Source organism: Hypanus sabinus, chromosome 13 (assembly GCF_030144855.1).
Source record: "Hypanus sabinus isolate sHypSab1 chromosome 13, sHypSab1.hap1, whole genome shotgun sequence".
In the NCBI taxonomy this organism is placed as follows: domain Eukaryota; kingdom Metazoa; phylum Chordata; class Chondrichthyes; order Myliobatiformes; family Dasyatidae; genus Hypanus; species Hypanus sabinus.
In genome coordinates, this window is record NC_082718.1 from 50,969,161 (window position 1) to 51,041,249 (window position 72,089).

The window sequence follows — 72,089 nt, forward strand, 5'->3', positions numbered from 1 at the left end:
AGCCTTGAATGGGGTACCTTATCAAATGCCTTGCCAAAATCCATGTACACTACATCTACGGTTCTACCTTCATCAACTTTTTTAGTCACATCCTCAAAAAATTCAATCAGGTTTATAAGGCATGACCTGCCCTTGGCAAAGCCATCCTGACTATTCCTAATCATGTTATGCCTCTCCAAATGTTCATAAATCCTTCCTCTCAGGATCTTCTTCATCAACTTACCAACCACTGAAGTAAGACTCACTGGTCTATAATTTCCTGGGCTACCTCTCTTTCTTCAATAATAATAATAATAATACATAGATAAGTAAATCAATTACAGTATACATATATTGAATAGATTATAAATCGTGCATAAAACAGAAATAATATATATTATAAAAGTGAGGTTGTGTCCAAGGGTTCGATGTCCATACAGTTTGAGTTAGTAAGTTGTGGGCACGCTATGTTGGCGCTGGAAGTGCAATGACACTTGCTCAGAACAATCCTCACTGATTTGACTCAAATAAGAAATCAGCTGTATGTTTTGATATACGTGTGACAAACAGAGCTAATCTTTATCTTTTAAGGGACTGTCCGAACATAAAGCAAGTGGTTTGGGTCATTGGAGCACAGACTTCAGCCAGTCAGGGGTCTGTGCATTCACATTGACTTGACTTCAACCAGTGAGGCTTTTATGCACCTTTAGCAACACAGCAAAATGCTGGAGGAATTCAGCAGGTCATTCAAGTGCTTTCATGTGTCCCGAAACCAAAACTTTCCTTGTGTCATTTGTCTGATGAGGACAGAGTTATGCCACAAACTACATTTATTATCAAAGTATGTATGGAGTAAATAACCATGAAATTTGTCTTCCCTACGGACAGTCACAAAACACGACGGACCATGGAACCAACCCACTCAAAGAAAAACATCAGCTCCCCCACGCAAAAAAATCATGTAAACAGCAATAATAAAAACCCAGCAAAAACACAGAATATAAAAACGCAAAAAGTACTGTGGAGGAGAAGATGGCAGCGTGTGCGGCCTCTCTGGAGAATGGATATCCGATACGTGTTAAGTAGGGATCCACGCACAATCCTGATTGAATGGAGGCAGACGTGGAGGAACATCTGGAGAAACTTCCGAAATACCCGCTGTTCCTGGGTGTCAACGTCTCCAAAGATCTATCTGGGGCCCAACATATTGATACAGCTACGAAGAAGGCTAGACAGTGGCTACGTTTCATTAGGAGATTTGGATGTCACCAAAGACACTTGCAAATTTCTACAGATGTCCCATGGAGAGCATTCTAGCTGGCTGCATCGCTGTCTGGTGTGGGGGGTGGGGGTGGGAGAGGCTACTGCACAGGATCAAGGTAAGCTGACTTAGTCAGCTCCATCACCGCACTAGTCTCTGTGGTATCCAGGACATCTTCAAAGAACAACGCCTCAAAAAGGCAGCATCTATCGTTAGGACTCCCATCACCCAGGACATGCCCTGTTCTCATTGCTCCCGTCAGCAAAGAGGTACAGGAGCCCGAAGGCACACACTCAACAATTCAGGAACAGCTTCTTTCCCTCTGCTGTCCAATTTCTGAATGGACAATGAACCCATAAACACTACCTCACTAATTTTCTTAATTTTTATTGTTACACTACTTATTTAATTTAACTGTTTTATATACATATATCTATATCTATCCATCTATTTTATACATATACTGTATTTCACAGTTCTTCTTTCTCTACTATTAGGTATTACATTGTTCTGCTACTGCAAAGACAACAAATTTCACAACATATGCCGATGCTATTAAACCTGATTCTCAAATTAATTTTTGTTAGGAATTTGCATGCATTTGTAATGTAACATTGCTATCCACCATTTATGCAAATAGTGGTGGGTATCAAATTTATACTTAGTACAGACTTAAATGTACCATTGACCCCATATGTTGAACTGACATTTAATATTAAAATATTTAATGATAATTGGTACAGCTGTCAGTGAAATGATGCTGACTAGTTCTGCAGTGCTTCAACCAGGAGACTTGGCGGAATGCTTTAACCTCAACCTCTTTATGCTGTCCTTCTAATGCAAATGAAAGTGGAATTCAGCTTGAGTGTCTTTGGCATGGGGGGTTGAAGCAGAATAAGGCTCCCTTCTGATGGAACTTGCACAGCGCAACCTTCTGCTTCACTCCTTCGCCAAGCAACTTTGCTCTGTCTGCTGTGCCAGCCGGGATCTCCGGTGGCCAGCCATTTCAATTCCACTTCCTATTCCCACACTGACACGTCAGCCCACAGCCGCCTCCACTGCCACGTCGAGGCAAAACATAAATTAGAGAAACAACACCTCATACTTTGCCTGGGCAGTCTCCAATCTGGCAGCATGAACACTGAATTCTGTAACTTCCAATAACTGCTGCCCCACTGCAGTTCCTTGTCCCCTCTTTTCTTTCTCCTCCTGATCCATCTGGCAATAATCACCCTCTCTTGTATTCTCCATTCGTCCACCGTCTTCCACTGGTGCTCCACCCTCTTTTCTCTGCTCCACTTTCCCCTCCTCTCAGATTCCATCATTTGTCATTTCCATTTTTTACCTCACAGCTTCTGATGTCACTCCCACTCTCTAATCTCCTTCCCTCATCCGCTATCCCCCCCCCCCCTCACCTGGATCCACCCATCACCTCAGGATCTGAATCGCAATCAGGTTTTTTTGATCTCCAACATGCGTCAGGAGATTTGTTGCTTTGCAGCAGCACTTCGGTTCAATTCATAAAATATATTATAAATTATGTAATTAAAAAGAGAAAAATCACCTACCACCCCACCAGCCTCCGCGTCCAGCACATAATATTCTCTGAAACTTCCAGAATCTCCAACGGGATCCCACCAACAAGCACGCCTTTCCCTCCCCACTACATTCTGCTTTTTGCAGGGATCGCTCCCTACATGACCTCCTTGTCCATTCATCCCTCCCCACTGATTCTCCCCCCCCCCCCCGGCCCTTATCCTTGCAAGCGGAACATGTGCTACACCTGCCCCTACATCTCCTCCCTCACTACTATTCAGGGCCTCAAACAGTCCTTCCAGGTGAGGCGACACTTCGTCCAGGAGTCTGTTGGGATCAATTACTGTGTTCACTGCTCCCGGTGTGGCCTCCTGTATATTGGAGAGACCTGACGTAGATTGGGAGACCGTTTCGCTGAGCATCTACGTTCCATCTGTCAGAACAAGTGGGATCTCCCAGTGGCAACCCATTTTAATTCCATTTCCCATCCCCATTCCGATATGTCCATCTATGGCCTCCTCCACTGTCACTTAGGTTGGAGAAACAACGCCTTATATTCTGTTTGGGTAGCCTCCAACCTGATGGCATGAACATCAATTTCTCAAACTTCCAGTAATGCCTCCAGCTCCCCCACTTCACCATTTCCTATCCCCCTTTCTCTCTCTCATGTTATCCTCTTGCCCCCCCATCACCTCCCTCTTTTTCTTTCTTCCAAGGCCTTAAGTCTCTTTTGCCAATCAACTTCCTAACTCTTTGCTTCATCCCTCTCCCTCCAAGTTTCACCTATTGCCTGGTGTTTTCTCTCCCCTCCCCCCACCTTTCAAATCTACTCCTCAGCTTTTTCTCTCCAGTCCTGCTAAAGGGTCTCGGCCCAAAACGTCGACTTTCCTTTTTTCCATAGACGTTGCCCAACCTGCTGAGTTTGTTCCAGCATTTTGCTCGGATTTTCAGCATCTCCAGATTTCCTCTTGTTTGCAATAAAAAATGGTGAGATTCGTTGTCTGTTCAGAAATCTGCGGGCGGAGGTGAAGAAGCTCTTACTGAAATGTTCAGTGTGTCTTCAGGCCCCTGTACTTATTCTGTGATGGTTGTAATGAGAATAGGGCATGTCCTGAGTGGTGGAAGTCCTGAATGAAAACGTCACCTTCTTGAGACAACCTGCCACCTCTTGCTTCACCTCTGCCCTCCACCTCTTTGTACTGGGTATCTCCCCAACTGTTTTAGTCAATGCAGATGAAGGGTCTCCACCCAAAGTGTTGACTGCCCACTTCTCTCCACAGATGCTGCCTTACTCACTGAGTTCCCCTAGCTTCTTGTAAGTTGCTCCAGATCCTAGCATCTGCTGCCTTTTGTGTCTTCACTTTCTTTTAATCTGAAAGCCAGTTTATCTGCTTTCTCACAGCTCCAGCATCCTGGGTTCGCACTTGGCCTCCGGTGCTGTCTGGGTGAAGTTTGCAACAATCTCCCTGTGACCATTCGGGTTTCCTCTTGGTTTCTTTTCACCTCCCAAAGGTATGAGGGTTGGTAGATTTAAAGAGATTAGCTTTCTTTGTCACATGTCCATCAAAACATACAGTGAAAAGCAACGTTTGCATCAAATCATATCGGCAAGGGTTGTGTTGGTCAAGTGTCCCCAACATAGCATGCCCACAATTTACTATCCCCAACCATTTGTCTTGAGAATGTGGGAGGACCCCACGTGGTCACAGGGGGAACATACAAGCTCTCTGAAACACCATTCTGTGAACAGGTACACAACCCTGATGCCTGCACTGTAAATTGCCCCTGGTGTGTAGTTGAGTAGTAAAACCTGGGGGCAGTTTATGGTTGAATTCCATTTGGGAATGGGGAGAATTAAATGGGATGAGCGTAATTACTTGATAGTTAATGTGGAGCAGAGGGTCTTGTTTCTGTGCTGTATGACATCACTGAGGATTTAACTAAACTGCTAAAAAGTTACAAGTAATACTGATGAAGGTATAAAATTAACCAGTTTCTCAGGCTTCTATGGACAAAGTTATTGTGGTTACTCTTGATGTTCAGCTTGTTTCTCTAATTATCCTAAAGACATTATGATAAAGGAGTTGGAAGTTATTAAGATTTGCCTGGTGTGTTGCTTTAACAATGGAAGTCCTAGATATTAGAGAAAGCAACTCTCTTAGCTGGAAACAGAGAAGACGAGAAGAGACAGTTGTTCGGCTTGTTCATTGATGCACTATCAATAACTAGAGGAGACTGGAAGTGAACGATAGGCTTTTATTAACAGCGAAAACGGAGCACGACCATGTTGAAGACTGAGGGAGGAGCAGTGCCCCAATCGCCTTTATACAGGGGTCTGTGGGAGGAGCCACAGGAGCAGTCAGCACAGGGCGTGTCCAGACAGGTATATATGGTTTACCACATTCACTCACCACATTACAAAATTTAATCCTTTTTCATATTTCTTTGCCAGCATCCAAATTTTGCTTACGTAATGCCTTGGTTCACATTTTTACTGCTATGCTGTAGGTATTTCATTTAGTAGCTCCATTCTGCTTTCAGCCTGTTTGGGTTATTGCTGGAGACAAGGGATGATGTGGAAGGTGTGCCGTCCAATTAGAGGTTTTCTTGGCGAGGGGCAGTAAGTTTGGTCTTGGGCTTTTGTTCATTGTGAGAAGACGCTGGGGAGAACCAGTTGTAGCGTATGATGCAGTGGGAGACCCGTTTGTTCGAGATGGACTGCCAACAACGTTTGGAAGATGGTGTGAGCTCTCACGTTGACCGAGGGCCCAGCGTGTGAGTGACAGAAGTTCAAGATGAGCTCCAACTTGTGCACATTTCTCTGTTTAACTAGAATGGCCCTTTTCTTTTTGTTATTATTTACTAACCCTTTAGTTAATATTCATAAATATGATTCCTTTAATCGTATGCAGTGTACTGTCTGTTAGCTTGTGGCACTGATTTGTAACAGGGTAGCAAATTACATAGCATCCACACAAACCCGGGATTTGGGTTCAATCTCACGAGTTTGGCAGTGGCGGAGATTGTCTTCCCTGGACTTATGCAGCCGAGGAAACCAGGGAGTTTCAATTAGATAATTTCAGACATATAATGGCACAGGCCTTGTTTCCTACATAATCATGAATAATTATGAAAAATAAACAAAAAAGTGTAACAGTTTCGCTCCTAGCAAGGCAGTTGTGAAATGTTTGGACACAACTTAAAATCCTGATGATCTAGTGACGTTTTGAATGTGTACAATGGTTTTAATAAATCCTTTACCAGTACAGTAATCTTAAGCCAGGCACCATTACAATAGTCAGAGGAAACACTTTTAAGATAATTATTAAATGTCTGTAATGGATTTAATGCAATCAAGGTCTGCAGTGCAATATACTCCCCTTTTAACTTCATGATGGCTGCTGCAGCTTCAGACTTGTGAAGATCTCAGAAGGGATACTTGTCCTTGACAATATCTAGTTTCTAGGGACAGAACAAAATGATAGCAATCTTCCTTCTGTAGTCATAGTTGAACCAATGGATGCCTGATCCTGCCCAGCCAATCAACAAAGCAGTGAGATGAAAATTGTTCTTTATTTTGTTACAATCTATAACTGTTTCATGCCATTTGCAACAAATAATCCAGATTGCAACATGCCCCTCAGTTTCCAAGGCAACCCATTCATTTATTTTCACAATCTTGGGCATATTTGCAAATTTATACTTGTTACAAGTTCAATGTATCGAAACTACAGAACAGACTGGCCCTTGAAACTTCTACACACTCTGATTTCTAAGGCAACACACACAAAATGCTGGAGGAACTCAGCAGCATCTATGAAAGTGAATTAACAGTCGACATTTGGAGCCGAGACCCTTCATCCGGACTGGAAGGGAAGGGGGCAGAAGCCAGAGTAACAGGGTGGGGGGAGGGGAGGAGTACAAGCTAGAAGATGATAGGTGAAGCCAGATGGGTGAAGGTGGAAGCAAGAAGCAGAAATGTGATTGGACAAAAAGGTGAAGGGCTAGAGAGAAGGCATCTTATAGGAGAGAAGGGTGAACCATGGGTGAAAGGGAAGGAGGAGAGGCACCGGGGGAAGTGATAAGCAGCTAAGGAGAAGAGGTGAGAGGTGAGCCAAAATTACCAACTTAAAGAAATTGGTGTTCATACCATCAGGTTGGAAGCTACCCAGACGGAATATGAGGTGTTGCTACTCCAACCTAAGAGTGGCCTCAGCATGGCTGTAGAGTAGGCCATGGACTAACATGCCAGAATGGGAATTGGGATTAAAATGGTTGGCCACTGGGATATCCTGCTCTTTGTGGATGCAATGAAGGTGCTCAACAAAGCGGTCTCCCAATCTCCATTGGGTCTCGCGGATGTGGAGGAGGCCCTACCAGGAGCACCAGATGCAGTAGATGGCCCCAACAGACTTGCAGCTGAAGTGTTGCCTCACCCGGAAGGACTGCTTGGGGCCCTCAACGAAGATGAGGGAGGAGGTGAATGGGCAGGTGCAGCACTTCTGCTGCTCGTAAGGATAAGTGCCAGGAAGGAGATTAGGGGAGGGATGAATGGACAAGGGAATCGAGGGAGCGATCTCAGCGTAAAGTGTGTGTGGGGGGGAGGTAAAGATGTGCTTGGTGGTGATGGGAGGGGGTCCTGTCGAAGATGGCGGATGTTGGGGAGTAATATTGAGGTTTATTTGGTTATAAATAATCTAACCCCAGTGCTCACTCGATCAAGCCTTCCATGGTTCTCACAGACACACAATAATGAGTTCATTTATACATCCCTGATCATCAGCATATTTATTTTTAATGACTCGATCTGTCCTGATCCAGGCACATAGATTCCGGTCTCATCAAGATGAGCTGCCGGGATTTAATGGGAAGGACCCACATGTACAATGAGACATGAGGGACTGCAGATGCTGGGATCTGGAGAGTAAAATACCTGCTGGAAGAACTCAGTAGATCGAAGTGGAGGAAAGGGATGGTCTACCCTGCTTGGAATATAATGAAAAGAAAGTTAAAGGGTTGAGGACAGGTATTGGAGCACAGTTGATGGTGGTTTGGAGTTACCTGGATTCATAGTTTGGATATATGACTTGAACAAGTCACTGGAATTTATGTTGAGCTCTTGTGGAGATTTAGAAGTGTGTATAAATTTTGAGAACTGTCCTAAGGTACAATAAGCATTGGTGTTCATGTAATGTTTGACTTGGAAGACCTATATAGACAGCATTGACCTGTGTTTGTTCGCCTCCCAGGTGCCAGGGTCCGGGATGTTTCTGATCACGTCCACGATATCTTGAAATGGGAAGGAGAATAGCCAGAGGTCGTGTACATATTGGTACCAATGACATAGGTAGGAAAAGGGAGGAGGTCCTGAAAAAAGACTACAAAGAGTTAGAAAGGAAGTTAAGCAGCAGGACCACAAAGGTAGTAATTTTGGGATTACTGCCTGTGCCATGTGACAGTGAGAATAGAAATAGAATGAAGTGGAGGAGAAATGCATGGCTGAGGGTTTGGAGCGGGGGCAGGGATTCAGATTTCTGGATCATTGGGACCTCTTTTGGGGCAGGTGTGACCTGTACAAAAAGGGCAGGTTGCACTTGAATCTGAGGGGGACCAGTATCCTGGTGGGGAGGTTTGCAAAGACTATTCAAGAGAGTTTAAACTAGAGTTGTTAGGGGGTGGGAACCAAACTGAAGTGATGGAGAAAAGGAAAGTTGGCTCACAAATAGAGACAGTGTGAAAGGGAGGATAGACCGGTGATAGAGAAGGGACACGCTCAGTCCGATGGATTGAGATGTGTCTATTTTAATGTGAGGATTATTATGAATAAAGAGGATGAGCTTAGAGCGTGGATCAGCACTTGGAGCTATGAAATTGTGGCCATTACAGAGTCTCGGATGGTGCAGGGGCAGGAATGGCTCCTTCAAATGCCAGGCTTTAGATGTTTCAGAAAGGACAGGGAGGGAGGCAAAAGAGGCGAGGACGTGGCACTGTTGATCAGAGATAGTATCATGGCTGCAGGAAAGGAGGAGGTCATGGAGGAGTTCTCTACGGAGTCTCTGTGGGTGGAAGTTACGAACAGGAAGGGGTCAGTAACTCTACTGGGTGTTTTTTATAGACCACCCAATAGTAACAGGGACATAAAGGAGCTGATAGGGAGACAAATTCTGGAAAGGTGTAATAATAACAGGGTTGTTGTGGTGGGAGATTTTAAATTCCCAAATGTCGATTGGCAGCTCCTAGAGTGAGTAGTTTAGATGGGGTGGAGTTTGTTAGGTGTGTTCAGGAAGGTTTCCTGACACAATATGTAGATAAGCGTACAAGAGGAAAGGCTGTACTTTATCTGGTATTGGGAAATGAACCTGGTCAGGTGTCAGGTCTCTCAGTGGGAGAGCATTTTTGAGATAGTGATCACAATTCTATCTCCTTTACCATAGCATTGGAGAGGGATAGGAACAGACAAGTTAGGGAAACTTTTAATTGGAGTGAGGGGAAATATGAAGCTATCAGGCAGGAACTTGGAAGCATAAATTGGAAACAGATGTTCTCAGGGAAACACACGGAACAAATGTGTCAAATGTTCAGGGGATATTTGTGTGGAGTTCTGCATAGGTACATTCCAATGAGACAGGGAAGTTATGGTAGGGTATGGGAACCATAGAGTACAAAGGCTGTAATAAATCTAGTCACGAAGAAAAGAAAAGCTTACAGAAGGTTCAGGGAGGTAGGTAATGTTAGAGAGCTAGAAGATTATAAGGCTATCAGGAAGGAGCTCAAGAAAGAAATTAGGAGAGCCAGAATGGGCCTTGAGAAGGCCTTGCCGGACAGAATTAAGGAAAACCCTAAGGCATTCTACAAGTATGTGAAGAAGAAGAAGAAGAGGATAAGATGTGAGAGAGTAGGACCAATCAAGTGTGACAATGGAAAAGTGTGTATGGAACTGGAGCAAATAGTGGAGGTACTTAATGAATACTTTGCTTCAGTATTCACTATTGAAAAGGATCTTGGCAATTGTAGGGATGACTTGCAGTGGACTGAAAAGCTTGAGAATGTAGATATTAAGAAAGAGGATGTGCTGGAGCTTTTGGAAAGTATCAAGTTGGATAAGTCTCCGGGACCGGTTGTGATGTACCCCAGGCTACTGTGGGAAGCGAGGGAGCAGACTGCTGAGCCTCTGGCGATGATCTTTGTATCATCAATGAGGATGGGAGAGGTTCCTGAGGATTGGAGGGTTGCGGATGTTGTTCCTTTATTCAAGAAAGGGAGTAGAGATATCCCAGGAAATTACAGGCCAGTGAGTCTTACTTCAGTGGTTGGTAAGTTGATGAAGAGCATCCTGAGAGGCAGGAGTTATGAACTTTTGGAGATACATAATATGATTAGGAATAGTCAGCATGGCTTTGTCAAAGGCAGGGCCTGCCTTACGAGCCTGATTGTATTTTTTTGAGGATGTGACTAAACACATTGATGAAGGAAGAGCAGTAGATGTAGTGGATATGGATTTCAGCAAGGCATTTGATAAGGTACCCCATGCAAGGCTTATTGAGAAAGTAAGGAGGCATGGGATCCAAGGGGACATTGCTTTGTGGATCCAGAACTGACTTGCCCACAGAAGGCAAAGAGTGATTGTAGATGGGTCATATTCTGCATGGAGGCCGGTGACCAGTGGAGTGCTTCAGGGCTCTGTTCTGGGACTCCTACTCTTTGTGATTATTATAAATGACCTGGATGAGGAAGTGGAGGGATGGGTTAGTAAATTTGCTGATGACACAAAAGGTATTGTGGATAATGTGGAGGGCTGGTCAATGGACATTGATAGGATGCAATGCTGGGCTGAGAAGTGGCAGATGGAGTTCAACCCAGATAAGTGAGAGGTGGTTCATTTTGGTAAGTCAAATATAATGGCAGAATATAGCATTAATGGTAAGACTCTTGGCAGTGTGGAGGATCAGAAGGATCTTAGGGTCTGAGTCCATAGGGCACTCAAAGCTGCTACACGGGTTGACTTTATGGTTAAGAAGGCATACGGTGTGTTGGCCTTCATCAATTGTGGGATTGAATGTAAGAGCCAAGAGGTAATGTTGCAGCTACATAGGACCCTGGTCAGACCCCACTTGGAGTACTGTGCTCAGTTCTGGTCGCCTCACTACAGGAAGGACATGGAAACCATAGAAAGGGTGCAGAGGAGATTACAAGGATGTTGCCTGGATTGGGGAGCATGCCTTATGAGAATAGGTTGAGTGAACTCAGCCTTTTCTCCTTGGAGCAATGGAGGATGAGGATGGAGCAAGGCCTTTGACAAAATTCCACATGGAAGGTTAGTTAAGAAGGTTCAGTCATTAGGTATTAATGCTGGAGCAATAAAATGGATGCAACAGTGGCTAGATGGGAGATGCCAGAGAGTAGTGGTGGATAATTGTTTATCGGGATGGAGGCCGGTGACTAGCGGGGTGCCTCAGGGATCTGTTTTGGGCCCAATGTTGTTTGTAATATACATAAATGATCTGGATGATGGGGTGGTAAATTGGATTAGTAAGTATGCCGATGATACTAAGGTAGGAGGTGTTGTGGATAATGAGGTCGGTTTTCAAAGCTTGCAGGGAGATTTATGCCAGTTAGAAGAATGGGCTGAACGTTGGCAGATGGAGTTTAATGCTGAGGAGTGTGAGGTTCTTCATTTTGGCAGGAATAATCCAAATAGAACACACAGGGTAAATGGTAGGGCATTGAGGAATGCAGTGGAACAGAGAGATCTAGGAATAACAGTGCATAGTTCCCTGAAGGTGGAGTCTCATGTAGATAGGGTGGTGAAGAAGGCTTTTGGAACGCTGGCCTTTATAAATCAGAGCATTGAGTACAGAAGTTGGGATGTAATGTTAAAATTGTACAAGGCATTGGTAAGGCCAAATTTGGAATATTGTGTACAGTTCTAGTCACCGAATTATAGGAAAGATATCAATAAATTAGAGAGAGTGCAGAGACGATTTACTAGGATGTTACCTGGGTTTCAGCACTTAAGTTACAGAGAAAGGTTGAACAAGTTAGGTCTCTATTCATTGGAGCATAAAAGGTTGAGGGGGGGATTTGATCGAGGTATTTAAAATTTTGAGAGGGATAGATAGAGTTGACGTGAAAAGGCTGTTTCCATTGAGAGTAGGGGAGATTCAAACGAGAGGACATGATTTGAGAGTTAGGGGGCAAAAGTTTAAGGGAAACACGAGGGGGTATTTCTTTACTCAGAGAGTGATAGCTGTGTGGAATGAGCTTCCTGTAGAGGTAGTAGAGGCCAGTTCAGTTGTGTCATTTAAGGTAAAATTGGATAGGTATATGGACAGGAAAGGAGTGGAGGGTTATGGGCTGAGTGCGGGTAGGTGGGACTAGGTGAAATTAAGAGTTCGGCACGGACTAGGAGGGCCGAGATGGCCTGTTTCCGCGCTGTGATTGTTATATGGTTATATAGGATGAGAGGTGACTTGACAGAGGTGTACAAGATAATGAGAGGTATTGATCGTGTGGATAGTCAGAGGCTTTTCCCCAAGGCTGAACTGGCAAGCATGAGAGGGTATAGTTTTAAGGTGCTTGGAAGTAGGTACAGAGGGGATGTCAGGGGTAAGTTTTTTTATGCAGAGAGTGGTGAGTGCATGGAATGGGCTGCTGGCAGCGGTGGTGGAGGCGGATATGATAGGGTCTATTAAGAGACTCCTAGATGGCTATGGGTAAAGCCTAGGTAGTTCTAAGTTAGGGACATGTTCGGTACAGCTTTGTGGGTCAAAGGGCCTGTATTGTGCTGTATGTTTTCTATGTTTCTATAAGGCATAGGAGCAGAATTAGTCTATTCAGCCCATCGAGTCTACTCCACTATCCTGGCTGATTTATTATCCTTCTCCATTCACCTTCCTTCTTCCTGTAATCTTTGATGTCCTGACTAATCAAAAACCCATGAACCTCCACTTTAAATGTATCCAGTGATTTGGGCCCAACTGCCATCTGTGGCAATGAACTTCACAGATTTACCACAATCTGGCTAAAGAAATTACTTCTCATCTCTGTTCTAAATGGATAGCCCTCTATTCCGAAACTGAACCCTTTGGTCCCAGACATCCCCTCACCATAGAAAACATCTTCTCCACATCCCCTCTACCTTAAACTTTCAAAATTCAATAGGTTTTAATGAGCTATCCCCTCATTTTTCTAAACTCCGCTGAGTACAGGCTCAAAGTCATCAAAAACTCTTCATACATTAACCTTTTCATTTGTGGGATCATTCCTGTGAATCTCCTCTGCACTCTGCAACACCAGCACGTTTTCTTAGAGAAGGGGCCTAAAACTGCTCGTAATACTCCAAAATGCGGTCTCAACAATGTCTTGTAAAGCCTCAGCATTACATCCTTGAAATGAATGCTAACATTGCAATTGTCTTCCTTACCACTGACTCAACCTGAGAATTAACCTTTAGGCAATCCTGCACAAGAACTTCCAAATCTTAATGCATCTCTGATTTTTAAACTTTCTCCTTGTTGCCTTGCAGCTATACCCGCTCATGGGGAAGGTTTTGGAAGTAAACCCTGAGGAAAAATCCAGAGCTGGAGTCCCTGAGGCAGTCCTATGTTGTTCAACACTGAGTGGCAACTCTTGCGACGCCATGATGCCAGACGGTATCCATCTCTGCCATTCCTTTGGATTCATCAGCTGGCTGGAGAGGGAGAGCCTGTTGGCTGGCCGAAAGCTTGCACTCCATATCGTACTACCCTGGCTTGCATATCACGTAGACAGCTGGGATGCAACATCCATGGTCGAGCCTGACCAACACTCTGAGACAACTGTCCACGCCTTTATTCCTCCTACCAAAGTGCATGGCCGTAAACTTCTCTACACTACATTTCATCTGCCTCTTTGCCCATTCTCCTAATCTGTCCAAGTCTTCCTGCAGACTCATTGCTTCCTTAAAACCACCTGCCCCTCCACCTATCTTTGTATCATCTGCAAACCTGACCACGTAGTCATCAATTCTCATCACTGCCATCAAGTCATCACTGAGGCTGTCTACAAGAAGGTTCAGAGCCGTCTGTATTTCCTGAGGAGACTGAGGTCCTTTAACATCCAACAGATGATGCCAAGGATGTTCTACGAGGCTGTGGTGGCCAGTGCTATCATGTTTGCTGTTGTGTGCTGGGGCAGCAGGTTGAGAGTAGCAGACACCAACAGAATCAACAAACTCATTCGTAAGGCCAGTGATGTTGTGGGGGTGGAACTGGACTCTCTGACAGTGGTGTCTGAAAAGAGAATGCTGTCCAATTTGCATGCCATCTTGGACAATGATTCCCATCCACTCCATAATGTACTGGTTAGGCACAGGAGTACATTCAGCCAGAGATTCATTCCACCGAAATGTAACACTGAGCGTCATAGGAAGTCATTACTGCCTGTGGCCATCAAACTTTACAACTCCTCCCTCGGAGTGTCAGACACCCTGAACCAATAGGCTGGTCCTGGACTCATTTCCACTCGGCATGATTAACTTATTATTTAATTATTTATGGTTTTATATTACTATATTTTTTCACTATTCTTGGTTGGTGCGGCTGTAACGAAACCCAATTTCCCTTGGGATCAATAAAGTATATCTCTCTGTCTGTCTGTCTATTATTCAAATTCTTAACATATAATGTAAAAAGAAATGGTCCCAAAAGTAACCCCTGTGAAACACCACTAGTCAACGGCAGCCAAAAGGCCCCCTTCATTAACATTTATTTATTGGATATTAACATCCAACTCACTGACCTCCGTTGATACCCCTGCCCCCCACCCTTACCCCCATCCCATCTATTATTTTTGTCTGGTTCTCTTTCTCTCTCTTTTCCCCCCTCACTATAATCTCTCCCCCCAATTCTACCTTTCTTTCTCTTTTATTTCCCATAATTCTCCACCTTCCCCCCCAGCCCATTTCCCTCCAGCCTATCACTTCCCAGCTCTCTACTTCATCCCTCCCCCCACTTCTTATCCCCCCTCGACCATCCCATGTTACTTCACTCCTGATGAAGGGTTTCGGCCCGAAACGTCATTATTACCTCCTCCCATCGATGCTGTCTGGCCTGCTGAGTTCTGCCAGCATCTCGTGTTTTTTTTTATTTATTTCCAGCATCTGCAGACTCACTCGTGTTCCCTTTATTCCCACTCTTTTCCTTCTGCCAGTCAGCCATCTACTATCTATGCTCTTATATTTCCTACAATACCATGAGCTTTTATCTTATTAAACATCCTCTCATGTGATACTTTGTCAAAGGCCTTCTGAAAATCCAAATAACCAACATCCACCTATTCTCCTTTGCCTACCCTACCTATTATTTCCTCAAAGAAACCAAGTGGGCATGTGCTTATTCACTTGTTTACAATTATGAGATAAGAAGTAAATACAGTAAGTTTATAAGACTATAAAACATGGGAGCAGAATTAGACCATTCAAGTCTGCTCTGCCATTCCATCATGGCTGATTTATTATCCCTCTCAACCCATTTCCTCTGCCTTCTCTCTGTAACCTTTTCCGCCCTAACTAATCAAGAACCAATCACCCTCTGCTTTAAATATACCCAATGACTTGGCCTCCACAACCATCTGTGGCAGTGAATTCCACAGATTCACCACCATCTGGCTAAATAAATTCCTCCTTATCTCTGTTCTAAATAAACGTCCCTCTGATGCTGTGCCCTCTGGTCCTAAATACCCCAATTATAGGAAACATCCTCTCCACATTCAATCTGTCTAAGCCTTTCAATATTCAATAGGTTTCAATGAGATCGCCCCTCATTCTTCTAAATGCCAGTGAGTACAGGCTCAGAGGCATCAAACGCTCTTCATACGTTAACCCTTTCATTCCTAGGGTTATTCTTGTGAACTTCCTATGGACCCTGTCCAATGGAATCTACTTGTTTTGGATATTTTATGGGTTTATTTCCCCTAAAGCACTCAAAAAGGACACCAACAACACATGTCCCCAAATTCCCAAAATATCCCTTGCTGCTTCGTGGAAATACAATGGGATAGAAAGTTAACTTTGTGCCAAGAAATGTACATATTAGGATTGGATGATGAAATGGTTGGATAAGGGGCAAACATTAAAGAGCTGTAAAGCATAAACCTACAGATTCTAGAAATCCAGAATTTAAAAATAAGGATATTGTGAGAATTTTCAGCAGGTTAAGCAGTCTAGCGACAGGATTAGTGTTTTAAGTTAATTCCCTTTATAGGAGGATAGAGTAGTCACAAGTGGAATCACAGTTCGATAGGATGGTGAACAAGGCTTTTGGGAAGGTTAAGGTCCAGTTGGACAAGATGCTGGTAAGACTACAGTTGGAGTATTGTATTCTGTTTTCGTCACCCAGCTATAGAAAAGATGTTATTAAACTAGAAAACATGCAGAAAAAATACAAACATGTTGATATAACATGAGGGACTGAGATTGTCAGCCTAAGACATTTTCCTTGGAGTGTAATACTGGGTGTGATTGAAATGAAGAGGGGCATAGAGAGGATGAATACACTCAGTCTTTTTTTCAGGGCTGGGCAATTCAAGAACTAGAGGGCACAAGCTTAAGGTGAGAAGGAAAAGATTTAATAGGAACTTGAGTGGAAACTTTTTTAATCAGAGAGAGTTATGTGAGTGGAATGAGTTGTCAGTGGAAGTGATTGAGACAAGTACAATAAAAATTTTAAAAGATAGGCAAATGGATGGAAAGGTTTAGAATGACAGGTTCAAATGATATTAGCTTGGATGGGAATCTTGGTTAGCATGGACCAGTCGTGTCAAAAGGCATGTTTCCATGCTGTTTGTAGAGGGCGCACTGGTTTTTAGAGCTTATGGACTAGATTGGACCAGGACACTTTCCTTAACACTCCGTTTCACAAAAAAACAGAGGGCTGTTGTCCAGTTAATGGAAACCCTGACAAAAACTGCTTTTCCTAGAGATTACTCCATATCTCTGGATCATTAACCACAGCAACATTGAGGTATACAGACAATGGCAGAGAGCAGTTGCTTAACTGTGGTCTGAATACAACATGGACTCCAAGAAGAAAGAAATACAATTTAATCTGTCTTAATTTCTTCACTATATTTACCCCTTGTACATTCCAGAAACATTAATATCTGCAAGACCACCATCTGGACCCTGCTGCTTATTGTCATGGGATGGTGGGATTTCTGGTAAGTCACTTTTGAAGATGATGTTGGATTGTAGTGACACATGAGGCTTATTTTAGCAACAATAAGTTGTTTTGATGCAGCATTCATGTAAGATGATTATTATGTAATGTGTCTACTTCATTTTACTTCAGTGAGACACACAGCTATGACGTGGTGGCATAATGATGATTCATGTGTTTCTTACATATAACCCATAATAAATTATTAAAGAAAGCTTAATCAAACAATATATTTAAAATATTGAAATATTAAATACACTACAATGATATCTAAGGTTCTATAACAGAGTGATACCAACACGGTTATATACTAGAATGTGACAAGTGCAAAATGATTGAAGAGGTCAATTTTAAACCATGTCTCAAAGAGTAATTCCTTAAATATTTCCATTAAAAATAAATATTTAGCAATGAATTCCAAAACTTTGCTGATGGCACAGCAGTGATGATGATGAGTCCTCACCAAAAGAGGATATAATTGGAGGAGCACAGTGATCTTGGACTGCAGGACTTGAAGAGATTTCAGATTGGATTGAGAAAGGCGTGCAGGTTACTAATATTAATAGAATTAAAGTGAAAATAGTAACAACAAAGTTTATTGGATTGGGAGCCAATGTAAGACAAAGAGTAAAGAGATTTTGGATGAATGGAATACTGTATTAGAAAATGGTTGCAGTGTTTTGGATGAGCCAACTATTATGGTGGGTCTTTAATTAAGCAAAAGACTTGAAAAATCATTAAGAAAACAGCCTGACAGCTTCAGCTCTTAAATGTGATTTAATGATCTCATTTAAACATATAAAATTCTTACAGGTCCTGGTGGGATAAATGCAGGAAAGATGTTTCAACAAATACTGGAGGTGTCAGAAATGTTCACGTCCTGTATATGAATACTTAGAAATTAGGCTTATGGTTCCATATTTTTTAAAAAAATGAATTTAGTTTCACAAATCCTCATGATGACTTTGGACTCATTGCTTGGAATGCTTGGAACCAGCAATCAGAGTCTCGAAACAGGGGCTTGACTTTTCGAGAATGAGGTGAGATGCTCTTCACGCGGTGAATATTTGAAATTTGCTGCTCAAGAGGGCTATGAGGCTTGAGAATGTTCAAGACAGAGATCAATAGTTTTTGGATAATAGAGAAATAAAGGGAGAGAAAGTGTCATTGAAGTAAAATCAAATCCAAGTTCAGATAATTGTCCAGTGCGCAAATATGGTGAGATACAGGCACAATTATAAACTTGCTTGCAGCAGCATCTTGGACGCACCGATATAAATTGTGCATAAGTTATGCAGAAATTATACAAGACAATGAAGAGAGAGGGAAAAGCAGTGCCAAAAAAGACTTTAGTGCTAAAATACAAGACACAACTTGAGTCCAGTATGTGGTAGTGGAAGAGTAGGCCTATTATGTTCCAGTGATGGGATAGGATTAGGGTTGGGCAGGTCATTTCAAGTACTTGATGGTTGTTAGGAATGTAGCTGTTCCTGCACCTGGTGGTGTGGGTTTCAGGTTTCTGTATCGTCTGCCTGATGTTAACAGTGAGAAAAGGATGTGAACCGAATAGAGGGCATTCTTGATCATGGATGCCTCCTTCTTAAGGCAGCTTCTCCTATAGATGCTGTCAATAGTATGGAGCACTGTGCCTATAATGGACAGGGCTGTGTCCACATCTTGTTGCAGCCTCTTGCATTCCTGTGTATTAGAATTGATGTACCAGTCAGAATATTTTCAACTGCTCGTTGTTAGAAATCTGTTAGAGTATTTGATGACATGCTGAATTTCCTCAAGCTTCTAAGAAAGTGGAGAAGCTTCGGCACCTTCCTTGTAATTGCATCTATGTGTTGGATCCAGGACCGGTCATGTGGGATGTTAACCCAGGAATTTGCAGCTGCTGAATCTCTTCACTGGTGAGAACTGACATGAGGTCTCCTGATCATCTGTATTCACCTTGTTTATATGACACATCTCCCATAGCAGGGTGACCATAACTGAATACAATATTCCAAATGTAGCCTCACCAACATCTTGTAGAAGCATGGAAAATAGAGCAGTACAGGCTCTTCAGCCATGATATTGTGCTGACTTATATGAACTTCATGATCAATGCAACCTTCCCCTCCTACACACCCCATAATCCTCTTGCATCCATATGCCTTTCTAAGGGATTTTAAAATGCCCCTCTTTGTCAGGCTCTGCCACTACTCTGGACATTCTAGGCTCCACCATTCTCTATGTAAAAAAAAAACTTAACTTTAACATCCTCCCTAAACTTTCCTTCACTCACTTTCAATAGCTGGCCTCTGATATTGTCCACTGCTGCCTTGGGGGAAAGCAGTGCTGGATGTCCACTCTATCTATCCCTCTCATAATCTTATACACCTCTATAGGTTGCCTCCTTTCCTCTGTCACTTCGAAGAGAGATGGCTTAGCTTGCACAGCCTTTCCTCATAAGACGTGTTCTCTAATCCAGACAATATCCTCTGTATCCTCTCCAAAGCTTCTACACCCTTCCTATCATGAGGTGACAAGAACTGAACACAATACTCCAAGTGTGGTCTAACCAGAGTGTTATGGAGCTGCAACTTTACCTCGCGGCTCTTGAACTCATTCCCTTAACCAATGACGGTAATACACCATACACCTTATTAATCACTCTATCAACTTGCATGGTAACTTTGAGGGATTTGTGGATTTGGATCTCAAGACCACTCTGTTCAGAGTTCTGCCATTAACTTTGTACTCCACTTCAAGTTCAAGCTTCCACAGTGAATTACTTCACACTTTTTTGGATTGAACTCCATCTGCCACTTCTCTGCCCAACTCTGCATCCTGTCTATATCCCATTGTAACCTACATCAACCTTCTATACTACTCACAGCACTTCCAATCTTCATGTCACCTGCAAACTTACTTACTTAGCCTTCCACTTCCTCATCCAAGTCATTCATAAAGAACCTCAAAGACCGTGAGTCACCGACTTTCAGGCAAAATACACTTCGTCTTCTACTACACTCTGCCTCTGTGGGCAAACCAATTCTGAATCCATGCAGCCATGTTTTCATGGTTCATAACTTTCTGGATGATAACTGCAGTGTACAGAGAATTCCCAACTTCTATACCCAGTGCCCTGATTAATGAATGTCAGCACAACAAGTGCCTTCTTCTTTATTCTGTCTGCTTGAACCACCACCATTTACTTCTTCCCCTAGGTCCCTGTGTTCCAAAACACCCCACAGTGCCCTGCCAGAATATAATACAGGAAATATATACTAGACTGGTCCCAGGATGAAAGATTCCAGCAGAGGTGAGACTGGAAAACATGGGACAATTCTCCCCAAAGCAAACAAAAAATTGAAAGAAAATTTGATAAGTACATGATCATAACTGGTTCTGGTCAGGAAACTGTTACCTAGAGCCAGGATCCAGAGGTGCAGATTTAAGATGTTCGTTCAGTACCAAGAAAATACCAGGAATAGCTTTTTCTTCAAACTGGCTCTGATCCGTAACTCACTGTCACACGTAACTCACTCAGTAGTGGTGCTGAAAGTAACCTGTGACCTTATTAACTGGTACAGCAGGCTAAAGGGGGTGAATGTCCTACTCCTCCTCCGATTTTTTATATGCTGTTCATGGTTGTTGGTAGAGAAGTGCCAAAATGTAGTGGATGAGTAACTGCAATAGCGATCAGAGCTCCTGACCATTGATCAAGAGGCAAGAGTCCAATTCCACCATGGCTTCTGGGGAATTTAAAGTAATTAAATAACATTTTAAGTTCTAAGTAAATTTACTATGAAAGCACCTAAATATTATGCCAACATATACTTCCTGAGACTCATCTTCTTGCAGGCACTCAGAGTAAATACAATGAAACACAATAGAATCAATGAAAGCACACACAACCAATAGTGCAAAGTACAATAAATTGTAGAAATACAAAAAAAAGTAATAATAATAAATAAGCACAAGTATCGAGAACATGAGTCGCTGGGTTCCTAAAAGTCAGTTGAAAGGTTATGGAATAAATTCAGTGTTGGGCTGAGGGTAATTATCCCCTCTGGTTCAAATGCCTGATGGTTGAAGGGTCATAACTGTTCCTGAACCAGGTGATGCTGTTCTTGAGGCACCTGCACCTCCTTTCCGATGGCAGCAGTGAGAAGAGATCATTGCCTGAATCGTGAATCCAGAATTAGAAATAAACCACTTGTCTCAGTCACAATGATTATGAAACTACAGATTTGCTGTGTAACCTGCCTGGTACATTAATGTCAGCATAGTCAGGAATCTGCTGCTCTTATTGGATCTGGGTTCTATGTGAGTTGAGTACCACTAACGATTTGCAACTACCACTTCACTTCAGAGACATTTAGGGACTGACATTAATTGCTGAGTTCTGTGTCCTGTATTAAAATACATGAAAATAAAGCTTAAAATTCCAAATTAAAATTTGATTTCAACCACAAATGATCACAGTTGGAATTGGTTGTCTAATCCAGGATTATCACGACGATGTCTGATGATTAGAGTTACTTCTCAGCATTTATATCTTCATTTGTCAATTCATTGGCTGGTTTACAAAAAAAATGTTGAGTGACAAAGACTTAGAGGCCACTTTATTAGGTACACCCATACACATGCTATTTAATGCAAATATCAAATCAGTCAATTATGTGGCAGCAATTCAATGCACAAAAGCATGCAGGCATGTTCAGACCAAACATCAGAATGGGGAAGAAATGTGATCTAAGAAATCATCCATGGGATGATTGTTGGTTCCAGACTGTTGGGGTGATTTGAGATGTCAGAAATCGCTGATCTCCTGGGATTCTCACACACAACAGTCTCTTGAGTTTATAGAAAATGGATCAAAAAAACATCCAATGTGCGACAATTCTGTGGGCATAAATGCCCTGTTTATAAGGGATATAAGGGATAAGAGAAAACGAACCAGACTGGTTCAAGCTGACCGGAAAGTGATAGTAACCCAAATAACCGTGCGCTACAACAGTGGTGTGCAGAATTGCATCGCTGTATGCACAAAGCGTCGAACCTTCAAGTGGATGGGTTACAGCAGCAGAAGACCACACCGTGTTCCACTTCTGTAGTCTCTTTATTAGGTACACTCCTGTACCTAATGAAGTGGCCACTAAGTGCTAATTACACAAGACCCTAAAATTGCAGCAGCAGCACTTAAATAAAAAAAAGTAACTTTATGTGTGAAAAGTCAAAGTTTGAGGATTACAAAGACACTGGAACAGAATTAGGCCATTCAGCACAGTGAGTCTACTTCGCCATTCCATCAGGGTTGATTTATTATGCCCCATTTTTCCTGTCTTCTCTTACCCTTACTATTCACGAACTTATCAACCTCCGCTTTAAATATACCCAATGAGTCGAGGGAACTTCTTCTGCAATTCACTCTATATAGGCCTTTCAATATTCAATAGGTTTCAATCTTCCCCTCAATCTTCTAAACTCCGGAGAGTACTGGCCGAAAGCCATCAAATGCTCCTCATATGTTGACCTGTTTATTTCCGGAAGCATTCTCGTGAATCTCCTCTGGACTCTCTCCATTGCTTGCACACCAAGTTTTATAAGGCACATTCTGGTAATGATCCTCTCAAAACATCGCAGTGCAAGAAGCAAGCATTTAAACATTCTTCCTGATGCATTCTGACAAGCTGCAAAATAAACATTTGTCTGTCAGAGCTGCCAGCAACAATGACTTGTCAAAGAATATTGTTTCAAAAGCAGGGATTTTCCCTCAGCTTCCTGAGATTAAAATGAAAAAAAAACAGTAATTCAGTAGATTGTTTTCAAAAAGTTTTAGTTAATCATTTAGATTAATTTTTAAACAGAAACAAAGACACAACTTGCATTTTATAGTACATTTTGCTCAAGGACATTCCAAAAGAAAATATCATGCCATATTAGGAAAGATGCTAGAATTGGTAATTACTAGATTTTCGGCAGTCTTAAACTGGGAAAGAAAGTACACAATGGAAAAGGGGATTTCCAGAGCCCAGGTCAGCAGCTAAGACACATCCACTCATGATGGAAGAAGTTAAACCGGGATGTGCCAGAGACTTTACTCTGAGGATTTTGTAACAGGTCATTGACCTAAAATGTTTATTTCTCTCTCCACTGTGACTACTTGTCCTGCTGAGCATTTCAATCATCTCCTGTCCTTATTGCAAATTTAGTGGAGTCAATTTAGAGAATATTCATATCTTTCTAGAGCAGAGTTTGCTGTTTCATTGAACACGCTCGCCTTCTTCAGAGACACGAGAAGATCCAAATTCCTTGATTTGAGAATTCCCTGCAGGCAGGGACTTTTGGCTGACAATATGCACGGAAAGATCCCTATCTCTAGATCTAAGAATTCCCCCACACAAAGGGACCTCATTTGGACAAGATGCACAGAAAGATCCAATTTCCCCATTTGAAAATAACCTGTACAGAGATATCCTATGCCGGACAAGATACACAGAAAGATCCAGTTACTAATTTGTGCATCGAGTTATTTTACTGACAGGGGGTTCAGCAAGACCAACATTCACCCCCACAACCACAGAAGTTTTGCGGGGAGCTGCCTGCCACGAGTGAGGCGTAACTGGCGGTGGGAGGACTGGCCCGGGGAGGGCGGAGCTCCAGTATCCCGGCGGGCTGCGCGGCAGGGGTCGGGCGCAGCCGGCGGTGGGAGGAGTGGCCCGGGGAGGGCGGAGCTCCAGTATCCCGGCGGGCTGCGCGGCAGGGGTCGGGCGCAGCCGGCGGTGGGAGGAGTGGCCCGGGGAGGGCGGAGCTCCAGTATCCCGGCGGGCTGCGCGGCAGGGGTCGGGCGCAGCCGGCGGTGGGAGGAGTGGCCCGGGGAGGGCGGAGCTCCAGTATCCCGGCGGGCTGCGCGGCAGGGGTCGGGCGCAGCCGGCGGTGGGAGGACTGGCCTGGGGAGGGCGGAGCTCCAGTATCCCGGCGGGCTGCGCGGCAGGGGTCGGGCGCAGAGCGGACTGTGGGAGAAGTGGGGCCAGTGCAACCTCTGCATTGCTGATTTTCAAGTTGAATGTAAACTTTTCCACTTGCGTTTACGCTTTTGTTGCCTGAGTGAAGCTTTAAGGCGGGTTTGAAAGACTAACTGTGAATTTACTGTGTGCTTTCCCCATCTAGCATTTGTTAATCTCCGGTTTGGAAATGTCCGAGTTCATGAAAAGCGATGTTTTCCTCGCCTACTCCACGTACGCCTGTATCGTGCTAATGAAGATGATGCTAATGGGACCCCTGACCGGTTATTTCAGGATGACTCGTCGGGTAAGGTCACCAACGTCAGGAATACTGCAATAACTGATTTAAAAATGAAAACATTTGTTATTTTAGTTACTTACTGAACATTGTGCAAGGATGCGTGTTTCGCAAAGTTATTGCATTGGCAGTGACTTAAGCTACAGATTGAAGTAGTTTTTGGTCTGTTTTGCACTTCGTATAGTTCGGTGCTAAGGATTTTGTGGCTTGTTATTTACATCAACAGGGCATGATACGAAAGTTCAAACACGAGGAAATCTGCAGATGCTGGAAATTCAAGCAACACACACAAAATGCTGGTGGAACACAGCAGGCCAGGCAGCATCTATAGGGAGAAGCACTGTCAACGTTTCGGGCCGAGACCCTTCGTCAGGAGTAACTGAAAGGAAGCATAGTAAGAGATTTGAAAGTAGGAGGGGGAGGGAGAAATTCAAAATGATAGGAGAAGACCAGAGGGGGTAGGGTGAAGCTGAGAGCCAGAAAGGTGATTGGCAAAAGTGACACAGAGCTGGAGAAGGGAAAGGATCATGGGACGGGAGGCCTCGGGAGAAAGAAAGGGGGAGGGGAGCACCGGAGGGAGATGGAGAACAGGCAGAGTGATGGGCAGAAAGAGAGAAAAGAAAAGGAGGGGGGAGAAAGCTAAATATATTAAGGATGGGGGGAGTAGGGGCATTAACAGGAGTTGGAGAAGTCAATGTTCATGCCATCAGGTTGGAGGCTACCCAGCCGGTATATAAGGTGGTGTTCCTCCAACCTGTGTGTGTGGCTTCATCTTGACAGTAGAGGAGGCCACAGGTAGACATATGGGATTGGGATGTGGAATCCAACCTGATGGATGGCATGAACATTGACTTCTCTAACTTCCATTAATGCCCCTCCTCCCCTTCTTACCCCATCACTGCGTGTTCTCCATCTCCCTCTGGTGCTCCCCTCCTGCTTTCTTTCTCCCGAGGCCTCCCGTCCCATGATCCTTTCCCTTCTCTAGCTCTGTATCCCTTTTGCCAATCACCTTTCCAGCTCTTAGCTTCACCCCACCGCCTCCGGTCTTTTATCATTTCGCATTTCCCTCTCCCCCTCCTACTTTCAAATCTCTTACTATCTTTCCGTTCAGTTAGCCCTGATGAAGGGTCTCGGCCCGAAACATAGACAGTGCTTCTCCTATAGATGCTGCCTGGCCTGCTGTGTTCCACCAGCATTTTGTGTGTGTTGATAAGAAAGTTTGTGGATGATACCTAAAATAGGTGATGTCATCATCAACATTGAAGAAGGTTATTAAAAATAATTAACTGTGTGAGTGAGCCAAAGAATTGCAAATTATCCTAGTTTGCTGTGCTTCAGTTTGAAAGCTTTCACCATTCGACAGGTTTCAATGAGGACACCCCTTATTCTTCTGAATTCTAGTGAATACGGGCCCAGAGCCATCAAACATACTTCATATGACAAGCCATGTAGTCTTGAAATCATTTTCGTGAACCCCCTTTGAACCCAAATGTTTTATAAAGTTTCAACGTTACACTCTTGCTTTTATATTCTAGACCTCGAAATGAATGCTATCCTGAATTGCTTCTCCGAGTACTCATGGGCAAAAGTTCAGTGGGTTTTTGTATTTTTTTTCTTTTTTTAAAAAAAGCTATGGATATGTTCTTTGCCCATCTGCGGTGTAGTTCCCTGATTGAGCTCAAAATAGTGTGTGTGTCTTGGGAGTGATAGGCTGGGCAGGTGATTCTGGCCATCCAGAATCAAATGAGTGTTACTGTGGGGTGCCAGTACTGTACTAGGATGTTGACCTGAGAGAGATTACTGACATTGGTTCACTTTGTCTTTCCAGTAAGTTGAAGGAGTTTGTGGGGACGACAATGGTAGCAACTTCCCAGTGTTTTGCCATCCCTGTTGTGAGTAGTCCAGGTTTCAGAAGCTTATACAAGATAGTGGATCACTCTTGTCTGAAAGACCGTGAAGTGTTTTTTTTACCTTGGTCAAAGACTGTGCTAGTGTTGGATTTCATCACTGATGCTTGCTTTCACTGAAGGGTAGCTCCTGAATTTAGGGAAGTGGCCCATATTTTTCAGGGTGCCACTATATAACCTTCATTGTTGGAGGACGGTGTGGCAGTTTCTCCCGGGTCAGTATCCCTAGTTATGACATCTCAGTTACTGCAGTCAGATATGTCTCCATTTTGAAGATGCCAATGATTATGGTGCCGCTAAGGTGTCTGGTAAATATTTCTCTTCCTGGAAGCTAATGGTGAGATGGCGAATTTGTGACTGGTGGGCTTCACTGTTTTAGGACTTGAGCAGGGATATCAACTGCTTCTAAGCCCTTATTTCTGAGGAGGGATCTGGTTCTTCACAACTTCCAGGTGGTTAGAATTGATAAGACTGGACTGAGCATGTTGCTGTGAGATGGGAGTTGAGGGACAGAGTCATTGAAGTGTTGCTTCCACCACACAGTCTGTCTGTTACTGACAAGTTTTGCCTCATTCTTGGGTGTTGTAGCATTAATGGTTTTGACAACATGGTGGTCATAGATTTACTGAGTCTTCTGCACTCTTTCCATCCATCATCTGTTCATTAGGTCACAGGTTTCTATGTATTGCTGCCTTCAACTACCATTTGGGGCAACTTCTTCTTCCTTCAGGTATGACAGCCTGAAATTGTTTCGCTTCAACTGCTTCTCTGACTTTGTTTTAAAACAAAATTAGACTATCGTATTTCAGCCTTGCTGCTTGTTTTTATGTCACAGACTCCCAGCCCCGTTTGGCTTGATACTGTTCTCTATAGTTCTACCAATTAAACCCCAAATTCTGTACTTTCCTGGCTGCTTTGAAATATTTATGGCAATGCTGCAGACTGGATCAGCTTTTAACTAGTAGCTGTTTTTCTTTTATTGTTGTGCCCTCTGGGTATTCCCTGGTGCCTTCATAGTTGATTCCAAACACTATTTCTTCCCATTATTGATAGGGGAATGTAATCTACCTCACCAACAATGACATATCAATTTCCTCATTCCCCCGCCGATCTTTTTTTTTCCCCTCATCTTGGTCCACTGTTATGTGGATGTGTAAGTGCTGGTCCCTTTTGCTTCCACTCACCTGTGTCTGAACGATGTGAAATATCTGATGCCAAGCCCCTGGATTGGGCTAGTTCTCATTTAGCTTTGCTAACTACTCAGTGGATCCTGAAATTAGTTGTCTCTACTCTACCAACGATGCAGTTGAAAGTTAAGAACTGAGAGATTAGTGCCACATTTTGAAAGTTTAACGATTTTTTTTGTTTTGCAGGAATCATTGGTAATGCTGCTATAGGATATTTATATGAATATTTTAAAATGTGAGGAGAATAACTGTAGATGTGAAGGATATAACGTGTGGAAGGTGTAATATAAAGTTGATTTTGATTATTGTGTAATTCTGCCAAGTATTTCTTCAAAATATTATAAGATAATTACTGTATGCTCTAAAGATATGAAAATCCATTTCAGTGAAGAAACCTTGATAACTGTCACCTTGAATTTCATTTTGCCTTGTGTGGAAAACACCATGTTTATTTCTACTCAATCTTGATGTACAAGGTTCATGGTTGTAAAGTTATTGTGGAAGTTCACGTCACTGCTTGGTCAACCATGTGACCTGGCTAAATGCTTCTTAGTGGGAAGAAGGAATTGAATTTGCTTCTATTTTAACTTAATAATGTTTTGGCACTTTATTGTACTTTTTAGCTATTGAGTTTGCAATCAAATTGTCCCTGTCTTTTATATTTAAAAAAATAAAATAAATAAATAAATCAGTGCGAGAAAATCTGGGATAAAAACAATGTGTTGGAAATACTGATGAAGTCATAGAGGACTTGTGGAAAAGGAAATGTTTCAAGTCCAGTTGGTCTATTTAAATTCATGTAGCATTTAAAGTCTCAGCAGTGGATCACTGTCTTAGTTTCCACATTTTGTGTGGGGACTTGTCTTTTTATTGTCTTGTATTCAGAATAATTTGAAATGCACATTCTTTTCTCAAATTTCAGCATAAAATTATTCGTATCACTGTATTTCCTTTTAAGGGCTGAAGTAAATGCTTTGCTAAAGATGTATTGTTTTTGACTGGATTTATTCCTGTCAAAACTCATCCACACAAGGAATAAACAGTATCATCATCATTATGTGCCGCGCCATATTGATGTGGGTGATCAGGATCAATCATGATCACGATTGTTCTACAGAAGTCTGTTTGCCATTGCCTTCAGGGCAGTGCCTTTACAAGACAGGTGACTGCAACCATTATCAACACTCTTCAGAGATGGTCTGCCTGGCGTCAGTGGTCACATAACAATGACTAGTGATATGCACCAACCGCTCATACGACCATCCACCCTGATCGAGGGGCTAAGCAGGTGCTACAGCTTGCCCAGGGGTGACCTGCAGGCTAGTGGAGGGAAGAGGTGCCTTACACTTCCTTGGTAGAGATGTATCTCCACCCTGCCACCCAAAACAATAGCATAAATGATCAATTGGAAACATAAAATTTGCTTAAAGTTTACATTTTGACTGCACCTATGCTTGTATCCTGTTTTTCTTCAAGTTTTAAGTATTATTAATCCAGCAGGGTATAAATAGCAGATTAGTATTTGAACTAATATCTACTTATGATAGTGGTAGACTGAAGAAAGTTATGTTTTTTGTCTATAATACAGGTCTTTTAAAGTTAATGGCCCGAGACTACTTTTTGTAATAGGATATACTTTTGGCATCCATTTCTGAAATTTATAATTACTAAAGTATTCTGGAAGACAGCAGAAGTTAAGCATTCCTAGATTTACACATTGTATGACTTGGATGAACAATGCTTTCATTCAATTAACAAATAACCTTTATCTAACATGATTTATGACTAGGCCTTTTCCAACCCTGAAGATGTTGCGTTGCATGCTGGCGGGGATGAAGAAACCAGGAAAAAAATGCTGAAGACTGATCCCGATGTGGAGCGTGTGAGAAGGTAAGGGTTGTTTGTGATTGAAAGAAAACACAATTCATGCAGGTCCCTAGTGTGATCGCACTCGGGACGCTGAACATCGCCACTTTCCAAAACACAGGAAAGATGTACTTACAATAAAGGGAGTGCAGTAAAGGTTCAGCGGATTGATTGCTTGGTTTGTGCGGGAGGAGGGATGTCACATGATGAAGTGTTAAACATTCTTGAGTTTAGAGGAATAAGGCATGATCTTACTGGTGGCTGGAGTATCTAACCTTAGTGCTACCTGTGCCATTTTTCTGAGCAAAACACACGAGGTACTGGAGGAACTCAGAGCTGGGCAGCATCTAGCAGTAGGATAAACAGCTGATGATGCAGGCTGGAAGGGAAGGGGGCAGAAGCTGGAATAAAAAGGTGGGAGGAGCAGAAGGAGTTCAAACTGGCATGTGATAGGTGGGACCAGGTGAGGAGGAAGTGGGTGTATGGAAGAAGTAAGAAGCTGGGAGGGGATAGGTGGTAGAAGTAAAGGGCTGAAGAAGAAGGATTCTGATAGGAGAATGGAGTGGACCATGAAAGAAAAGAAAGGAAAGGAGAAGGAGAATCATGGAGAAGATTGGGCAGGTGAGGAGAAGAGGAGAGAATTGAAAAAGCAAAGGGGGGGGGGGTAGAATTGACTGAAGTCTGAGAAATCAATGTCCATCAAGTTGGAGGCTACCCAAATGGAGGTATGAGGTATTGCTTCTCCAACCTGAGTTTGAGCTCCTCATGGCTCTAGAGGAGGTCATGGTCAGACTAAGGATGGGAAGTCGATTGGCTGTCAGAAGATCCTGCATTTTGAGGTAGAGTGAAGGTGCATGTCAAAGTGGTCCTCCAATCTGCATTGACTGTTCCCCTCCTTAGATGCTGCCTGACCTGCTGAGTTCATCCAGCGTTTTGTGTGTTGCTCAAGATTGCCAGCGTATCCAGAATCTCCTGTGTAGCTATATTTTTAGTTTCTCTCAGCATGTACTAATTAATATCATGTGTATTTTGTGATGCAGTTATATAGTTAATGCTAATCCAAGTTTGTTACCTTGTGCTTATCACGTTTGTAATGTGCAGTGACGCTGCTGCAAAAGGCTGGCTTTCTTAGTAGGCTTGCCTGTCGCAACAAGCATAGACTTAGTCCCAGAGTGTATTGAATCTTTGGAATTCCCTGTACAAGAAAGCTGGGAAAGCTCAACCTCTGAGTACATTCAAGAGATAGTGACTTAATTTTGGACATCAAGGATGTAAGATTAAAGCAGGAAGTGCAAAAAGACTGTTTCCTACTCTAGCCTTCCATTCACGTTTCGTTAATTTGAAAGTGTTAACTTCTGTGTGTTTAAACCAAACTTGAGTGCTTGTTTCTTTTGTTCCTTACAGATGTCACCAGAATGACCTGGAAAATATTGTTCCATTTATTGGCATCGGACTCTTGTACACACTGACGGGGCCGAACCTGACCACTGCTCTACTGCACTTCAGAATCTTTGTTGGTTCCAGGATCTTCCACAGTATTGCATATCTGCTTCCTCTCCCCCAGCCCTCACGAGGTTTGAGCTGGATTGTCGGTTTGATAACTACCTTTTCAATGGCTTACAGAGTGCTGAAGGCAGGGTTGTACCTTTGAATGAAAACAACAATTGTACACCGGGCATTCTTTAGCTTTACTTTTATTTCCCGGATTCCATTCTTTAGTTCTTATCCTCACTAATAGTATTTAATAACAACAGCGCAAGTACAAAACCCAGGTTTGATTTGTTGGGAGAAAAAAATGAGGTCATAAGGAAGACAAAGCAAGTTGCAGGATAGCTTTGCTTTTGTGGATATGAGCTGAGCTTGTGGCTGTTCCTTCACCAACTGGAAAAACCTGTTTGGGAAGCTGTTTTTAAACATAATTATTCAGCAGTGTGTATTGGCCAGCTTTCACAGTCGACATTATGTCTGTTCTTCCACAACCTATCACAGATTAATAAATGCATTTGGAAATTGGACATTTTCTTGTAATGAACTGACCCATAGATAATAAGCTGGCAAAACCTAAGTTAAATATAAATGTGCAGCTGAACCAGCAGCATTTAATCATGGTTCTAATTGAACACACAAGGGATTTATTCACATGTGTTGGGGTTGAGATATGTTCATTTTGGGCTGATGACTCGTGCTTGTTTGAAAGTTTTTTTTTGCTTTTGCAATCTGAGTACTTTGAAAGGTTTATCAGCTTTTCAAACTATTGCTCAATATTTTAGGTGAGCCAGACACTGCTGTCTCTCAGTGAGAGAGACATTCAGGAAATCAGGCTTGTCATAAACCAGGGAAGGACCCAACGAATGGAGAGTGGGAATGGCAGGTACAAGGCTATTCTCTCGGGGTTGGGTGAAATGCAACTTGACCTGAAACAAGATTGGCATTGCTTCAATTTTGTTTTATAGATTTGACGTGTTAGCTTTTACCTCAGCAGGTTGTGAGTATATTATTTCTTGGAATTGTGTAAGTGTGAACATTCCGGTTTAGTGAGTCCAAAATGCACATATAATGCCTAAAAATGTATGGATTTCAGATTCAATTGGGTTAAACCTGTGGTGCAATAAAATTGGAGTTAGATGGACTATTATGATACAAGTCTTCAGCTACTGTAGCAAACTTTTTAAATCACAGTTGCCATGTTCTTAAGATGCAGACCTTATTTCTGTTATTGGACTGAATCTTGGTGCATCTCTATAACTTAAAACATTTGCTCAGAAACACCGTACATGCAGCACCACAGCTAAGTGATGGGAAAAGTGTTTAGACCAGTGCAGTAAGAATGATCATTGCCGTAGTTGTTCAGATATATATTTTTAAATCATTCCAAACCTGCTGGAAGTACTAACATCACATTGTTTGACAGAGAGATCTGGTAATGTTGAAGTACTCTGTGGATAGCACAAGATCAATTGTACCATCACAGCTTCTTGATGGGATTTAGCCCAAAGTTGGCACATGCTTTTCATACCCCTAATCTCTGTTGATCCATTGTAGTAAGTAAAAACTGTCTACGATCCAGGTGCAAATGTATTGTTTTCACCCTATTACATACCATTTCCCAAACTTACTTTAGCATTGTTATTGTTAATTAATAGTCATCACTTGGTGCTTCCTCTGACATCACCGCCCCATGCTGAATACCCGCATTAACACATCCACTGTTTTGCTATGTGTCACTTATGGTGATATAGTTGGAAGAATTTTGCTAAAATGCTTATTTTTGCTAAAAAGAATGAAAATTGTTGAAATTCTTTCCAGTCACCTTTTCATTGTATTTTCTGTCAATAAATACTTGAAGTAAACATGCTGTGGTGCTTAACAAAGCTAAGCTACTTTTTATAAACTCGAGTTTCTGCAAATGCTGGAAATCCAAAGCAACACACAAAATGTGGAGGAACTTCGCGTGTCAGGCAGCATCTATGGAGGAGAATAAACGGTTGGTGTTTCAGGCTGAAACCTTCCATCAGGCCTGGAAAGGAAAAGAGAAGGTGGAATGGAGGGGAAGGAGTCCAACCTGGTAGATGATAAGTGAAGCCAAGTGAGGAGGAATGGGGAATGGAGTAAGAAACTGGGAGGAGATATAGGTGAGAACAGCATTAATGGTAGAGGAAGGGAATCCCTGTTTATAAAGAATAAATACATCTCAGGTGTTCTGGAATGGAAAATTTTAACCTGAGAATTGATGTGGTGGAGTCAAGTCAAGTCACTTTTATTGGCATTTTGACCATAACTGCTGGTACAGTTGTTACGGATTCGGCAACAATAAATATATAAGTGAGGCAGGGTTTTTTTTATAACAAATAAAACATTTATTAAACACTGAAAAACAAACCCCCAAAAGTAAACAAACTACTAACGTAACCATAAATCAACTGCAGTGTGGCAGCTTAAACAGTTCTTGAAGGAATAAAGTGAAAACAGTTCTTAAAGCGATGTTGCAAAAACAGTTCTTCAAAGTAGTCCTGCAAAAGTTCAAAATGCTTACAGTCCATTAAAGGAGAGACTTTTTAGACGATTTAAATTCTCTTTCATGTCATGTTGTTGCGGTTCCCAGTCGAACTGTACTTTTCCCGGAGAATTTACGAAGATGAAAATGAAACTGCTTAAAGGCGCTGACCTTTCCTTTCCACAACTGTACCCAACCCTTTCTGCTATTATTCACAGGGGTTAACACGGGCACAGCCAACAAATTCCCTCCGAATGAGGATCAAACAAGGTCGAACCTGTTTCACGGTTGAAATCGACTTTCCTCGATCTTTTCGCTCCCGAACTCCGATCTTCACTCTCCACTGATTTTTAACTGGCAGTATTATAAAGAAACTGCCAGCAATGACCTTTTAAACTTTAGGCATTAAATAAAACTCCACCTTTCAACCAAATTGCATCATAATTTGGACCACACAGTGGCATGGAGTCAAACTGGCAAATCCAGCCACGAACTGCCCCTCCTCACAGGGAGGGTCCCTCCTTTTATAGTTTAAAAAAAACCTGTCACATGACCTCTACTGGCGGGAAAATGACGTCACTTCACCTCATAAGACCACTACCTTAAGTCCAGTATAGCTTCAACACCACTGTCACGTGACCAGTACAAGATACCCATGGGTACTTAACACAGTACCTAGTAAAAATGAGACATTTTTTCAGGATCATAGTGTTACATGACACAGTACAAAAACTAGACTGAGCTACATTAAAAAAAACTAGACTTAGATTACAGACCTACCCAGGACTGCATAAAGTGCACAAAACAGTGCAGGCATTACAATAAATAATATACAGGACAATAGGGCAGTAAGGTGTCAGTCCAGGCTGTGGGTATTGAGGAGTCTGATAGCTTGGGGGATGAATCTGTTACATAGTCTGGTCGTGAGAGCCCAAATGCTTCGGAGCCTTTTCCCAGACGGCAGGAGGGAGAAGAGTTTGTATGAGAGGTGTGTGGCGTCCTTCATAATGCTGTTTGCTTTGCAGATGCAGCGTGTAGTGTAAATGTCCGTAATGGCCAGAAGAGAGACCCCGATGATCTCAGCTGACCTCACTATCCGCTGCAGGGTCTTGAGATCCAAGATGGTGCAATTTCCGAATCAGGCAGTGATGTAGCTGCTCAGGATGCTCTCAATACAACCCTTGTAGAATGTGATGAGGATGGGGGGTGGGAGATGGACTTTCCTCAGCCGTCACAGAAAGTAGAGAATGTTGCTGGGCTTTCTTTGTTATGGAGCTGGTGTTGAGGGACCAGGTGAGATTCTCCACCAGGTGAACACCAAGAAATTTGGTGCTCTTAACGATCTCTACCGAGGAGCCGTCGATGTTCAGTGGGGAGTGGTTGCTCTGTGCCCTTCTGAAGTCAACAACCATCTCTTTTGTTCACATTAAGAGACAGGTTGGCTCTGCACCAGTTCGTTAGCCACTGCATCTCCTCTCTATAAGCTGACTCGTTCTTGCTGATGAGACCCACCACAGTTGTGTCATCGGCGAACTTGATGATGTGGTTCAAGCTGTGTATTGCAGCACAGTCGTGGGTCAGCAGAGTGAACAGCAGTGGACTGAGCACGCAGCCCTGGGGGGCCCCTGTGCTCAGTATGATGGTGTCAGAGATGCTGCTCCTGATCCAGACTGACTGAGGTCTCCCAGTCAGGAAGTCTAGGATCCAGTTGCAGAGGGAAGTGTTCAGGCCCAGTAGGCTCAGCTTTCCAATCAGTTTCTGAGGGATGATTGTGTTGAATGCTGAACAGAAGTCTATGAGTAACATTCGAGCGTCTGTGGAGATGGAGGAACTGAGAAAGAGGAGGAGTTCTTACAAGTGATAGGGTGGGAAGTCAAGATACGTAGCTGTGAGTCGGTAGGTTTATAAAAGATATCAAGACAGTCTGTCTTCAATGGAGACAGAAAGATTGAGAAATAGGAGAGGTGTCAGATTGTCCGAGTAAATTTGAGGACATTGTGTAAAGTGGTAGACAATTTGATGAAATTGATAATTTCAGCAGGAAGAGTTGGGAAGCATTACTAGTGTAGGCTTGGAACATAGAAAAGGCAGGCGTAGCTGGAGCCCATGTGGATGCCCATGGCTCCCCCCTTGGGTTTGGAGAAAATTTGGGGAGCCAAAAGAGAAATTATTCAGTGTGAATTTCAGTTCAACCGGGTGGAGAACGGGAACTAGTTAGGTCTGTTGTCTAGAAATAATTGGAGAGCCTTATGAGCTTCCTGAAGGGAGAATAGATAATTAGTTATAGTAATGATAGAAATGGCTTGAAATTAGAACATGAACTCTTACTTGAGTCTGTCATCCCTTTCGAGGCATTGGACGCTAACTGTGGCTCACCAGAGTCCTCTGTTCTGGGGCATTCTTTCAAGTTGTCCCCCAGATGTAATTATCTAGACAAAGATCCTTTCTCTTCCAGGAATGAGATCATTGGAGCTTCAGTTGCTGTTTCTGTAGCTCTGGAGTTTTTACGGGATAGGATTGCTAGCTCCATGCCAAACTCCGTTCCTTTTGCAGCCAGGCTTGAGGTAATGGAGTTCTAGGAACTTTCAATGATGTTCAAAGGACCACTGGTGAGATCTACTGAGGACTGTTGCTTAGGTTTAAAAAAACATTTTGGCATGATTCATAATGTTTTCAGAAATTGCTGAAACAGGCAAAAATGTCAGGATTTCCATGTTCAGTCATGTATATTGAACTTATGAAGTTGCTGTCTGTGATTCAGAACTGTTAGCAACCTGCAACTAAATCAAGTGAATTTTTGAACTGTCATAAATTTTAAGACAGTTGCAAGCTGAAGTATAAACAGAAAATGCTGGAAGCACTCAGCAGGTCAGGCTGCATCTATGGAAAGAGAAATATTTAATGCTTCAGATCTAAGACATTTTGTCAGAGTTGGGAAGAGAAAACAGGTTGGTTTTCGGGGAAGGTGGAACGTGGGCGCCAACTGGAAGCTCAGGGCTATTTCTGTGGATTGAGCGTAGAACTAAAACCCTTGGTGTTTGATCTAAATTTTTGGATTGCTTATATAACTAATTACTACCCCAGAAGCTGTTTTACATGTTTATAAAGTTCTTTGGCTATATCAAGCAAACATTAAAACTAATTCTTCAAAAATGATTTTTCATTTTCTTCCATTTTTATAACTTTTTTTAAAAAAAGCAAACTTCATTTCTGACCATAAAATCTAGGCCCTTGTGCTGCTCTTGTCACAGAGGTAAAGCAGAGAAAAAGGCCTTTTGAGCATGTTTTTACACCAATCTTTAACCTGTTTTATTCTCTACATTCTCATTTGCAACACCCCTAGCCAAATTCAACCACTCATGCCAATTCAATTCAAGCCAAATTCAACCACTCATGCCAGAGGCAGTTTAATCTTCCAACATGTATGTTTATGGGATACTGGAGGGAGCTAGACCATCTGGGGGAAGGCCAAATGGGAGAACGCCAATTTCACACTGCCATGGGTCAAGATGGAGCCTGGATTTGTGAAGCAGCTGCTCTAACAGTTGCACCACTGTGTTGACCAGTGCAGGAAAGATTGCGATTATGTGCATTGACATTAAGTTGGTCGAGAATGTAGAACTTAAAAGAAATGTGAAGATATTACTTATGTGTTACTTGTTTAGTCATGACATTCAGTATGTTGAACTTGAGATGCATAAAAGCGTTGGGCACCGTGGTAACGCAGCAGTTGCCATGACACTATTATAGCTCGGGGCTTCAGAGTTCAACTCTGATGACAACCGTGAGGAGTCTGTACGTCTTCCCTGTGGAATGCGTGGGTTTCTTCCCACAGTCCAAAGATGTACTAGATAGTAGGTCATTGTCAATTGTTTGGTGATTGAACTAGAGTTAATTCAGGATTTGCTAGGTGGCATGGCTCGAAGGACCAGAAAGGCCTATTCCATGCTATATCTCCATAAATACATACAAAACTTGGAGTAATGTATTACTTGGGAAGCTACTGCACAGTTGGTCCGTGGAAGTGGTTAACCTATTAGGAGAGATTGAGTCGGCTGGGATTATATTCTCTGGAATTTAGAAGAATGAGAGGGTTTCTTATAGAAACATACAAAATTTTGAAAGGGATAGATAAGGTAGAAGTAGGAAAGTTGTTTCCATTGGTAGGTGAGTCTAGAACGGGGGTCGGCAACCCACGGCTCCGGAGCCACATGTGGCTCTTTTACGTCTGTGCTGCGGCTCCCTGTTGCTTTGGGAAATAATTGGTCAGTATTTAATTAAAATGTATTTTATGTTAGTTTGTTAGTTTTTGAAATGTAATTCTAAATTTGAAGATTATGGTGATCTTGTACAATCTAAATAAGACGTTGTGGCGACCCATTTCCTGACACATCCGAACCGGCTCACAATTAGCCAGCGTTCAGGCTAAGGGAGATAGCCTACGGGGGTTTGTGAGTACGTGTCTTTTGCAGCATCCGCGCCCATGGGGGGCAGGTTGAGGGAGGCTTAAAAGCAAGGCTGTTTAGTTCGAATAAAGCTATCTTTGACTGCAGTTTACTGACTGCGTGTAGCACACCGCTACAACGTGTTTTTATCGCTGGCTGTCCAGAGGGGAGGTACTGAAACGCTTTGTCGCGTGTCTGGAAGAAGTGAAAACTTTCCTGGGCAGCAAAGGGCTCACCTTTCCTGAGCTGGAACAGCCAGAGTGGCTGGAAAAGCTACACTTCATGGTAGACATGACAGCGCACCTGAACACGCTGAACACAGCTCTTCAGGGGAAAGGACGTACAGCCCTACACATGTTGGAGGATGTTTTGGCATTCGAGCGTAAGTTGACAGTGCTTGCCAGAGATTTACAGAAAGGCACATTGTCTCACTTCCCCAATTTGAGAGAGTTCAAACAAGGTCACGACGTGATAAATTCGGAGTATTTACATTCTGCAATCATCGCAATGCAAACATCGTTTGGGAAACACTTCTGTGAGTTCAGAGAGGAAAAAAACACATTATCCTTCCCGGTCACTCCCCTAAGCATCGATCCATCCCTACTGAATACGACTGCATTGTCAGGTGTGAGTCAACCTGACCAAGTATGATAAATATTTTAATTGCCTATTATTTTACGTATATTCATATGTTTTCATTGTTCAGTGAAATAGTCCTTTTATTTTTCAGGTTGACAGCTGGCTGACGTTATTTTTGGTTTGCTGCTGGCGGCAAATTTAAGTTTGGCGTTTTTCATAAATACAAGGACTCAAATAGACGTTGAGTATTTTACTTAAAAGTAACCTTCAACCCAACGTCTTTTTTTCGGAGTTCAAAATGTTTTTGTTGCATGCAGAAATGTAATTTCGTTTTCTCTGCAGGAGTTCATCAATTTCATAAATGCAACACATTATAGTTTGTTTATACATAGCATAAAGGCAAAACAAAACGTTGTATGCAGTGTTATTTCATTTTAAATGTCAAACGGGTTTTTCGGCTCCCAGTGTTTTCTGTTGGAAACGGGTCCAAGTGGCTCTTTCAGTGGTAAAGGTTGCTGACCCCTGGTCTAGAACTAGGGGACATTGCCTCAAGATTCAGGGGAGAAGATTTAGGACAGAGATGAGAAAAAACTTTTTCCCAGCGAGTGGTGAATCTGTGGAATTCTCTGCCCAGGGAAGCAGTTGAGGCTTCTTCACTAATATATTTAAAATAGTTAGATAGGTTTTTACATAGTAATGAAATTAAGGGTTATGGGGAAAAGGCAGGTAGATGGAGCTGAGTTTACAGACAGATCAACAATGATCTTATTGAATGGCGGGGCAGGCTTGATGGGCTGGATGGCCTATTCCTGCTCCTATTTCTTATGTACTGATGAAGTGCTCCAATCGCCATGAAGGACAGAGTGTGTGAGACCAGCACCTGAAGGAGGAAAAGAGCTACAAATGTATAGAAATAACTGAGAAAATCTTGAACTGGAGGGGAAAGCAGGCAATGTTGCTATGAATTGAAATAAGTGTGGTGAGATGGCTACCATGAGAAAGCCCAAGATACCTGCAAGAAATGGGATAAAATTAAACTGGACAATAGGGCTGAAATGCAAAGCGAGGTGGATTATTGGAGATGCAGGTTGAAATAGTTACATGTCCAACCTGTACATTTTAAGAAATAACAGTAGTTAAATCTAGTTGAGAAGGTAACAAGGTAAAAAGAGTTTCCTGAGAATCTATTCCTGACAATATAGGTCGGAGAGCTAAGGCACCAGGGCCTGGCTTGCAGTGTCAGAATCTGAAATCGAGTTTATTGTGCAGAGAAAACCTGTTAGTATGCAAGTAGTAAACAGCCGTGCTTATGATTGCATTCCAAAATAGGGGAACCATAATGGGCATCCAAGATTGTAAGCCCTGTTTAATCCTAATTGAAGCTGTGATTTACAAAGGGTAATGGACCTTGACAGAACTCTGCATATCGGTAATCTGATTGTTCACTTTTCTATCACTAACCATTTGTGCTAGGTAATCACTCCATTTTATCATATGTAAATATCAAGGCATAATTCAGAAAGTGTAGCTGACTTAAAAGCTGGATTGTATATGGACAATAATTAGAAAGAGAAATGACTATGTGTGGATAATTCTAGATGTAAAGCTCTTTTTGCAAGGATACAAAGCCCATAATCCCAAATTCATTAAAATTGATGTGTGAAAATTACACAGCCGTGATATTTCAAAGTACATTCCTCAATGTCACTAATCACTTTGCTGGAATTTCTCATCAGCACTGTGGGACTGCCTTCAGAGGGAGTACAGCAGTTCAAGAAGACAACTCAGTGGAACCTTAAGGTCATTCAGGGATGGACTATAAATTCTGTCATTCCCCATCCCCCCAAGCCCAGGTCCTGACAAATGAATAAATTAACAGTAATTGTGTTTTGCCTCAATCTGAATTGAATCCATGTCACAAACAAGGGGTTTGCATTTACTGTATATAGCAGCCAGTTAATGTCACTGCTTCAAAAAAAATTACTGTTAGCATTTTGTAATTTGTTATTATAAACAAAATTTTAATCATGATTGAATGATTAATTTATTGATTCATTGTCATATCCAAAGATTACAGTTTTAAATCTGTGCCAGAGAATCTTTAAAGTAGGAAAGCCATTGCACTGGGGCAGTTCCACTGCCTCTACCACGGAGGCCTGGGTCCCACAAGTAGTTGTCTCCATTGGGGTCTTCCTTTCTTGCAGTGATGACCTTGACTTTTTCCCTGCCTTGTCATGCGCTTTGCTCTCCTCAAAGCGTTCCAGAACTCCCTCCCTGCCCGTTAGATCTCACTGTTGATCTCATCCGCCCAGTCCGCCGGAGCTAACTTTGCATGTATGGACAGGCATGTCCCTATTTCACCGGGGTATAAGGGCCGCTTGCTATCCTCACCTGGTTTAGCCTGCCTATCGAAGTGTATAGTGGGATGTGGCAGATGTCTCATGCAAACAGCTACTTGGAGGCACAGGTAAGGGTGAGTGAGCTGCCCCAGAATGGACACAACAAGCCCCTTCTCTAGAGGTGCTACCCCTCCCTGGATACCCATATATCCCGATGACTGAATAACATTTTCCTTACTTTGAATTCACAATATTTCATTATGTAACTTGCATCAAAGTGATTCACCATGTTTCACCAGTCTACTCTCTACATACAAACCTATATTGTAACTAATACAGTCACTTTTTACATTATAATTGTGTTCAGTTCTGTATGCAGCTCTTCTTCAACTGAGCCAGTCCATGTCTGTATGCAGCAAGACCTAGATAACAATCAGGCATGGACTGATAAATGACAAGTAACACTACTGGGCACCAATGACCATCTCTAATGAGAGAATGTTGAATCACTTATCCTTCATATTCAATGTCATGATCACGGTTGAGTACTCAACCATCAACATCAAGAGGAATTATCGACCAGAATCCGGAGTGAACCGACCACGTGAATACTGTGCCTCCCAACAGCAGATCAGAGAGTAGGTGTCCTGTAGCCAGGAATGACCTACTGGAGGTATTCAGTGGGTCAAGGAGGCTCTGTGGATGGAAGGAGTTGTTGATATTTTGGACCAATAGCCTGATTTGGGTCTGGGAGGAGAGATAGCCAGTATAAAGAGTTGGGGTCGTAAGACAGGAGCCTGAGATGACTGGTAGATTCAGGAAGGGTGGAAGATGATGGGCAGGTGAGCTGGGTAGGGGAAGGAGTTGGGGTTAAAAGTGGGAGACAGAGGTAAGTGGATGATAAGTGGAAGCCACAGAAAGTGGAGACAGCTGCAAGACAATTCCTTCCCATTAATGACGCTTGCAGAGTTCATCCAGTAGGTTGTGTCTCCAGATTCTACTATCTTATCTGCATTAATGTACAGTGATGATAAATTGCCTGCTGCTATCCTGAGGACTTCCCACCATCTACAAGGCTACTGTGTGATGAAGCACTCTCCCATCTGCTGGGATGAATGCAGCTCCATCAACACGTACCCATCCAGGACAAAAATATTCCATTCACCATGCCTAATATTTCACCTGCAGGTTCTTGCCCTTCCAAACCGCAACCTCTACCACCAAGAAAGATGTGGGCTTTTAGCACATGGGAACACTTCCACGGGCTGTTTGCAAAGTGCATTGCATCCTGACTGAGAACAATATTGGCCACCTTCCTCTTCTTCTGTCTTTTAATGGCGGTTGGCAATCTAACTTAAAGGTGCATTACTGCCACCAACCGGACTATGCTTTCCTAATAACATCTTCCAAACATAAAACTGAATCCGGCGTCATTAAATGTTCCAAGAACTTATTGCACTTTAAAGTAGTATTGAACCAAGAGGATGTCCTGTAATTCCTTGCCAGCTGGAAAGCAGCAACGATGACCAGAATTCTCTCTCCTCTCCAGTCTATAGAACTCATGGACCACGCTCCAATGCACAGCCTGCAATTACTTCTGGGATCATGGTGCACACCTGAATGTAGCTTTCTAAAGCCATATTAGCATTACTTCATTACTGAATCTACAATCCTGGACCGTTAACCCCCCCCCCCCCCCCCCTTCATCATCCCACCCCCCCATGGCATTATAGGAATAACTTCACCAAGAAAGCTAAAGTGGCTCACAGCCACCTCAAGGACATATGAGGATGCTGTTCTTGCCAGTGATGCATAGACTATGAAAAAAAATATAAAGAAATGTGTTTATTTATAAAGGAACGAGTGTTAATTTTGTCACTCCGGAATTACACAATCTAGCCACCAGGTGATGCTGTATGTGATTCCAGTAAACTTCAAAACATTTTAGTTGAGAATAGTTTGACACTTTAAAAACTGAGCAAACAGTAGCAACTGTTGGTTAAACTGTTCACCATTTAATAAACTCAATGAACTCCTTTCAATGCCTTTGGATTGTTTTATTTGAATATGCTTAAGTTCTGGCATGCTTGTTGGACTCTGCAAAGTTTGAACAGCAGATTTCCCTGGATGCATTAGTTCTTATATTGAGATTCTTGTGAAGGTGTCAGGGACTTGTCAAATTGGCAGAAACAGGTCATTTGATCTATACCACCCATGCTGGCCTTTTGTAGAGCAATTTGTTCAGTTTCTTTAGCTGTTGTCTTACAAAATTAGCTTCAAATATTTATCCAGCTTTCTTTTGAAAGCCACAGTTGAACTTGTGATATAATCATTGGAATAGCTTTAGTATGTCTGGTTTGTGAAAGTGAGTGAGAGAACCTGAGTTAAGTTATACCATAAGACATAGGAGCAGAATTAGGTCATTTGACTTATCGAATCTGCTCTGTTACTTGATGATGGTTGTTTTATTATCCTTCTCAACCCCAATCTCTTGTCTTCTTGTAACCTTTGAAGCCCTTTCTAATCAAGAACCTATCAGCCTCTGCTTTAAATATACTCAATGGCTTGGCCTCCACAGCTGTCTGTGGCAATGAATTCCACAGATTCACCACTCTCTGGCTAAAGAATTCCCTCTCATCTCTGCTCTACAGGACATACTTCAATTCTGAGTCTGTTCCCTCTGGTCCTAGACTCTCCCACAAATAGAAACTAATAGAAATTGATGGGAATGTGGGAAGAATATTACAAAAATGATTAGTGTAAATGTGTTCTCTATGATCAGTGCAGACTTAGAGGGACAAAAGGCACTTTTTCACACTGTATGATCTTTTTTGTGACTGCTATCATTTAGACTTTGTCCTTGAAGTGGTTAAACATTATCATTAACTGTAAGACTGGAACTTTGGACTATAATCCTAAAGCACAATACTGCACAGTGTTGCAAATCAGAAATAAATTGTATAGCATCTGTTGAGAAATTGAACTAAACATTTTAATTTAATTCAGTTTTATCAGCAGCAGAAGAAAGTAGAAGTAAATTTGTAGAAAAAGCAGGTGGGACAAATAATAAAAGGGGCTTTGTAAAGGGGGGGGGTAGATATACCTGTAATTGCCAAACATAGTGCCCGCTGAATGTGGATGGCAGAGATTAGGGAAATGGAATGCCAGTGAGGTGTAAATAGAAGAAAGATATCTGAAATCAACCAAAGGGAAAGAAATTCTGAGTGCCATAAACAACAGTGGTGGATATCTGGAATTGTTGATTACACTGAATCTTGTGGTACTTTTAACCTTCTGAGCTTCCAAGCAGTGAGGTACTCCTGGCATGTTCTTCTGTTCCCATTTGTGGGAGTCATGGTTGTGAATTTGTGTCTGCTCCACCACGTTTTAGAATTTCAGGGTATTAGACACTTCATCAGACCTCTGGGGCAAAGAGACCATTCCACAGGCACCTGAAGGCTGTGGTCTACAGCTTCTGATTTTCAGTTAGAGTATGGCCTTTTTAGCTTCTCGTTGGCCTGGATTGGTGGCAAGCCTGAACTGGGATGGTTTGTTCAGGAGTTGTTTGTGGTGGGACATCCTGCAGGTACCCATTGCCTCTCTGTTCTTGATGAGCTCCCATTGACCCCACCTTCTCAGTAAAGGGGACCCTTGGTTTTTCTTGGCAGTGAGTGGACCTGAGAGTGCCAAAGAGTTCAACTACACCATGGTTATCAGGGATTTGCTTAATCCCCTTTCTTTACTCATCATCTACTATTTAGGTCTATTTTGTTGTTGTTGTCGGACCATAGTCTTCAGCTATCTCTAGAAGACTTTCACTCCCTGGAGTTGTTTATGATCTAATCTAAGAATGCCATACATAACAGTCAATTGGATCTCCTAATAATTCTTAGCAAACCAATCCTGGTGTTTCCTGATAATGAAGCCAAGATTCTTTTTATGGGCACTAACAGTGAGTTCTCATTCAGGCACAGTGGACACTCTTCATCTGCAGTTAATTGGAATTCATCTCTCTGATGGCTGTGCTGTCTGAACAGAGTTCTCTTTGTGAGGTCCTTGAGGCAGAAGTGTGGTTTATCTTGTTGAAACTCTCTTGTTCTTGCAGATTTTTTTTAAAGCCCAGGCTTTTGAAGGTACTGTGATAGAATGACTCAACATGGATTAGGTGATAGGGACATCCTAGTGCCTTCTTGCTTAGATCATTGTTTAGAAATCAGGTACCAGCGTCCTTTTCTCTTTTGCATTTACAGATTTTATCTGTCTGCACCTCTCCCAGAAATACTTTGTATTTATTAGGCTTTAGCACCCTCTTTCAATGTGGAGTGTTGCACTTTATCACTTAAATCGCTTTTCTCCTCAACCCGGACAAAAACCTTTCCTTTGGTCCTCTCCATCATTTCCCACTTTCTCTCTCTCTCTCTCTCTGCAACTTAAGACTTGTTTTATCTGCTATCTTCTCCCAGTTCTGAAGAAAGGTCATTGACTTTAAACAGTTGGATCTGTTTCTCCCCACTGACCTGCTGCTTGTTTCTAATGTTTTCTGGAGATATAACCACTAGATTTTTTGCAGCAAAAGAAAACAAACTACTGAGTTCTTCAGGCAATTTGTTCTCATTTTTCTTCCATTTGTACTTTTGACTTCTTCCTGCAATATTTTATACACCTCCAAGCAAACTTACTTGTGTTTTGTTCAATCTTTGCTTAACATTTGTCTATGTGATGCAGAAGGTCATGTTGGAGACACACAGTCAGAGAGAAAAGATCAAAATTAAACCAAAGAACTGCCCATATTGGAAATTTGAGGTAAAAACAGAAAGAACAAACAAATTTCTGTAGGTTGAGCAGCATCTGTGGGGGAAAGGAATTGTCAATATTTCTGGTCAGAAACCTGTGTCAGGACTGAGAGAGGAAAGGGAGGATAATCAGTATAACATGGTTAGGGGCAGTGGTGAGACAGGGACCAGAGAAGATTAGTGGACTGAAAGATGAGGGGGAGAGAGATTGGATGACAGGCTGGCAGAGCCAGGTAGAGAGGGTGAGGGGTGTAATTGGGAGAAGCAGGGAGATCAGAGATTCCCAACCTTTCTTTGTGCCATGAATCAATGCAATTAAGCAAGAGGTCCATGAACCCTAGGTTGGGAACCCCTGAGGTAGATGATACAAGGAGCGAGTTTTAAAAAAATGAAAGATGGAGCCAGGAGTGGGGAGGAAAGAGTGAAGGTAGAGACAAATGCTGGATGCTGATCAGCTGGTTTCATTCAACAGATTGATTGTTGATCCAGATTCCAGGATCTGCAGTCTCTTGTATCTCCAAATGCTGGAAACACTCAGCAGGCCGGGCAGCATCAGAGGAAAGAAACTGTTGATGTTTCAGGTCTTTCATTAGAACTGGGAAAGAGAAAAAAACAAGGCAATCTAGGTGGAAGAGAAAGCACAAAGGGTAGAACACATGGAATATGGAATTTCCCAGGGAGACGGTACAAAAAATAATTTTGGGACTACACAGTAGTGTAGCAGTTAATGTAGTGCTATTACAACACCAGCAACCTGGGTTCAGTTCTGACAGAGTCTATAAGAAGTTTCAACACTTCTCCCATGACTGTGCAGGTTTCCTTGTTTACTCTGGTTTCTTCACAGGGCCTGTAACTGTACTCTATCTCTCTATCTCATTGTGCTGGAGGGGACTCTGACTGTGCTCTATCTCTAAAAAAAATTAAATTAAAACTAAAATAAAACTAAGAAGGCATGGGTTTAAAATTAGAGGCGAGAAATTTTAAAGGGGCATCAGGGGCAATTTCTTCATGTAAAGGGTAGTGTGTATTTATAGAGTCATTGAAAATGACAGCATGGAAAAAGGCCCTTTAGTCCATCTAGTCTATGTTGAACCATTTAAACAGCCTGCTCGCATCAAAATGCACCTGGGCCATAGCCCTGCACACCCTTGCTATCCATATACCTATCCAAACTTCTTTTTAACGTTGAAATCAAAATTGCATCCACTACTTACACTGGCAGCTTGGTCCATGCTCTCAACACCCTCTGTGTAAAGAAGTTTCTCCTCATGTTCCCTTAAACTTCTCACCTTTCAACCTTAACCCATGACCTCTTGTTGCAGTCTCATCCAAACTCAGTGGAAAAAGCCTGACTGCATTTACCCTATCTTTATCCCTCATAATTTTGTATACCTCTATCATATCTCCCCTCAGCTTTCTACATTCTAGGATATAAAGTTCTAACTATTCAATCTTTCCTTATAACTCAGGTAGTCCAATCCCAGCAATATCCTTGTAGATTTTCCCTGTACACTTTCAAATTTCTTTACATTTTTCCCATAGGTAGCTGACCAAAACTGCAGACAATACTCCAAATTGGACCCCACCAATGTCTTGTACAACTTCAACATAGCGTCCCATCTAATGTACTCAATACATTGATCTATGAAGCTAACGTGTCAAAAAAAATTTATGATCCTATCTACTTGCGATGTCACTTTCAATTAATTATGGACCTGAAATCCCAGATCCTGTTGTTCTACCACATTCCTCAGTGCTCCACAGATCACAGTGTAAAATCTACCCTGGTTGGTCCTCCCAAAGTGCAACACCTCACACTCTTTTGCATTAAATTCCATTCTGCCATTTCTTCATTCCATTTTTCCACCTGGTGCAGATCCTGCAGCAAGCTTTGATATTCTTCCCCACTGTCCACTACACCCCAATCTTGGTGTCATCCGCAAATTGGCTGATCCAGTTAACCACACTATCATCCAGATCATTGACATAGATAACAAACAACAATGGGCACAGCACCGATCCAAGTGGCACATCACTTGTCACAGACCTCCAGGCAGAGAGGCAACCATCCCCAACTACTCTAGTAATCCAATTTACTACCACGTCTTGAATGCCAAGTGACTGAATCTTCTTGACCAACATCCCAAGTGTGACCATGTCAAATGCTTTGCTGATGTCCATGTTGACAACAAACAATGCCTTACCTTCATCAACTTTCCTGGTAACTTCCTCAAAAAACTCTATAAGATTGGTTAGAAACAACCTGTCATGCACAAAGCCACACTAACTATCCCTAATCATTTCCTTTCTATCTAAATACTCATTTCTCCAGTCCCTTAGAGTACCTTTCAATAACTTTCCAACTACTGATATTAGACTCACTGGCCTATAATTTCCTGGTTTATGTTTAGAGCTTTTCTTAAACAGTAGAACAACATTAGCTATCCTCCAATCCTTTGGTACCCCACCTGTTGCTAAGCATGATTTAAATATCTCTGCTAAGCTCCCTGTAATTTCTGCACTTGCCACCCACAGGGTCCAAGGGAACTTGTCAGGCACTAGTGATTTGCACACCGTAATTTGTTTCAAGACAGCAAACGCCTCCCTCTCTGTAATCCAAACAGGGTTCACAACCTCCCTGCTGCTTTGCCCCACCTCTATAGACTCTGTGTCCATCTCTGGAGTAAATAGAGATGTAAAAAATCCATTTGAGATCTCCCCCATCTCTTTTGACTCCACGCTTACATTACCAATCTGATCGTCCAGAGGACCAATTTTTGTCCCTTGGAATCCTTTTGCTCTTAGCAAATCTGTAGAAGCCCTTATAAATCTATTCACCTATGCTAGGGCAACCTCATACACCTTTTAGCCCTCTTGATTTCTCTCTCCAGTGTTCTCTTGCATTCCTTACACTCCTAAACTACCTCATTATTTCCTACCTGCCTATGCCTGCTGTGCACCTCCATTTTTTTTCCTTAAGCAGGGCCTCAGTAACTCTCGAAAACGAAGGTTCCCTGATCTGGTTATCCTTGCCTTTTATTCTGACAGACACGTACAAACTTTGCACTCTCAAAATTTCACTTTTGAAGGTCTCTTACTTACCGTATAAAACTTTGCCAGAAAACAGTCAGTCCCAGTCCACACTTGCCAAATCCTTTCTGATCCCATCAAAATTGGCCTTCCTCCAATTTACAATCTCAACCCTCAGACCAAATCTACCATTTCCCATAATTACCTTGAAACTAATGGCATTATGATGACTAGATGCAAAGTATTCCCTGCACAAATTTCTGTCACCTGCCTTGTCTTATTCCCTAAGAGAAGATCAAGTATTGCACATTCTCTCATGTAGTGATTAAGGAAACATTACTGAACGCATTTGCAAACTCTATCCCATCTAGTCCTTTTACAGTATGGGAGTCCCAATTGTCATATGGAAATTACCTACAATCACAACCTTGTGTTACTTGAAACAGTCTGTAATCTCTCTACAAATTTGTTCCTCTAAGTCCTGTGGACTGTTGATATTATAGCCCCATTAACGTGTGCATACCTTTCTTATTCCTTGGTTCCACTCATAAAGGCTCACTTGATGAGTTTTCCAGTCCATCTGGACTGAACACTGCTGTGACATTTTCCCTGACTAGTAATGCCACCCCTCCCCCTTTAATCCTCCCATTCTGTTGTGTCTAAAACAATGGAACCCCGAAATGGTGAGGTGCCAGTTCTGCCCCTCCTGCGACCAAGTACCACTAATGACTACAATATCATAATTCCATATATAAATCCATGCCCTGAGCTCATCTGCCTTTCCTATATGCAACTCAGAATATTCGTACCACCATGCTCAGCCTTTTGATTCCTGACTTTGTCTCAAATCTTAACAACATCTGTCTCCACAGCCAATCCATTATCTGTTCTGGCACTCCGGTTCCTGTCACCTTGCAAGTTTAGTTAATCTGCACCCCCCCATCCCACCACCTCCCCTGCTGGGGAAGGAAAGAGCTGCAGTAATAATGATTGCGGAGAGCATAAGAACAACATTAATATGAACATTAAATGTCCATGGATAGGACAGGTTTAGAGGGCTATGGGTCAAACGTAGGCAGATGAGAATAGCTGTTGGGATGCAGAGTTGGTATGAAAGAGTTGGGCCAAAGGGCCTGTTTCCATGCTGTATGACTCTGTCATTGGCTGAAATGAATGAAGCTGTAAAATATACATTTAAGCTCCTTTATCTGAGTAGCATGTGGCTGATGTTGTGAAGTCTGGCCAACCGGAACAAGGCTGGCAGGTCTGAACACACAAAGGAGACTAAAATGGAATAGGGGAATGGGGCAAAAAATAGCCAGTCCCGATACAAACAAAAAAAAGTAGCTGAAGTCGGAGCATTCAATGTGCAAAAGAAAAGGTCAACTTGTTTGTCCCATTCCAGTCTTGTTCATTGACCGTATTGAGACTGCAATGGAAGGCAGCCATGATAGAATGGCAGAGTTGATGGGCTGAATAGCCTATTTCTGCTCCTATGTCTAATGGGCTTAAATAGGAAATGATGGAAACTCTCAGCAGGTAAGAAAGCATCTGCCAAAAAAGAATCAGAGGTAGCTTTTCAGGTTGGAGATTTTTCCTTAGAACTGTGAGAAGAGCAATACTGAGTTCCTGTTGTCCGAGTTCCCTCTTGCAATGCAAAAGGAGATCTGCTTCCCCATTCCCTGCTCCTGCTTCCCCCTTGTCTATATGCTCTGCTCAGCTCTCGGTGCCTGTCCCAGTTTCTTTGAGACATGCATCTAGTATCTTCGTATTACTGGGTCTGACTGTGAAGAGGACTGATGATCATGTGGATGAAATGCCGAAGAATGCGGCTTCATTATTTTTGCTGTTGTTAACTATCACTCAGGAGGTCGGCTTGAACCTGTCAGAAGTGCTTCTCAATCAGGCCAGCAACGGAACTGAGCTGAAAGCAAAGATGTCGTCCATGTACAGAGGTTTTCACCTGAAGGTGTTAACTGCCTGGGATTGTCAACCCCTGTAGGCTTGTATCCCCCTGAATGGAGTCAACAAAATGAACAAGCAAATGAGAGAGAGAGAGCAGCTTTAGGGGTGATCTCATTGAAATCTATTGAAAATGGAAAGGCCTAGATCAGGGATTCCCAACTTGGGATCCATTGACTCCTCAGTTAGTGGTAGGAATCCATGGCATATAAAAGGTTTGCCGAGGCAGAATAAACATGGAGAGGCTGTTTCCTATACTGGGGGTGTCTAGGACCAGAGAGCGCAGCCTTCTAGTACAAGGATGTCCCTTTAGAACAGAGTTAAAGAGGAATTTCTTTAGCCAGAGAGTGGTGAATCTGTGGAATTCATTGCCACAGACGGCTGTGGAGGCAAAGTTAATGGGTATATTAAAATAGAGGTTGATAGGTTATTGATTAGTAAGGATGTCAAAGGTTACAGAGAGAAGGAAGGAAGATGGGGCTGGAAGGGGTAATATATCAGCCATGATGAGCAGATTTGATGGGCAAATGGCCTAATTCTGCTCTACTGTGTTATGGCCTTATGCTTGCCCACCTCCAGATTCAATCAGGAGGTTTCACATTGAATACTGATTGTGCTACTGATGTCTGTGTGGAGCAGTATATTCAGTTGTAGATTCTCACCCCAAACCCCATTTTGAAAAGTATATATGGGATTATTTTGTATAAAAAAGAAGAGGACTGTATTTATCTCCAACAGTTTTACAATTTTGGCAGAGAATTGCTGTTGGTGATATTCTTATGTGTTTAACTAGCAGACTCAGTTCCTATTATCATTTTAGTCATGAAATGCTGTATGAATTACCTCAGTACAAATGTTGCTGTTTTCTTTTGCCTTGGGGAGGGGATGGTGATGTTACCAGAATTGCATGTAAGTGTAAGTTATTGACATTATTCCTTGGCCAAACTCAAGATTGCTAAGCTCTCTGCAACAATGTCTGAGATACTTAGAAAACATCTGGGTTGTAAATTCATCCATTCACTTTACAGTGATCTCCCAAAGGTAATATATGGCTACACACAAATGCAATAGATTCTGCAGATGCTGGAAATCCAGAGTAACACACAAAATGCTGGAGGCATTCAGCAGGTGGGGCAGCATCTAGGGAGAGGAATAAATAGTTGAATTACAGGGTGAGTTTCTTGATTCTTGATTATAGCTGCGCTTCTTAACCATCCTTCAGGGTATGCCTGAATGTATAGGCCAAAAGTTGAATGGTGTAGATGAGTGAGGAACATCGCAGTTTGTGCGCCTCAGCTCTTGAGGATCTCACATGCAGGAACAGGTCAGGGTGTTGTAGGCGTTGTGTTTGCAGTGTTGCTTCACTATGTACACTACAAATCAAAGTTAGTATGTCCTAGCAAACTTCAATCACACTCTCTCTTGTCTGGAACTTTGATATTTTTCTGGTTAGTTATTAAATTGCTGACTCTTCTGTTTTTGAACTTTGTCAGAGTTCAAACACAATACTCCGAATGGTGTTGGGACTTTATTAGTTTACGTAATTCTTTTGAATGTTCAGTTAAATTTTATCTTTCATTTAGTTCTTAGCCAGAAAGTCCTGCCTTATAACTACATCTTTGACTTCCTCTGAACCTCTCTGTCTTTCTCCCTCTATTCTCCATCTGTCTCTTTATTCCTTCTGCATCTCTCTCTCTTTCTCTCTCTTTTGCATCACAAGTTTCAAAGTGGTTATAGAGTTACCCAGCATGGAAACAGGACCTTCAGCCCACCGAGTGTGTGCTGACCATCAAATACCTATTAGCACTAACTGGAAAATAGATTCATCTTATCAGCACAAAATGCTGGAGGAACTCAGCAGGCCAGGCAGCATCAATGGGAAAAAAGTACAGTTAACGTTTCGGGCTGAGAGACCCTTCGGCAGGGCTTATTTCCGGAGATGCTGCCTGGCCTGCTGAGTTCCTCCAGCATTTTGTGTGTGTTGCTTGGATTTCCAGCATCTGCTGATTTTCTCTTGTTTGTCATCTTATCAGCAATGCTAATCCTGTGAACTGTAAAGTTATTCACTGTTGGTGCATAGCCCGAACGAACTCGGAAATTAAGGTGATTCATACTGCCTTCTCTATAACGTCTTGCTCTTCTTCATTGTTTTGTCTGGTTGAGCTTTGATTTCACTCTCAGCCAGTGTCTAATTAGTTTGGTAGAAGCATTTCTTGTGGCAAAAGTATAACTGGCTATATTCCAAAATTTCTGTCATCGTTGTGAATTAAATGTCTTTCCAATTGGCTTCAGATTGTTCCTAATGAATCTGATTTAACTAACTTTTATAACAGCCTATCTGCCATCAAGGACACATATGAAGAAAGGCCAGCAATATACTGCTCATGGACTGTTCTTCCTACTCCCATCAGGAAGGAGGCTCCATTGCATTAATGCCAGGACCACCAGACTCAAAAACAGTTACTTTCCCCAAGCAGAAAGGCTGATCAACACCCTTGCCCACTAATCTACTCCCATCAACACTACTTTATCATTTCCTACCAGAGTCACCTTATGTACTCTTGTGCTTAGCACCACCCTTTGGACATATAATCAGTCTATGTATATAAGATAACTTATGTATTTATATTTATTGTGGTTTTTTTGTGCTGCATCAGATCCGGAGTAACAATTATTTTGATCTACTTTACACTTGTGTACTAGAAGTGACGTTAAATCATCTTGCATCTTGAATTTTGAATATTGCTGCTGTTGTCCCAGGAGATGTTAGCCCGCTGTCCAATAGCGCCTCCTGTGGGTGGCTCAGGCTACTCTTTGCCCGGTGGTGGTACAATTATCAGCAACAGCTTGTTAGGATTCAATGAGAAGTGGCGCAGTAAGAAATAGTACAAAATGGAAAGAAGCAGCCACCAATACTTCATGCATAGGAACAACAGAGGATTGTGACCTCCATCTACCATTTTTCCAGCCTGTATTCAGTATCAGGTTTCACTTTTATCTAACCATATCTATGAAATAATTCAAAAGGAAGAGCAGCAGTTATACTCACAAACAAGAGAAAATCTGCAGATGCTGGAAATCCAAGCAACACACACTAAATGCTGGAGGAACTCAGCAGGCCAGGCAGCATCTCTGGAAAAGAATACAGTCAATGTTTCACACCGAGTCCCTTCATCAGGACTGGAGAAAAAAAGATGAGAAGTTAGAGTTAGAAGGTGGGGGAGGGGAGGAAGAAACCCAGGGTGTTAAGTGAAACCAGGTGTGGAGGGAAGGGTGAAGTAAAGATCTGGGAAGTTAATTGGTGGAAGAGATACAGGCTGGGAGAAGGGGGATTCTGACAGGCAAGGACAGAAGGCAGTGAAAGAAAGAAAAGGAGGAGGAGCACTAGAGGGAGATGATGGGCAGGTAAGGAGATAAGGTGAGAGAGGGGAATGAGAATGGGGAATGGTGAAGGGGAGGATGGGGGCATAACTGGAAGTTTGAGACATCAATGTTCATGCCATCAGGTTGGAGGCTGTCCAGACGGAATATAAGGTGTTGCTCCTCCAGCCTGAGTGTGGCCTCATCTTGGCAGTAGAGGAGGCCATGGACTGACATGTTGGAATGAGAAAGGGAAGTGGAATTAAAATGGATGGCTGCTGGGAGATCCTGCTTTTTTTGGTGGGTGGAGTGTAGGTGCTCGGTGAAGCCGTCTCCCAATACACATCTGGTCTCACTGATATACAGGAGGCCACTTTGGGAGCACCGAATACAATGGATGACCCCAACAGACTCACAGGTGAAGTGTTGCCTCGTCTGGAAGAACTGTTTGTGGTCCTGAATGGCAGTGAGGGAGGAGGTGTTGCAATTGTTCCACTTGCAACGATAGGTGCCAAGAGGGAGATCAGTGAGGGGGATGAATGGACAAGGGAGTTGAGTAGGGGCGATTCCTGTGGAAAGCAGAAAGTGTGGGGGGGGGGGTGTGTGAGGGAAAGATGGGCTTGGTGGTGGGATCCCATTGGAGATGGCGTAAGTTATGGAGAATTACGTGCTGAACGTGGAGGCTGGTGGGGTGTAAGTGAGGACAAGAGGAACCCTATCCCTGCTGGGGTGGTGGGAAAATAGGTTGAGGGCAGACATGTGTGAAATAGAAGAGATGTGGCTGAAAGCAGCATTGATGCTGGAGGAAGGGAAGCCCCTTTCTTTGAAGAAGGAGGACACCTTAGTTCTGGAATGAAAAGCCTCATCCCAAGAGCAGATGTGATGGAGACAGAGGAATTGAGAGAAGGAGATGGCATTTTTACAAGTAACAGAGTGGAAAGAGGTATAATTCAGGTAGCTGTGAACGTCAGTGGGTTTATAATAGGCATTAGTAGATAAGCTGTCTCCAGGGAGATCGAGAAAGGGGAGGGAGGTGTTGGAAATTTCTTTGAAGGAGGAGGACATATCACAAAATGTTGGAGGAACTCAGTAAGTCATTCAGCATCTATGGAGGGGAATAAACAGTTAAGTTTCAAGCTGAGACCCTTCATCTGGATGTCCTGATGAAGGGTCTTGACCTGAAATACCTCCTCTATGAATGCTCCTTGTTGCTGAGTTCCTCTAGCAATCTTTTTCCGCATTTGTATGTTCCTCAAGATTTCCAGCATCTGCAGAACCTCTTGTGCTTAACAATGGTTATAATAGTGTCAGGTTAATGTCACACAGATCTAAAAAGCATTCTGAGCTCTGTCAGAACCGTGTAACGTTATAAAGACATTATTTCTTTGAGAATCTTCTATTGATAGAGTGTCACTTTTGAAGTAATGTATAGTGCATTTGTTTTATTGACCACTCTACATTTTCTCCATTTCTTCATTTAAAGCTCTACATGTAAAAGTTGTGAATAGATTTTTTTAATTGAAGTGAAAGTGATTAAGATTGCTCCCTTAGGATAACCTTTACTCAAAATATACACATCAATAGTGATTGAAAGATTTTATCTATAGCAAATCACACTACAATACCAATTCCATTAACTTCTCTTGTGCTAACTCATTCTTTGGATGCTGAATCTGACTATAGATGCGAATGCAATACATATTGTTTATGCCTTTTTTGATAGAAAACAAACCAAAAACAGCCAAACACTAATGCCTCCTACCTACACCATGTCCATATCCTTTCCATTTTCTTTACATCCATATGCCTATTTAAACATCTCTTAAAGGCTCCAATGTATTTACCACTACCGCCATACCATTTCAGGCATCCACGACTCTCTGAGTAGAAAACTTACCCCTCACATCCCCTTTGAACCTGCCCCGTCTCACCTTCAATGCATGCCCTCTTGTATTAGAGATTTCAACCCTGGGAAACAGGCACTCTCTGTCCACTCTATCTATGCCTCTCATAATCTTGTAAACTGCTATCAGATCTCCTCTCAGTCTCTGCCACTCCAGAGAAAACAGCACAAGTTTATCCAGCCTCTCATGACAGCACATGCCCTCCAACCAGGCAGCTCTTCTGTACGGTCTCAAATAACTCAATATCCTTCCTACTGTGGGGGTGATCAGAACTGTACACAATACTCCAGAGGTGGCTTAACCAGGGTTTTATAAAGTTGCAACATAACCTCCTGACTTTTGAACTTAATGTCTCGACTAATAAAAGCAAGTATTCCATAAGCCTTCTTAGCCCCCTTATCAGCCTGTGTAGCCACTTTCAACGAGCTATGAACTTGGATCCCAGGATCTCTCTGCTCAGCAACACTGCTAAGGATCTTGCCCTTAACAGTGCGCTGTTACCTTGCATTTGCCCTACTGAGGTGCAGCATCTCACATTATCTGGGTTAAACCCTATCTGCCATTTCTCTGCCCATATCTGCAACTGATTTATATCGTGCTGCATCCTTTGCCAGTCTTCTACACTATCCATAACTCCACCAAACTTGGTATCATCCGCAGACCTACAAACCCACCCATCTATGTTTTCATCCAGGTCATCTGTATACATTACCAACAGCAGAACCCCCCGCACAGATCCCTGCAGAACTTCACTAACTACAGAACTCCAGCTTCAATGCCCCTTCAACCACTACCCTCTGTCTTCTATGTGTAAGCTAGTTCTGAATTTAAACAGCCAATTTTCTGCAGATCCCTTGCGTCTCAATCTTCTGGTTTGGCTTCCCTTGAAGGACTTTGTTGAATGCCTTACTAAAATCCATGCAGGCAGCATCCACTGCCCTACTCTCATCAATCTCTCTGGAGATTGGGAGGAAGGGTTTAAGGGTTGGCATGGCATTGTGGGCCGAAGGGCCTGCACTGTGCTGTATTGTCTTATCTTCTATTACCTTGTCAAAAAGCTCTAGTTGGTATGGCACAACCTGCCACATGCAAAACCATGCTGGCTCTCCCTAACTGGGTTTCCAAACACTCATATATCCTTTACCTAAGCATTTTCTCCAGCAATTTCCCTACAACTGACGTGAGACTTACTGGTCTATAGCTCCCAGGATTTTCCCTTGTTCCCTTCTTAAATAGAGGAGCAATATTAGCCACTTGTCAGTCCTCTGGGACCTCTCCTGTGGCTAGAGAGGACATGGAGACACAGAGAAGGGACCAGCAATCTCATTTTCAGCCTCCTTCAATAACCTGGGGTAAATCCCATCAGACCCTGGGGGCTTATCCACCTTAATACTCATTTGGAGGTCCAACACTTCCTCCTTCTTGACCTTTAAATGCCCTAACATATTTATACCTTCAGCACTGATCTCCTGGTCCTCCATATCATTTTTCTTAGTCAATACTGGAGTAAAGTACTCATTAAATACTTCACTCAAATTCTCCACTTTCAAGCAAATATTCCCCCTTTATCCTTGAGCAGTCCCAACCTCTCCCTAGTTATCCTCTTACTCTTGATGTATGTATAAAATTCCTTGGGTTTTACCTTAATCCTACTTGCCGAGAACTTTTCATGGCCCCTCCTGGCTTTCCGACTTCCCTCCTTTAGTTCTTTTTCGACCTCTTTATACTCCTCATGTGCTGTGTTTGATCATAACTTGCAAATCTTTACATCCTGTACTTTTCCTTTTCCTTCTTGATCAAATTCATCACCTCTCTGGACATCCAAGTTTCTTTTGCTTTCAGTTTAATACATCAGCTTGTTTCTTGTTTGTATGTTGCTTATGAAAATCTTCCATTGAGTAGTATTTTCCCATGATTTTAATTGTGATGTTTTTGTCAAGTAACAAGTAAAATGGAAGATATTCATTATGTCTGTGGAAGATGTTTTAATGATTCTCACTAATTAGGTCCTAATGGAACAGTGCTGCACGTAGGATAAAAAAAAATCCCTTAAGATATTAAAACCACATTAACATACTCTTGTTTACTAGTAGTAAGAGTATGCTGTATTATGAAAAGAAAATGTTTTATTACTATCAAAGGAAACCTCAGATAAATATTATTGAAGATTGGACCCAGACTAGTGATATTGGTTCTGGTCCATATGGGTGAAACAATAGGAGGTCAAATTCTTATTAAATATGTAAATGAAGCATATGAAGTGCTGCAAACATAATTCAATTAGCAGGTGTGACAATTACTGCACCACTTAGTTCAGTCTATGCAATGTAATTTAGGCTGTTGCTTTTAGTACCAATTGGAAATATTTTACTACTCCATCAAAAAATCTGAAACAATGCAGTGCGTGACGTGATGTTCTAACATCTGGTTTAAACCACAAATGCTCTGGAGCCTGAGGCTTAGCATCTGAACAAAATCATTTAACCATTACGTGCACTAGCTAGTCCTTTCTATGCTGAATGATCTTCTTCTGTGTTTCTGCTGGAGCTTTATGAACAATTTATGAACAAGGATTTATGAACAATCCTTGGAACAATATGAAGGGTATAAATAGGGTAGATGTAAGCAGGCTTTTGAACTGAGGTAGGGTGAGACTAGAATTAAGGGGACCATGAGGGGGAGTTCTTCACCATACGTGTAAATTAAGTGGTCCCTATGATCGATTCCCCACAAATTCTGATTCTGATTTTGACAAATCTGATTGTTTCTTTAGCTTAATTTCCCCACGATGCTATGGAGCGAATGTGGAATGAGTTGCCAGTGGAATTGGTCAATGCGTTTGATTTCAACATTTAAGAGCAATTTGGATTGGTGCATAGGCGGGAGCGGTATGGAGGACTATGGTCCAGGTGCAGATCAATGGGACTAGGCAGATTAATAGTTTAGCACAGGTTAGATTGGCCAATGGGCCTGTTTCAGTGCTTTCGTTTTTGATGACTCCATAATGCAATGTGTGGGGGGGAAAGGAATTGTTGACATTTTGGGCCAGGTTCTGAAGAATCTCACTTCGCATTCAAAATAAATAAAGGTACTTGGAAACTGGCAAGATAGCATCACAGAGATGATAAGCAAAGGAAATCATTCTGATTTGTTGGGGAATCCTAATCAGATAACAAGTTATTTCTGAAAATCTTGGGATAATTTTAACCTAACCTGCCTGCCTACCAAGTGATTGATCTGATCACAGGGGTCACTTACTTTGCATGCAGCGAAATGAAATTGGATAGGATGTTACATAAGCAATTGATCTGGTCAGTAAACTTTGGTAACATTTAATGCTTATTCTCTTTTAAATGTAACCGAGTCTTAATTGGAATCAGAATCAGGTTTATTATCACTGGCATGTGTCGTGATCTGTTAACTTAACAGCAGCAGCAGTTCAATGCAATACATAATATTGAAGAAGAAGAATAAAAAGATTTTAAAAAATAAGTAAATCAATTGTATATATAGGAGATTTAAAATGGAGCAAAAACAGAAATAATATATATTGAAAAAGTGAGGTAGTGTTCACAAGTTCAATGTCTATTTAGGAATTGGATTGCAAAGGGGAAGAAGCTGTTCCTGATTCACTGAGTGTGTGCCTTCAGGTTTCTGTACCTCCTACCTGATGGTAACAGTGAGAAAAGGGCATGCCCTGGGTGCTGGATGTCCTTAATAATGGATGCTGCCTTTCTGAGACACTGCTCCTTGAAGATGTCCTGGGTACTTTGTAGGCTAGTGCCCAAGATGGAGATGACTAAATTTATGACTTGATGCAGCTTCTGTGCAGTAGCACCTGTACCCCCCTCACCTCACCATACCAGACAGCTGTGATCAGTGATGCAGCCTGTCAGAATGCTCTCCATGGTACATCTATAGAAGTTTTTGAATGTTTTTGTTGACATACCAAATCTCTTCAAACACCCAATGAAGTATAGTTGCTGTCTTGCCTTCTTTATAGCTGCATTGATATGTTGGGACCAGGTTAGATCCTCAGAGATCTTGGCACCCAGGAACTTGAAACTGCTCACTCTCTCCACTTCTGATCTCTCTATGAGGATTGGTATGTTGTCCTTCATCTTACCCTTCCTGAAGTCCACAATCAACTCTTTCATCCTACTGACGTTGAGCGCAAGGTTGTCGCTGCATCACCACTCCACTAGTTGGTAGATTGTGCTCCTGTACGCCCTCACATCTCCATCTGAGACTCTACCAACAATGACTGTATTATCAGCAAATTTATATATGGTATTAGAGCTATACTTAGCCACAGTCATGGGCATGAGAGTAGAAGACACCCCTGAGGTGCACCAGTGTTGATCGTCAGCGAGGAGGATATGTTATCATCAATCCGCACAGATTGTGGTCTTCCGGTTAGGAAGCTGAAGATCCAATTGCAGAGGGAGGTACAGAGGCCCAGGTTCTGTAACTTATCAATCAGGACTGTGGGAATGACGATGTTAAATGCAGAGCTATAGTCGATGAGCAGCATCCTGAAATAGGTGTTTCATTGTCCAGGTAAAGAAAAATACATGGATTTTTAACTGGAAACACTAGGAGTATTTAATACTTGATGAGAACTTGGTGTAGACCAGAAGGATCTTCTTCCCTCTTGTGAAGACAAAGATAACCCCGGAGCTGGACTTTACCTGGATGTCCACTGTGTCCGGGTAGTTCAGTATGTGCAAAAGTCTAAGGCACATATAAATAGTTAGTACTGTAGTAATTTTATGTATTGCACTGTAGTGTTGCTGCAAAACAAAATAAATTTCATAACATATGTGAGTGATGATAGACCTGATTCTGATACGGGTCTCAGTTGTGGACTGAGAGTTGGAGGGGGGAGGTCAGGGAGAGGGGAATCATGGTTGGCAAAAGAGGAAGGGAGTTGGGAGGGAGCCGGAAACACCAAAGTGATCAATAAACTGATCATTTGGAATCAAATTACATTGCCTGGTGTGTCAGGGCTGGGTGTGTCTGTACCCTCGCCATCCCCTGCCCCTGGAACTCCTTCTCTGACAACACTCCTTCCCTGGAGTCCTCCCCCCACCCCCGGTGGCACTCCGCCCTTGCCATTCCCTCCATCTGGCTCTCCGCTTCACGCTGACAAATATATATATATATTTATATCTAAGATATTTGCACAGTATTGTATCTGAAAATTAATGAAGCCTCCAGCTCAAATTTATACTGGTCAAATCAAAATTAGTTCTGTTACTGCTTTATCTGCTGAAATTTATTAAGTCTTTTTGATTTGTTTCAGATTTTCATTTTCAACAGCATAATTTTCCAATCTTTTTTATGCCACGGACCCCTATAACTGAGGGGTCTGTCAAACCAGGTTGGGAATTCCTGCTCTTCAGTATTTTATTACATTATGATCGTAAATTTAATAAAATATGATCCTAAATAGTTTGTGATAGGGCAATTTGTACCATTATTATTAACTGGACTTATTTTCTAGCACACCAGTAAGTGTGAGCGAGCAGAGGCAGGAAGAGGGCACCCTTGACCTCACTTGACAACAGGGCTAAGTGTTGAGGACAATAAAACTGAGCAAGAAACTGCAAATGTCAAAAGGGAAACCTAAAGAAAGCTCTAAGAGGAAATATAAAAGGAAAAAAAGGACAAGGGTGAAATAAGTTAAATATTTCTATGGAGACACAAGAAATAGCAGGTGCTGGAATGTGGAGTAAAACAATACAAACTGTTGTAGGATCTCGGGATCAAGCAACATCACACACTTTACAGAAACCGCTAGACTTGCATAGAAACATAGAAAACCTACAGCACAATACAGGTTCTTTGGCCCACAAAGTTGTGCTGCACATGCCTCTATATCTGAAATGACTAGGCTTACCTATAGCCCCCTATTTTTCGAAGCTCCATGTACCTATCCAAAAATCTCTTAAAAGACCCTATCATATCTGCTTCCACCACCGTTGCCAGCAGCCCATTCCACGCATTCACCATTCTCTGAGTAAAAAACTTACCCCTGACATTTCCTCTGTACCTACTCCCCAGCACCTTAAACCTGTGTCATCTTGTGGCAACCATTTCAGCCCTGGGAAAAAGCCTCTGACTATCCACACGATCAATGCCTCTCATCATCTTATACACCTCTATCTTATTGAGACTTACTGATTTCCTCCAAAATTAAACATTTTGATATAGCTAATAAGGATATTAATAGATTAAAAATTAAGCCATTGAAGAAATGTAGACTTTTCCGTAAAGAAATACCTTAATAACAACTGTACAAGTCTTATAAATTGACACAAGAGATTGTGCAAATGCTGGGATACTGAGAGCAATTCTGGGCACAAAACCTTAGAGGAAATTTATTGGTCCTTGGGAAGCGTAGATCTTCCAAGGTGGATCTTGATTTTTCAGGACTGCTCGTCCACTCCCAGAATAGAATCTAAATTGTTATGTTCATTTTCAACAGATATTCAATGTAGACAGTGATGACTTATTTGTTAATCGAAGGTATTGATTAACATAGGACAATGCTGGGTTAAGTCAAACATTATGCATGTTCATTAAATAATTCATTTGTTCATTATGTGCCATGTATTATGACATGGGTGGTCATCATCCTTCCATGGCCATGATTGTCCTTGGCAATTTTTTTCTACAGAAGTGATTTGCCATTTCCTTCTTGTGGGCAGTGACTTTACAAGGTGGGTGACCCCAGCCATTATCGATACTCTTTGAAGATTGTCAGCTTGGCATTAGTGGTCACCTGACCAGGCCTTGTGATATGCACCAGCTGCTCATATGACCATCCACTACCTGCACATGGCCTCGTGGTGCTAAGCAGATGCTACCTCTTGCATAAGGGTGGCCTGTGGCCTGCAGGCTAGCGAAGAGAAGGAGCACCTTACACCTCTTTTGGGGAGACATTTCTTCACCATTAAATAATAGCACAGGCTAAATAACCTATTCATTTTGTTATATACCTTATAGTTAACTGGCAACGATCCCCCAGTAATGTGAATCTACATTTTCAAGTGTTCCTTGTATGAGATTGCAATGACATAGCATTCATCATTAGAATTATATTCACCCTGTTAAGTGTCCACTCTAACTTTCAATATTGAGTTTAGTTGGTAATTAATGCATGTACTTAGCAACCAAGAGAAACTCATTGATACTTGAGGATGAGGTATTATTGTTGTGATGCTGGTAACAGAGTGGTGCAAATTATCCAAACCTTGCAATTTTGTTGAAAGATCTGTGCCTTGATATACACTGGGTGGCCACTTAATTAGGTACACTTGTACAGCTGCCCGTTAATGCAGATATCTAATCAGCCAATTACGTGACAGCAGCCCAATGCACAAAAGCATGCAGATATGGTCAAGAGATTCAGTTGTTCAGACCAAACATCAGAATGGGGAAGAAATGTGATCCCAGTGACTTTGATTGTGGAGTGACTGTCAGTCCCAGACAGGGAGGCTTGAGTCAAAAGCTGCTGATCTCTGGGGATTTTCACACACAACGGCCTCTAGAATTTACAGAGATTGGTGTGAAACACAAACAAAAAAAAATCCCAGTGAATGGTAGTTCTGTGGACAAAAATGCCTTGTTAATGAGAGAAGAGAATGGCTAGGCTGGTTCAAACTGGCATGAAGGCAACAGTATCTCAAATAACCATTTGCTACATCAGTGATGTCTGAAAAAGCACCCTGAACACACAATATGTCGATCCTTGAAGTGGATGGGCCACAACAGCAGAAGACCATGAACAGGAGCTGGCAGGTGATCGTTGAATCCATGTGAATGGAGGAAGCAGGGGGATGGTGAGGGGAAGAGGAAGGGAATAATATGAGAGGCTGGGATCTGATAGGTGAGGAAGGCAAAGGGCTGAAAAAGAGGGTATCTGATTGGAAACAGGGAGGTGGGATCCAGAGGGAAGAAGGTGAAGTTGATGGCCATGTAGTGAGGGTAGGGGAGGGGTAAGAGAAGAGTAACGGGAGCACAGAAATAAAGGAAAGCAGGCGTTGTGGTGCATGAAATGGGAGTAGTTATTGGAAGTTGGAGAAGTTTATGTTGATGCTGTCAGTTCAGAAACAAGGTGGAGTACAAGGTTTTGCTCCTCCAGTCTCCGTCTGGCTTCAGTGGCAATGGAAGAGGGACAGACATATCAGTGAGCGAATAGGAAGTGGAATTAAAATGGTTGGCCACCAGGGCATTCTGCCTTTTGCGACGGGCAGAACAAAGGTGCTTCATGATATGATCTCCCCATTTGCTTCGGATGTACTGTCGAGGAGGCCACAGCAGATACAATAAGTAACAACGATGGATTTGTATAAAAGCTGCCTCACCTGGAAGGGCTGCTTAGGGCCCTGAATAACGGTGAGGGAGGAGATGTAGGGACAGAGGTAACACTTAGCTCAGTTGCAGTTATAAGTGCCTGGAGTGTGATTTGTCAGGAGGGTCGAGTGGATTAGGGAATCATGGAGAGAGTGATTCCTGCAGGAAGCAGAGAGGGGAGGGGAAGGTATGACTGGTAGTGGGACCTTGTTGGAGATGATGGAAGTTGTGGAGAATGATGCGCTGGATATGGAGAGCAGTGGGATGTAGGTGAGGATAAGGGAAATGCTATTCCTTTTATGTCTGGGAGGGGGAGGATAGGTGAGGGCAGATGTGTGAGAAATGGAGGAAATATGGTGAGAGCTGTATTGGTAACAGTGGAGGGGAACACTGAAAAGTTTTCTATAAAGAGAGGACATTTCAGATGTCTTGGAATGGAAAGCCTCATCAAGAGAACAGATAATGCGGAGACAGAGAAACTGAGAGAAGGGAATGGCATCCTTGCAAGTGACAGGGTGGGAAGAGGTGTCGTCAAGCTAATTGTGGAAATCAGTGGGTTTGTAAAAGATGCTGGCAGATAATCTGTCTTTGGAGATGAAGACAGAGAGATGAAGAAAATAGAAAGAGATGTCGGAGATGGACCATGGTGGAAGATGGAGATGAAATTGATGAATCCAGTGGGGGTACAGGAAGCAGCAGAAATAGAATTGTCAATGTAGAGCAGAAAGAGTTGGAGACTGTTTCCAGCGTAGGCCCGGAACATATGCTGTTCCATGTCGCCGCTGAAAAGGCTGGTATAGCTGGGGCTCATGCAAGTGCCCATGGCTATGCCTAAGGTCAGGAGAAATGGGGAGGAACTGAAAGAGAAGAGTGAGTACCAGTTTCACCAGAGGGAAGATGGTGGTGGTGAAGGGGAACGGGTTGGTGAAGTGGAGGGCCTCGAGGCATTCCTGTTGGAGAATGGAAGTGTAGAGGACTTGACGTCTATGGTGAAACGAAGCCATCCTAGCTGGGGAACTGAAAATTGTTGAAGTAGTTCTAGGTAGTCAGGCAGAACAGTTGGTGTGAACAAATCTAAAATGTGTGAAACAGAAGTCTAGTCCACCACATATTTAAATCTAGACTGAAAATAAGGTTGTGAATTATGTCAGAAATAAATGGATAAGTCATATGAAGAAAAAAGAATCTTCTGAAAGTGGGGTCAACTACTTCAATGATCCTAAAGGATATTAGGGTATTAAAATACATGCAACCTATTTGATCCCAATAACTATCAAACACAGCTTCCAAGTCCAGTTAAACGATGCATAACATTTATTTATGGACAGATTTGATGCTGATTAAAGTTAAGATTTATTTAACAATATTATAATCCGACCCTTGTGTGTCAAGAATCAATCAGTTAATTTACATACATTGTACATTCATGTGGGAACACTTGTAAATTAGTTGTCAGCCACATAATTTGATTGGTTATAATTATAGTTTTAGTTTCTGATGGGAAAATCCACCAGATTGTCAGTAAAACCATTCATATTCTGAGCAACAAAGCTGTGTATCATTTATACGTGTCTGACTTTCCATCTCTGACTTTCAGTTGCAATTTTCAGATAAAAATTACTTAATAAGATGCAAATTAAACTTTGAGCTAAAACTGAGCCCTTGAGATAAAATTCCAAAATTATCTCATTTGTATTGAGAGGTAGGATGATCTGTATTAGATTGAGACAGCACTCCTGGCTAAGTTTACAGTATATTATTTTCAGCAAGGAGGAAAGTATAAATGATACAATATTTGCCAGAATTAGGTTGGATTTCAGTCACCTGTACAGTGAAGGAGAAATGATAATATTCTGTGGGTGAAGGAGCTCTATTAACCCTCAAGTGCTGGGTCAAAGAGAAGAAAGATGACCTCCCGTATATAATGTTATAAATTCTTAAGGCATTCCTCATCAGTACTAAGCATGGGCTTATGATGGTGAAATACTCTAACTTGGCTACTGCTTGAAATATGTACAGATTGTGTCCATTCCCATGGCAACTCCCCGCTTCATAACTGTAACGAAGAGGATATTCCACTCAAATGTTTTCATAAGGATAAGGCATTTGTAATTCTGGTCACTTGGTTGTAACATTACTTTTAACATGTCTGTTCAGCAATTTCTAGAGAATAAAATATTCTTGGAGGAGCACATGGAAAATTTTGACTGTTGTAGCAAATGGTGGAACTTCTGAGGGAAACATTTCTACAAATTATCAACAGATCTCGTTGATGACTCCTCCTTCTCCTGTTAATAGATGAGTTCTAGGTTGTCATCCCTGAATGTAAGGAATGATTGAGATAAAGTGCAGTCCCTTTTCCCCGTTAAAGCACACCAGAAACAATGTACTGTCCTGGGTCTGCCCCAGGTCTGTGGTAGTGCCGGAATTGCCCAGATTTCACAATGGAAGGCTTCATTTCCTGAACTCTTGTGTGCCTGAGCTGGTGAGAACATCTTCAGTGAAAAGCTGGAAAGCTTATTCACTCTTCTGGCACCAGTGCAAAAGTGGCGCAGGTACAATAGTAGATAGGAGCCATTGGTTACCAAGGGAGAGGGAAGAAAGCAATGTTACAATGTTTTAAATCTGTGTGTGTTTTAAAGAGTTTGATGTTAAAAATATCTAAGCTTTTGGTTTTTAAAACTATTTTAATCATGGACTTCTGTAAAGCTGCCAGAAGGTGTCCCTGGCTGTGGAAGCCTTTCTGTGAGTTCTCCCTGCATCCAGACAGGATTAATTTCACACTGAAATGGGAAGACTGGGAAGAAATGAGAGCAGGAAACTATGCTAGTAGGCACACTGGACTAAATAGTGGTCTGGGGACACTCAGCTGAGAATATCAGTGCCTCAGGCAATTTCACCATCAGTATTTAAGTGGAAATTCTGTTCTCTGAGCATTTTAAACAATCTCAGCAGAGTCTGATATCAAGTAAAGCAAATAAATGGCCTATTGTTGATGTCATAATGAGATACAAAACAATTTAATCTTCCTTCTCTTTGCATGATGTCTTGGAATCAATTGCAAGGAAAAGAAGAAAACAAAAATGCTCAGGGTAGAGGAGCAACACCTTATATTCCATCTGGGTAGCTTCCAACCGATGGCATGAATATCAAGTTCAAATTCTCCTTCCAGTAAAAAAAATTCTCTCCCACTCCCCTCTTCTCCTATTCCCACTCTGGCCTCTTTCTTCTTCTCTCCTGCCTATCTCCTCCCCCTGCTGGCCCTCTTCATTCCCTTTCTCCTATGGTCCACTCTCCTCTCCTATTAGATTCCCTTCTCTCCAGCTCTTCATCTTTCCTGTCTACCTAGCTTCACCTATCACCTTCCGTGTATCCACCTTCCCCTCCCCCCACCTTTTAATTCTGTCACCTTCCCCTTTCCTTTCCAGTCCCGATGAAGGGTCTCGGCCCGAAACGTTGACTGTTTATTTATTTCCATAGATGCTTCCTGACCTGCTGGGTTCCTCCAGCATTTTGTGTGTGTTGCTCTGGATTTCCAGTATCTGCAGAATTCCTCATGTTTACATGATGAGCCTCTTGACCCCCTATCGCATTTAAGTTCTTATTGCAGCTGGAAAAGTAGTTAAGTATCATCATGATGATAAAGTTGGAATATAACTAATGCACAGAAAAGCCTCAGACATAGCAAGCTCATAATGACAGTATAATCTGTTTATGGTGTTTTCTGGGGTGCTTGGGAATACTTAACTGTCCTTTTTTGAATAATCCCTAGTTTTATATTTATGCAGAATAGTAGTCATTGATTTATTTTATCTCCTCATCAGAGAAACAACAAATTCAACAACAGGCCATTACTTCGGTGCTGGGTTGGGAAGTCAGCCTTAAATTCTTGAATTGAACTGGAGCTCTCAACTGTTCAACTGCCAAGTGGGAGTTCAGCAGTCCGACATGTCTATGTCATCTTCAGTGATGTGTCAAGTAACTCAGCGGCAAACATGTTTAAAGAGTAAACACTCTAAAAGAGAATAGAAATTGGAAAATGATCCAATATTGTTACAATAATGACCCAAAAGAATGGAGCATTCGTACAGCTCAGTGTTCCAAGAGCATTGAAGAGGAGATGTGCTATTGTACTTCTGATATCTTGTAGTTTGCTTGTTTGCTGTGTATTTCCTTGAAATGAACAGCTTTTGTTAAATTACCTTTTCCAGAAATAATAATTAGCTCTCAATCTAGCAAAAAGTTGCTAGGACGAGCTTGGATAGATCTTATTTTTTTTTTTGTGCTTGTCTCCATGTAGTTGTTTATATGCATGTAGATGTTGTACTTATGCTGAGAATATCATGTTGTGGCTCACATTGGTGGAAGTATTCAGATGTCAAATCGTCTTTCTACAATATGAGGAATATTGGAAAAGGCCAGCTCTATTATTCGGGTGGTTTGTACTTTGTGTGGTTCCTCCAGGTTGTTATAGTTGGAGGAGGTAGTGGGGATAAGCTCACACTATTTATTAAATACTCACAATGATGTGCATTTCAAATACCTCTGACAACCAAGTCCAATTCTTGGCCTTTATGAGTGGCTTAGCTACTAAGCCTGGCGGAACCATTTCTACTGACAGGAGAAGGGGCAAAGGTGGGTTACTGACACCTTAAAACCAATCTCTTCGGGCAGATGGGGCTTGTCAACTATAGCTGGCAGCTCATCTAGGAGAAGGAAAACTCTGATCTCAGGTCTCTGCCACATTGAGGATAACCTCAACCTCATTCATGGGGAAGGCTTTGGGTGTAAATCCTATGGGAAAAATCTGGAGCTGGAGTCTCTAAGGTAGTCCTATGTTGAGTTCAACAATGACAAGCAACTTCTATGAGGCCATTGGAGCCAAACTATATCGGTCTCTGCCATTCCCTTGGATTCATCAGCGATGTGGAGAGGGGGATCCTGGGTGACAGGTTGCCCTCCATATCGTACTGTTCTGGCTTGCATATTATGTAGACAGCTGGCGTGCAAAATCCATGGTGGAGCCCGCCCATTGGAGATCCTCTGTACATTATCAAATTTAAACTTTTTCGAAAGTATGTTATTGACTATTTAGATTTCCTTCAAGATGATGCATAAGTGTAAGCCTTTCATTAACAATTTCTAGTTTTGACAAAGGTATTAATTTTTTGGAGTTACTTTTATATGCAAGGTTACATTTAAGCTTCATTTTTGGTGAGTTAGCTATGAATAAATCATGGAGAAGTATTATTCAATAGATGTTCTCCAACTGAAGTAAAGCAATAAATTGTGTTTCAATCTTTCCAAAAGTTCTCATTTTAAAGCCTTTCTCCAAACCCTTGTTCACTTTATTTTATTTGTCTATCCATTGGCCCAATTATCAGTTTATGAAAATGTAAATTTACAATCCATTTACACCCCTTATTAGTGTTTAATAGTATATTTATTTTAATTTACTTTTATTTACAATGGATTGGAAAGTAAGCGCCACTGTATAGGAGCTTTAGTAACATCCTCTGCTCACGAACCCGTCAAAGCAATCGTACCGGAATAAATTGACCTTCGTCTATGCTGAAAACATGTTGGACGCATTGATTATGATCTGCATACACACTTGAGATGGGAATCATTTTTCATCTATAGTGTGCTGTAACAACTTCAAACAGCAAGAGACAAAAATATATCCACATTAGCAAGGCTGTAAAAAAAGGGAAATAGAGTTATTGCATTGAGACATCACTTGACCCCACTTTTGATGACTCTTATAGATGTCATTAACCTCACTTCTCACACTTCCTCTTGAAATAAGAGGACATCCAGCCCACAAGTCCATGTTAACTTTCAGAGAATTCCCATTGAGCCCATTCCCTGACTTATTTCTCTACAACCCATTCATTCTCACTTGCTGGTTCCCCTAACAGTTGCCTATATTAAGTAAAAGTTACAGTAACCACTGAACTTACCAACCAGCACAACTTGGGGATGAGAGAGGAAACCAGAACATCCCCTCAGGGGAAATCCTCCACGTGGACAGCACCAGAAATCAGGATTGGACCTGAGTGGCTTGAGCTGGGGACAAAAGCACTACCGATTGTGCCGCTGAGCAGCAAGATACAGAAGTACTTGAGAAAATGCAGAGAAGATTTAGAAAAATAATACCAGAAATGCAAAGATATAAATATTAGGAGAGATACCAGGGGGTGGGGAGTGATTAGGATAGGATGGAACTGGGGTGACGTTACCTGCTCGGTGAGTGAAAGAGAAAAGGACATAGACAAAAGTTTTGAAGTTCAGAGCAGTAAGACAGGGTTGTCAGGTCAGGGCTGGGCAGGTCATCTACTCCTAGCGGGGAAAAAAAGAACAGAAAAGGGGAAAAGGAGGTAAAGAGATAGGCAACTAATACATCCAGAAATGAAATTAGTTGGAGTTGTAAAATTAATTAATTGAATCCAAAGCTGCAATATACCTAGGCAGATGATAAAATGGAGTTCTTCAAGCTTGCTTTTAACTAAAGAGTCTTTACCATGTATTTTGGTATTTTGGATGGAGAGAGTTGAATTTGCTGAGATTTTTTCTGTGTATTTGGCATTGAGTCCAGGTTGCCCCCACAAATTGTGGAGTCATACATTTGGTGGCTGCTATTACTTGGATTTATGGAGGCATTTTCCCTTAGACCTCTTGCGGTGTTTAATGGCAGAGGACAAACCTACTGTGATTCTCCTGCCTGTGCACTGGAGAATTAACTTGGTGAACATTGATCAGGTTTGATCTGGTGCAAAAGCAACAAGTTGCATTCCATTCATTTACATGGGTGGGGAAAAGAAAAAAGCAAATATGAGCTTATTTTCTTTTTCTGTATGAATAAAGTGTTTAAAGGTTTTTAAAATAATATTCTGTTTACAATTTGCATATGTCTCTAGATAGGTTTACTGGTCTTAATAGTTTTTGACTCTGGATATATGTATTTGGAAACGAAGTATTTGATAAATTTGGAAGTTGGTTTTGAGGGCTTGACTTAATTTCTTTAGCTGTGTTTGTAGCTGGGGCTGTAACTAATATTCTGTTTACCTAAATAGCTTTCAATGCACAAGGTAATACCTCAATGAATGGGATGATTTGGACAGCATCTGGAAAAAACTTTAATACCTGCAATGAATTCAGACCACTGACCTTCAATTATAATAATTCTCTTGACATTGATTTGACTGTTTTTCTCCCATGGATGTCAAAGGAATTTTTATCTTATATAATGAATATGAAATGACATGATTTGTAAACCACTGTAAAGACAATAGTTCCTTTTGAATTGAATTTTGGTTTATTGTCATTTAGAAACCACAACTACAATGCAGTTAAAAAATGAAACGACGTTACTCCAGAATATCACAAAAGCACACGACAAAACAGACTGCACCAGAAAATCCACATAACGTTTGGCAATCCCCAAATCTAGAGTCCAGAGAGGCTGCTGCGTATTAATATTGCGCTACCATCTTATCGCGTTTCCCGGAAAGGAGCGCCAAACCCACCAGATGAAACAAGACTACCCAGACACACCAAGTCAGGAGACCGACTCTACCACCCGACAAACCAAAAACTAAAGCTACAAGATCTACACAAAACCACATAGTTACAACATATAGTTACAACAGTGCAAACAATAGCATAATTGATAAAAAAAAAACAGACCATGGGCACAGTAAGAGATGTTAAAAGACTATAAGTTCGAAATAAACCACAGTATAGTTTCCACAAACCCTTAGGGTCCCGATACACTCGTCATCCCACGCAGGTGGCAGAACTGAATACCCCTGCTATGGGCTTCCACGGCTCCACCGGTCTCAGCCTCACAGACGCAGCACACAGTGAAAGCCTCCCAACCACAGTGGACTCCGAGTCCGTCAAACCTCCGAGCCTCCAACCATCCCCTCTGGCACAGCCTCTCTGAGCACCATCCTTTGCTGAGCGCACTATGATGCCCCCGCCACCATCCACTGGCAATGCGACCAAAAGGACTGGGGGCCTGTTCTTCCCAGCAGAGACCCAGACCTTACAACAGCAGCAGCAACGAAGAAGGGCTTCCTGGAGATTTCCA

General features: G+C 42.1%; 1 protein-coding gene across 1 annotated transcript; it reads left to right on the top strand.

The window, feature by feature from the left end:
- Window positions 1-23,853: 23,853 nt before the first annotated feature.
- On the top strand, window positions 23,854-32,577 carry LOC132403861 (microsomal glutathione S-transferase 1-like). Its single transcript, XM_059987608.1, has 4 exons — window positions 23,854-24,033; window positions 24,136-24,276; window positions 29,151-29,251; window positions 30,632-32,577. Exons 2-4 carry the CDS (start codon window positions 24,160-24,162, stop codon window positions 30,876-30,878), a joined length of 465 nt encoding a protein of 154 aa, XP_059843591.1. The 5' UTR covers window positions 23,854-24,033; window positions 24,136-24,159; the 3' UTR covers window positions 30,879-32,577.
- Window positions 32,578-72,089: the final 39,512 nt, after the last annotated feature.

Excerpts from the sequence above, each read along its gene's own strand:
- LOC132403861 (XM_059987608.1), top strand. The coding sequence starts at position 24,160 with ATGTCCGAGTTCATGAAAAGCGATGTTTTCCTCGCCTACTCCACGTAC. Across the intron at positions 24,277-29,150 it reads ATTTCAGGATGACTCGTCGG|GCCTTTTCCAACCCTGAAGA; the intron begins GTAAGGTCACCA and ends ATTTATGACTAG. Across the intron at positions 29,252-30,631 it reads GATGTGGAGCGTGTGAGAAG|ATGTCACCAGAATGACCTGG; the intron begins GTAAGGGTTGTT and ends TGTTCCTTACAG.